Consider the following 72,089-nt stretch of genomic DNA (forward strand, 5'->3'; position numbering starts at 1 on the left):
CTCCTCTGCGAAAACCCTGTACTACCAAGCTAAAATCAATAACTCTCCTGACCCTCGTACTCGCTTTAAAACCTTTTCTGCTCTTCTTTGCCCGCCTACCCCCTCACCTGCATCGGACTTAACAGCTGAGGATTTTGCGTCGTTCTTTGTAAATAAAACGACCGCAATCAGCAATCAATTCTCTGCACCACCGCCTCTTGACCACGCCCAATCCCCAGACACATGCTTGCTCCCGTCGTTCTCTCTCGTATCTGAAAATGACGTTTCCAAGGTACCTGCCCCCTAGATCCCATCCCCACTCATCTCCTCCAGGCCATTTGCCCATCGGTTGTTCCCTCTCTGACCTGCATTATCAACTCATCTATCACCACTGGTACATTTCCTACACTCTTCAAAGAGGCCTGTATTACCCCACTACTAAAAAAACCTACTCTTAATGCTGCACTTTTAGAAAACTACAGACCGGTATCCCTCCTCCCCTTCGTTGCGAAAACTCTAGAACGTGTTGTATGTAACCAGCTCTCCTCCTTTCTCGCCCAGAACAACCTCCTAGACAGCAACCAGTCGGGTTTCAAGAGCGGTCATTCCACTGAAACTGCGCTGCTGTCTGTCATTGAAGCCCTGAGACTGGAAAGAGCTTCCTCAAACTCATCTGTTCTCATCCTACTGGATCTATCTGCCGCCCTTTGACACCGTTAACCATCATATCCTCCTGTCCACCCTCAAGACCATGGGGGTCTCCGGAATGGTGCTACAATGGTTCAGGTCTTACCTCTCGGGTAGGTCCTTTAGAGTATCTTGGAGAGGTGAGGTGTCTGAGTCCCAACATCTCGACACAGGTGTGCCTCAGGGCTCAGTGCTTGGTCCTTTGCTATTCTCGGTATACATGTCATCCCTAGGCTCTGTCATCCGGAAACATGGCTTTTCCTACTACTGCTATGCGTATGATACACAACTCTACCTGTCTTTTTGCCCAAATGATCCGACTGTTTTTATACGCATCTCAGCTTGCCTAGCTGACATCTCGCTCTGGATGAATGACCATCACCTGCAGCTGAACCTTAAAAAAACAGAACTGCTTGCAATCCCGGCCGATACTAAGACTCATCACAGCCTCTCCATTCAACTGGGCTCATCAACCATCACATTTTCCAGAAAGGCAAGAAACCTGGGAGTGGTGATCGATGATCAGCTCAACTTCACAGATCAAATTGCTAGCACCGCCCGGTCCTGTAGATTCATCCTCTACAATATTAGCAAAATTAGACCCTTCCTATCAGAGCATGCTACGCAAGTCCTAGTACAGGCTCTGGTCCTGTCCAGACTGGACTACTGCAATGCGCAACTGGGTGGACTTCCAGCTTGCACAACCAAACCTCTACAGATGATCCAGAATGCTGCGGCAAGAGTTATCTTTAATGAACCAAAGAGAGCACACGTCACTCCTCTATTCATTAAGCTACATTGGCTCCCTATAGTCGCTCGCATCAAATTCAAGACTCTGCTCCTGGCTTACAAGACCACCACTGGTTCTGCACCACCTTATCTTCACTCGCTACTGCAGACATATGTACCATCCCAAAAAGGTAAAAAATCTCTCTCGCGCACCTTCTCCGGATCTGTTCCACCTATGTGGAATGATCTGCCTGCTGCTACAAGATCTGCAGATTCTGTAGCCATCTTTAAGAAACGTATGAAAACACATCTCTTCCGTCAACATCTGACTGATCTGTTCTAACTCTATTTTCTTCTATACTCTTTAAAAAAAAAAAAAATGAATGAATGAATGAATGGATGGTTCTGTATACTGTGTTGGGTTACAGTTGTGTTCAAAATTATTCAACCCCAATGCTGTAAATGGTTTTAGGGAATTTAGTTAACATTTGTAATTGTATTCAGAATGAAATCCTACAAGGACTTCTTAAAGAACCATATGCAACTAAAATGACATCAATTAGTTTTGTAATACAGTAGTAAATGTTTATTTTGTGAATTCTTCATTGACATAATTATTCAACCCCTTAAAGACTACCACTCTGAAGAACAGAGGTTCAATGAAGTGTTTTCAATCAGATATTGAAAACACCTGTGGATATCAGGGAGCAGCAATAAAGCCTAATAAGCACCAATTAGGCAGCTTTAAAATGACTGTGATACTCATCTCCTTCTAGACATTTACTGGTGTGGTTACAAACATGGTGAGGTCAAGAGAATGGTCCAGGAAGACAAGAGAACAGGTGATTACTCTTCACAGGAAGGGCAATGGCTATAAGAAGATTGCAAAGATGTTAAACATACCAAGAGACACCATAGGAAGCATCATTCGCAAATTCAAGGCAAAGGCCACTGTTGAAACGCTACCTGGTCGTGGCAGAAAGAAGATGCTGACTTCGACTGCTGTGCGCTACCTGAAGCGTAGAGTGGAGAAAAGTCCCCGTGTGACTGCTGAGGAACTGAGAAAAGATTTGTCAGATGTGGGTACTGAAGTTTCTGCTCAGACAATACGACGCACCCTGCGTTATGAATGCCTCCATGCCAGAACTCCCAGGCGCACCCCCTTGCTGTCCCCAAAGAATAAGAAGAGTCGACTGCAGTATGCCAAAAGTCATGTGGACAAACCACAGAAGTTTTGGGATAGTGTTCTGTGGACTGATGAAACAAAATTAGAACTGTTTGGACCCATGGATCAACGCTATGTTTGGAGGAGGAAGAACAAGGCTTATGAAGAAAAGAACACCTTGCCTACTGTGAAGCATGGCGGGGGGTCAATCATGCTTTGGGGCTGTTTTGCTTCTGCGGGTACTGGGAAGCTTCAGCGTGTGCAAGGTACCATGAATTCTCTTCAGTACCAGGAGATATTGGATGACAATGTGATGCAGTCCGTCACAAACCTGAGGCTTGGAAGACGTTGGACCTTTCAACAGGACAATGATCCTAAGCATACCTCCAAGTCCACTAGAGCATGGTTGCAGATTAAAGGCTGGAACATTTTGAAGTGGCCATCGCAGTCACCAGACTTAAATCCGATTGAGAACCTTTGGTGGGACTTAAAGAAAGCAGTTGCAGTGCGCAAGCCTAAGAATGTGACTGAACTGGAGGCTTTTGCCCATGATGAATGGGCGAAGATACCCGTAGATCGCTGCAAGACACTTGTGTCAAGCTATGCTTCACGTTTAAAAGCTGTTATAACTGTAAAAGGATGTTGTACTAAGTACTAAGATTGAATGTCACTTGGGGGTTGAATAAAACATAATGATGTGAGCTCAGAAAAGACATTTGTGGTTATTTCATTATAAATGTTGTTATATTTGTCTGACCTACACGTGCCTCTTTGATTTAATTGTAAGCAGGATGACTGAATGATCATAATCAATGTCAAACCGACCAAAACAATCAATTTCAGTGGGGGTTGAATAATTTTGAACACAACTGTATATGAGACCAGCCCCCTTTTTTTTTGCACTTATGCTTTTGTTGTACTTATGCTGTCCCAATTGCTTCTATTGCCTACCCCACCTGTAAGTCGCTTTGGATAAAAGCGTCTGCTAGATGACTAAATGTGAATGTAAATGTAAATATGAGGGGTTAATGGTCACTGGTGATACAAGGGCAGCCGTATTGCAGCTGCTTGATACCCAAGTCTCTGCTCTTGCATCCAGTGTGAAACAAAAGCGTACCAGACATGCATCTTTGTGCATCTTATCAGTTTGAACTTTATTAACAAAATGTGATCTTAAACATTAATTAATGAATATGCTCTGTATTGCATATGGATGTTCTTTCTCATAGTAGTAATGCTGTTTGTTGAACGTTGAATTTCTTGAATGACATGACTTACATCCAATCAGTGGAAACTATCCCATTACAACAAAATATCTACCATTTCCGATGTGTTTTCTGACTTGTTGTTTTGTTTTCCGACTTGTCCTTGTGGTTTCTGACTTGTTATTTTGTTTCTGTTATTGTTGTGCCTTATGGTTTGTTATTTTGTTGATGGATTTAATATTGCGTTTTCAGATTTGTTATTACAGTAGTTTTGGAATTTGTTGCTTTGTTTTGCACCTTACGCCCACCGTACAGGGTAGCTCTGGTGATATAATTTATATATTTGTTTCCTATATCATAAGATGCACATGCTGTAAACTCCATGAGTGTCATGCTTGCAGTACAAGAAACCAGACTTTCATTCAGAGACACGCAAAACACTGTTGGGTAGTCCTTAATCAGCGAGACCCTCCCAGTTACCATCGTCTAACCCACACCGATGAACAGCAGTGAGGAAGCAAAGTGAAATATTGAGACAAAAGAAAAAACTGAGTTTGGAAGACAAGTTAGTGAGGAAACCACAACTTCCAACTCTGCTAAACAATGCAAAAAAAGAGAAAGAAAGAATTTAGAGAATGGGCATGCTTCAAAGCCTGCAGGAGGAACTATTAGAGAAATTATGCACGTTGTCGTTTGAGGAAACTAACAGAAAATTTACTCTGCTCTTACCTGCACATTCCAGTGGCAGATACAGCAAACGTGGCTTACCTCCCCCCTGAGATCAAACCCATGACCTTTGCGTTGCGTTGCTAGGGCCACTGAACCACAGGAAAGCTAATTAGGCCTCCATTCAATTAAACTTCATTTGATCTAATATATAATGATTAAAAAAGTGTACGATCCTATAGTACCGATACTCACAAAATACTGGATGTGTCTTCTGACTTTGCATTAGGTATGTTTGACTTCTTGAAATGATGCAGACTGATCGGCTAATGTCTGACATCAGTGTACGTTTTGAAAGCACACTGAGATATGCCGACCGGTCTGCGCAACCTTCATACTGCTGCATTGAAACTGGTCTTTCAACCTTAACAGCTGTTTGTGTGGACTTCATATGGTTCCCATTCAAGAAAGACTGCTTACACTGATATGAGGAGCTATACACAGTGCATCCATACTGACTGATTTTTTACAAAGCTCATCGTTCAGAAATGCAAGGTGTGCTATGATTGGCAGTTAACTAGTGTATAGTGATTGGTAGAATACTTCAGGTGCAGAATGCATCTTTTTTCCGACACTTTAATTTTTACAATTTTTGCATCTATACGTTTCTAATACATGCATAACTTAATAAAGTATTATACATAGTGTATAATAAGACGCTTTTATTCAAAGTGATGTACATTGCATTGCACTGTAGATTTGTTTATTTTTGTGAACCAAAGTGACTAATAAGGTAATTTTCTAGTCTGGCTCAACAAAGTGGGCTGAGCAATGAGTATTCTGAACCGGATATCATAGACCATGATTCAAGACTCACTCATCAATTATGCCTGGGATCCAACTCCATAGCCATCTTAAAAAGACAGTTGGTACAATATTTCCTACATTGAGACACATCAGTATCTTTTTTAGATCAGAACATGTTTCAGCATTCAGTCCTAACTGGGTTGCAAAATAACATCATTCAGAGCGACTTACTGCCATATCTTTCTGACCCTAAGATTATGATGAAATATTACTGGAAAAACTAGATGTGGCTTGCTTTCATCAGGCAGAGGGGCAGAACAAACAGAAAACTGAACGCCAAGTCATTGTTAATGGCACACAGCTAGGTGAACCTGTCCCCAATAAAATGCCAACCTAATCAGTCAAACATGACTTGTTATCTCAGCTAAAAATACGTATCAATGACTTTATGTTGATCAAGTGGACAATTCAGCAGCCACCAGCTGCAAGAAATAATTTGCCTTTTTCTCCCAAATGGAAACCGAATCTGTGAGCAGGGACAAATGAGGAAGTCAGCCTGTGGAACCCACCTGTCAACAATAATCACTTATTTGGCTCAACAACAACAATAAGTGAAACAGATGTTGAGGGAAGAGTGCCAAGCTTTCTTGAAATCTGAAAACAATATTGTCTGTGCAAAGACTACAAATACGAATATATCCTTGAACTACAGTACCCCTGTGTCTAGGACGTACCCTACGTCTCGGATGTACAACCTACATCAAGTTCCAAAGCCCTTCTACAAAGTGTGTTAACCCCATTCTTTATCATTTGTATGTGTATGGAAAAGGGATGGCACTCTTATTTCCTAATTTCCTAAGTGCAAAGTAGGATACAAAAATGCCCTTGTGGTCATCAATAACTTCATTCGACTTGTCTATTTGATTTGTTAACAACCCCTTACCATTCAAAAGTCAGGTGGAGAGGTACAACATTCCAGAAGCTCAATTCACTGATGGAGAAAGAGAAATCAAATTTGAACGAAGCACTTAACAAATTAGTCTTTGCCTACAACTGTACCAAATGCAAGATCCGTCACAGTCACTGTATTTGACCAGAAGGGATGAGGGGCATGTGCACTTCAATAACATATATTTTTTTCACGCTGAAAACAGTTACTTACTATTTTTCTTATTGTAAGGTTAGGTTTAGGGTTGGGGTAAGTGTAGGCATTAGGTATTGTAATTTATTGTAATTTTATGGAAAGATTTTGAATCCCTTCTGGCCGTAGCTGTATCCCTTTTAGCCACAATCGCCTCATTGTCCCTGCGAAAGGTGACAAACATAAGTAAAAGTGAGGATTAATCAGGGTTTCCGTTATGTATATTAGCCTAAGACAGGCCTGTTGCTCGTTAATTATTTTGCTGTCAATGCTTCAGAATCGGGTCGGCGCAGACACAGGCTGATCCACAATAATAATGTGCCGGTCCCCATTACTTTTTACCCAAGTTCTCACAACACGATGTTCTGTCGTCAGTGAACACAAACGATGCTGATGCGACCGACGTTCACGTTCTCTGTGCTCTCTGTGTATGCCCCTGGGGTCCTATGAGGAGCTGTAAACTGCCTCAATTGTGCTTGTAGTAATGGTAACCATAGTGATCATATGCCATCGTCTATGACTGAGCTGGTGATTTTCTGTACTGAAAAACATGGACTGGATAACTAACACTTAAAGGCAACCAAGAGACACAAACCAATCCCCTCGTTTTTTAAAGAAGCAAGCAATTTAAGTATTCTACAGGGTGTTGAATTTTCCCAGATGTAGCACTTTAGTTGTTTATTCCTGGATACATATTTTGCACTTAACAAACGTGGACAGTATGACTATGCAATTAGGCGAGTGGACAGAGGCAAGTAGCTAATTAATAAGAAAAAATGGTTGGATAAATCAAACAATTTATCGTCAAGAAATATTTTTTATCTGGACTTGCAAGACTAAATTAGGGTCCTAGCATAACATTATCATGTAACCCAATGTACTGTATTAGTTGACTGGGGTAAATTTACTGTCGTTTATGCCACTATAATGTTGAGTAGAAATCATTTGCTGATGCCCACAGAGTCGAGTCCTTGTGAACAACCTTACTTCATGAGGAGGTCCTGGTAAGGACTGGGAAAATTAGGCTTATGCGGCTGTCCGCCAAGCCATACAATATGCCCTTATTTCTGAAGTAAAACCAGAGCAAGGAAAAAGGAGATCACAGTCTTACACAGAAATCTACTAATCCTAGAGCTAGAAAACACAGAGACAAATAGATGATACGAGGGAGTTTGGGAGACTACCATCTACAGTTAAGCCGGAAGAACTGAAATTAATTGAAAGAGCACCTCAAACACAACAGAGAAACATTAATTTATGGGAACAAAATAGTGTCAGCTAAACAACAAAAAAATTATATATATATATATATATATATATATATATATGTATATTTTTATTATTGTATAGACCGCTCCTCCTGGTCTGTTACCAGAATGCTAATGCTTAGTGATGGATGTAATGGCGATATTTCACCCTTAGGGGGAAGTAGGGAGGCTATATAGCGCACTGGACTCACCTGATGAGGGGAGATGGCGTTTTTACAGGTGTACGCCCAGGCCAGATGCCTGTCCTATACGGTGGGTGTAAGACATTGGTTGACACTGGTTCCACTCGGAGGTTGTAAAACCTTGCGAAGGTGCTGGGCGTAGCCGAACCCGCAGCATATGTCTGCCAGAGAGGCGCCTTGTGCCAGTGCCCATGAGTGGCCATACTTGGGGTGGGCTCTCACTGCCAGAAAAAGAAATGCTCAGAGCTTATAAGACTCTTTGTGCGGTTCATGTAGAGGCGCAGTGCGCTGGACATAGCATGTTGGAGGTCCGGTCTTTCTCCCCAGAGGGGAACGCCGGCAGGTTCACCACTTGGTCCCTGAAGGGAGTGGTGGGAACCTTGGACACGTATGTGAGAGTTACTGCCCAAATTCTAGGCACCCATGGGACACAAAGAGTGCTGGAGGTCCCTTACCCTCTTGTAAAGGCGAGCGCCATCAGGAGCGCGGTCTTCATCATTAGATGAGTAAGAGAGGCATTTCTGAGGTGCTCGAAAAGGGCCATTTTTGGTCCTAAGAGGGCACAGAGTGCGGCCGAGGTCGACCAAGAGTCTTACCCTCCAGGAGATTGTGATGAGCGTCAATAGCGGCTACATACACTCTCAACGTGGATGGGGAGAGATTACTCTCTAGTCTCTGTAAGAAGGTCAACACTGACCAGATCAAGCAACTCTGTGGGTTCTCCCCGTGGGAAGAACACCAGGACTAGAAGAGGCGCCACTTATAGGCATACACACGGCTAGTGGTGGGGGCTTTAGCCTGCAGGACGGTCTCTGACCGCCGGCGGCAAGCCACTTAGGGTCTGCTCGTCCCGTCCGGGGGCCAGGCATGGAGATTCCAGAGGCCCGGCTTTGGGTGCCAAACCATGTCCTTCCCCTGCGAGAAGGTCTTCGTCAGGGGAATCGTTCCGGGGGAGCTGTGACAGAGCAGTGAGGTCTGAGGGACGCTTTACTTCACCGTTTCTTCACCACGGAGAATATCCACGGTGTCACAATATAACCCTTCTTGCGAGATGACCTAGAAGGCGGACAGTCTGAGCGTCATCATACGAGATTGAGCCACAGGTGTTTCCTTGAACCACAATCATGGACATCCTCCGACCCAGGGCACTCGCCATGACCTCTGTCGCACGGGGCGCGAGGCCTGTGGCGGTGCGCAGCCGGGTCAGCCTTGCCATCAACCAGATCAAAACGATTTGGCATATGACCCAATGGGTCGGTATAGCATTTTGGGTCTGATTGACCGCCATAGCATGGAGGGCGGAAGCAATTTAACCCACAGCATCATAAATCCTCGACACGAGTGTCAAAGAGCTTACATGAAGGGAGACTTAGTCAACCCCTCCAAGTGACAGCGTCCGCGGTGCACCACGAGTGCTAGTCCACACGGGGGTCAACATATCCCTCATCTGCTTCACCGTCCAGGTAAATAACAGCTCCCTGAGCCCTTCAGACAGGAACATGCCTCGAATGGCGAATGGCATATTCCACGTCTTTGAGCTCTTCATGCACATACAGGTCAGCCACGAGCGTTCGGGGAGGGCGGGGCCACTTCAACTCGACGCTCGCAGCCGCCCGGGGAAGCACGGCCGTCATCTCTGCATCGCCTCCTCTTGGACCTGAGGACAGGAGGTAGCTGCCCGATGTTATGACAGAAGTTCATCCCATCACGTTGTCAAGTCTGCCCGCTATGGGACGGTACCCCACTGCCCATCGGGGACGAGCCAGGTGAGCGAGGTCCAGGTCCAAGCCGGGACATGGATGATCCTTGAGCTGAAGCTGGTGGAGTGACATCCACGGGAATCCCCAGTCACCCCCGCCGCTCGCTGAAGTGGTCGACCTCGCCGAAGCGGCAGTCAAGCTCAGGAAGCAGACGGGGTTGCTGCAACATTCCAGAGAACGTAGCAGACTGTGACTGCAACACATAATCTACAAGCCGTGCCACTGCATGCTGAAACCCCAATGTGTAGTACAGGTGTCGTGCCCGTCAGACTCAAGGATGAGTCTTTCATACCCAAGAACACAGCTGCAAGCCGTTCGCCAAGCCCATTGGCGTTGTAAATTTATCTCGGAGATGATAGGTTCTCAAGATCAAACCCCAGTCTGTCTCTCAACACAGCGTTGAGAGACCGACTGAAGGGGAACCATGGTTACCACAAGATAACTATGGTTATGAAAACCACGTTTTGTAAGAACCATAGTAAAACGATGGTTACTGTAGTAAAGCCATGGTTTTGCCATAAGTAATCAATACAAAAATGGTTACTACAATTGTCCCACAAAAAACTTGGTTATTTTCATAAGCGAAGATATAACCAATACCAAATATTGACACTATTAACTACATATTCAAATATTAATATTGATGGCAACTTTCCATTGAGTTTAATAAAAATAAACAGAAGTTTGCTGACAAATTATTTATTACACTAATTTCTCTTAAGAAAATGATATTCATATAATCATATTTAAAAAATGTTGGTCATGTTCAGTTTGGCTTTATACCCTCCTCCCCACCAGTAGATTTGTATTTATCTTTCTGACACAGTACACTTCTAACACAATACTCTTGTATTTCCCTAATGGAACTTGTCAGCTCTAACATTAGAGAATGACAGTAAAGAATAACTTGCAAAGCGAGCACCTTATGACATGTAGTAAGTTCATCAATCATGTGACAAACAGCTTGTTGTCAAATGTAATCTGGTTGAGAGCCTCAAAAATGTATGGCCACTTTGGTTATAGAATGCAACTGTCCGTCTTTTTCATAACCCAAATGTGTTTTAACATAATCATATTAAGCACTCCTAAGAGCTGTGCTACTATATGAATGCAGCTATATTTTCCTTTTCTCCTACTGCCTCTATCCGCTCTCCATCTCTCTCCTCGTCTTTCTTCTAATGTGTGCTAAGGTTCATTGTGTAGAGTGGGACAATATCTGAATGTTAAGATCTTGTTTGCCACATTGAAAAACAGATAGCTTTTCCTTGAAATGACTTAGCATTATAAGACTGAGTGTGTGTGCCAAAGAAAAGAACTCTCTCTCTCTAACACATGGTGCCTGTTTTCAAAACATTGAGAAGATACAAATAGATTACTTTTGTGAGTCACTCTTACTGAACTTTATAAAATAGACTAGGCCAGGTCTTTGTCTTTTGCCATTTTTGGCCTCATATATATGCCTATAATCATGTTTTGGGGACAGGTAATGCTTTCTCCACAAGGTCCATTTAGGTTGACTAAATAGGAATGAGTGTTCGTCTGTTGGAAGGAAGGCATAGATGCTATACCTTGACTATTTAAGTTAGGCCAGCAACCTCAATCTCTGCCTTAATGGTGATGCCAATCATATTCAGTATTTGTAAGTGACACCTCTTTAGGACTTATACATCAGTATACTCTAAAAACAAATAGAATAACAAACAGATTAGGACAATAATAATTTAAAATAATATTCAACATTTTCTCTTGCTCTCTGGGAGTTTATGCATTCTACTTCCAATCCTAACATTCATCCTAAATAGCAACTGCTCAGCTTACATATAGCCTGCTGTCTAGTCTTTTGTTCATCATCACTCACTTTTGGAAGATTTCTAAGCCAATGAAATTACATGTAAATAGTTGCTATGAATCCACGAAGCAGTAAACATGGCATCCTTTCAAGGCTTACCACCAAATGAGCCCTGTAATAAAATTCAAGTAGGGAAGGAAGGAGTCGGGGACCAGAAGACATTTTAAACATTTAATAAAGTGCAAGCTCCCTCAAGGGGGATGGGGTGGGGGGCTTGCAGCGACGAGACGAGACAACGGAGACGGAGTACTCTTTCGCGGTGCCTTGCGGTGGCCCTGGGGCTTCGGTGGACGGGTCGACGGTGGCTCCTCCTTTATCTGGGAGTCGGGGCGGGTTCCCCGTCCCCTGCTCCTCCCCCTCGGGCGGACGGACGCAGGCTCCGGCCTCTGGCAGGCACTGGCCGCACTCGGCACTTCCGCCCCCTGCTCCTCCCCGTCGGGGGACAGACGCAGGCTCCGGCCTCTGGCAGACGGCGGCAACTCCCCCGCTCCCGCTTGGACAAAAGGCACCCCACCTCGACCCAGGGGCACGGCAGAAAAGGTTGCCGTTTCACCGAAGCTTTGACGGTGGCCGCGCTGTGCACTTCCGTTTCCCTAGAGCCACAGCTTCGGACGCCCTTCGTCCGCGCTGCCCGAACTCTCCGGCACCGCGAGGCCACTTGGCGGCGAGGACTCTCCAACAGCATGTCTCTCCTTCCTCCCGGGTTTCGGCACCAATGTAATAAAATTCAAGTAGGGAAGGAAGGAGTCGGGAACCGGAAGACATTTTAAACATTTAATAAAGTAATATAACAGCCGGCGGCCCCTCACGGATGACCGCCGGCGAACAAAACATAAACATAAATACAAACACAACCATAACCATAACACAAGCTCGGGCCCGGTCTTCTCTCTTCGACGGTCCTGTCGCTCGTTCCTTTTATATGCTCCCTATCTCCTACGTGATTGGAGCCCGGTGTGCGCACAGCTGGCGCTCATTCACAATTACTCACCGGACTCGAACCACGGTCTCGCCCCGCCTACTCTACTACAAGCCCGTTCTGACTAGAATGAACCTAGACTAGTTAGAACCTGCCAGTACTAATGCTGCTGGAGAAATATTGGACCAGCTCTTATGTAAGCCAGAAAGGCATGTTGCAAGAGGACGAATGGCATCAAGGAATGGCACGGTCACCAGGCCTTCCTTGTTTTGGAAAACACAAGAACTAGACATGCTAGCATTATGCAAATGTGTTAGCTTCTCATGTTGAGGCATGTTAATGTCATAGTAAAACGTGTTAATGTAGTGATGCTTGTTATGCGAAATGCATCACAAGCATTAAATATGGATGAAATGAATTGCTGCCTCGCTTTACTATATACCTGGTTGGTTGAGCGTCCTGGGGTGCGTCATGGTCAAGGACCCGCCCCTTTCCTTTGCCATTGTGGACTATGGAGTGTAATGCTGGGCCACGGGGTGTGCCTGTGGGGCTGCCATTTTTCACTCCCCGTCCTTGCCCTTATTTTCCCTGCTTTTGTCTCTTGTCTCGTCTCATCTCATCTATTGAGAGACTCTCTCTGCACTGCTCTCCAAACTTGGAAAATTATGGATCTGATCAACTGGTCTCTCAACGCAATTGACACCATTTTCTCAGCGAGAAGCTTGGGTTTGGGGGAACCTGACGGAACGTTCGCAGCTAGCTACACGATGGACGCGTGGGAGAGATGGCGGGTCGTGTGTCTGGCGACTCTTTCCTTCGAGGACATCGAAGATATTTATCTATTCTGAACCATTTTAACAGGTCTTGTGCTGATTGGATTAGGCTTTGCCCTGGGTTATCAAAGAATTCATAAAACGGAAACAGCTGTCCAAAGCCTCACAAGGCTGCCTGTATTGATTGAAGCTGTGGGAAGAGCGGTCAGCATTGAGGCTGAGACTATTAAGAAAATATGGTTGTTATCAGGGAGATCTTAACAGCTACGGAAAGAAAACTGATGGTATAGGAGATCAGAATTGACAATCGACAATGAGGGTTGCTGTGACATTTGGTATACGGTTTCCCGACTAAACAATCGCAATCTTATCTTTTTCGGCTCCCCGGATCCAGCAATGGCCATGGACAAGGCCGCAGTTGGAAATCAACCCTGTGAGAGCACTGCAGTGAGACGCGTTCCTTGCATTCCTCCCCCACTCTAAAGACTCAGAACTATCACACACACATACAGACATTGCCCTCACCCGATCCCACGCCTCCGTAGCTTTGAACCGCCAGCCTGACAAGCGGGTCTGTGAATGGTGCCGTAATGGCACTGGACCGGATGGCTGCTTGCCGGAGCTGGATTATTTTACCCTGTTGCAAGTCTTGTCTATGGTGTATTATGTTTATCTGTTTTTCTTACCACTTTCCTCATGTTATACTGTATTTTTCTTCTTAAATCCATTTCGTTACACTGTACTTGTATATGTGTAATGACAATAAATTGTATCCAATCCAATCCAATCCAAAAATGCCGGCAGCCACCTCACGGTCGACTGCCGGCCAAAAGAACACACATACAAATTTAAAACACATGTCCGGGCCCGGGTTTGCGAACTCCTCCGTGGGAGATGCGGGACCGGTGCGCGCACAGCTAATTTCCACTATCACTCACGCCACAGGCGCCGCCCCACGGCTCCCGTCACGCATTCCTCGCTACAGGTTGTATCTAGTTGTTCTGAGAATGTGGTGACCTACCTTTTAATGAAAATAATTGGTTTATATGTTTTTACAACAGAATGAGTGGTTTGTTGTATTCCTGTCCATACAATATATTGTGATATGTTGCATTCAATAAATTAAACTCTATATGGTGCAAGTTGTGTATTAAAGTGTTTCTATTGATGACAGTACATATTTCTGATAACACTGATAAATAGTCCAACTATCGTTATGGTGAAAACCTGAACACCTGATCAGATGCCCTTTATTTTGTAATGCTCTGTAAATTAATATAAGAGTTATCTGTGTGTTTATGAGTGAGATGCATGTGAGAGAAGTAGAGAACAGCACTCTCCTTAAGTAAAATACACTACAACACTTATGCTCAGATTGTGCACAGATTTTCATCCTGGACTTGTTGCAAAAACATTTACATTTACATTTAGTCATTTGGCAGACACTTTTATCCAAAGCGACTTACAGTGCACTTATTACAGGGACAATCCCCCTAGAGCAACATGGAGTAAAGTGTCTTGCTCAAGGACACACTGGTGGTGGCTGCTGGGATCGAACCAGCAACCTTTGATTTAACAGTTCAGTGGTTTAACCCACTAGACCACCATCACCAATGATGTCTGTACCAGTCTGCAGATTTGATCAGTTAGTCTGAAACTTAAAATTTATGTAAAGTTTTAAAAAATCTGTTCAGATATGAAAAGTCTTGTAATGTATTCCAGCCATTTATTACTGTAGTAAATTAGTGCATGAACCATTTTCAGACGTAAAGTATATTTTGATAAATATTTATATTTGTATTTTGTAAATAGGTTTTGTCTGCATGTAATTGGGGGCCAATGTTGTTTGGCTACTAATGTAGCAAATGTCTAATGTGCAATATTAAATAATGTTTATCTTTGCCTGTCCCTTTGAGGATGTTTTCTGCAGTTTCTGTATTGCACATAAAAGGTTGTTTTTGGTTCAATGCACAAGGATTACATAGTTTTCTGTCTGGTTGACTGAAAGGGTACTGTCCAGAGAGATTATAGCATGTTCTGCCTTGTGCCAGACACACATGCATACATTTGTAAACTTGAAGACTTTCTTCTTCCAAAATTCATGTCAATATTCCATATAGACCGGATACAGTATTACATTGGATTGCGTCGTCCTCACTGGAAATTTGATTGAACAGTGAAATTATATACATTTGACAGGATGACTTAACATGTTCTTCAAATTAAACTAGATAAACAATTTCACAGCAGTATTTAAATGATGAGTATCTGTTACTCAAGACAATCTTTACAAAACAAAAATATATGCCAATATATTAAATAATATGTTTACATACATTGAAATGAAGTACTAATATTTTCAATATTTGAAAAGCGGTAATTCATTATGTATTATTCATTATATTGTCTTATTTTAATATAGTAATAATGTATCATTCTATATATTTTCAGTTATTTATTGAAATATTTAATACATTGACAGTTTATATACACAAAAAATATATTTGCTTTGTGGAAGGGTCTTAATGACATTAAGGGGCTTATTCAAAGAGTAAACAACAAATGACAAACATGAATAAAATTGAACATTATTCAATTTATTTGTCTTTTATTTTTTTTTCAATTTTCTACAGGGCCATGACATTAAGAAAGCAAACATTTACAAAGACAATCAGGTGTACAGAACAGCATAAATCATATTCTACCTCTGCACTTTGTGTTTCTGATTGTGTCTGCCATATACTCCTAAATATATATTTTTTTTATCGAGCATAAATTTGTTTAAATTATTAATTGTTTGTTTTTGCCCATGGCACATTTCCAAAATGAAAACAGATCACTATCACAATAGTATGTATTTGAAGTGGTCATCTGACATAGCACAAATTTCAAATGCTTCACAAATACATAACATAGATGATTAATCAATTAGATGCATCAAAATATTATTTGATCATTTAAGAATTAGTGAATTAATTTTTGTGGAAAAAATTGTAAATTAACTAAATTTTTATTTCAAATCAGTCTTTATTTTATTGCCATGCCATCTGTATTACCCATCTCAAAGAAAAATGTCAGGTTTTGTTTAAGCAAAAACCCCAAAGCTTAGTAAGATTTTACAATATGTTCAAATGTTCAAGACACTGAAAAAAGTGAGAGGCTAAGTAATGTGATTCACAGCTATCCTTGCATAGCACAAAGCTGAATACAGAAATGTAAAATATGTCTATTTGGTGCAAAATGCATAACAAGAGGTTGGTGCAAATATAATATGTTGTCTCTAGAACAAAAATCGTTTTGGAAATTTTCAACTGCAGCTTATTGTAGCTATGTATCTATTTATACATTTTCAACATGATATTACACATTAATAAAAGGTAAGGAGTTATAATCTCAATAAACTCGCAATTGTACTGCCTCCAGCTGAATCCATACTCTATTGTTCACACATTTCTCAAAGCAACTTGTCATTTGACCAAATCAAATAAACAGGGTTATTTAACTTTTTTTCTGTACCGTATAGATAAGATAGTGCCCCAGAAACGTCCTTCTCTAATAGAATGTCTTAAAGACATCAGTTTCAATATTTTGTGTTTATTATTTTCAAAAAGAATAAAAGGCTACTTAGCACTGAAACTGTAACAAAATCTTAGAAATACTGTCAACTACAGGACAAAAGCTTCAAATATTTTAGGCATACATAAAGGTAACTTGAAATTTCATTTCGATCGCAAAAAAGCCCTGGCTAATCTATAATGCTACATCCAAGTAACATATGTCAAAGCTCCTCATTTGAGGGGAAACCTTTTGTCAGTCTGAGTCCAAAAATAGAGAGGATATTCTTTACAAGTTTGGTTTCTTTTCGACAGGTGCTTATAGAGCGACTGACATCATGCCACAAACAAAGAAATTTGGCATTGTTATAGCACTACAAGACATTATGTGTAGAACAGTGTATTCGCCTACATGGCTAATATCTAGACACATTTTCCTAGTTTTCATCAGCAAGCAGTCACAAAGATGTCTGTAATGAATATGTTTACTTTCTAATGGCATGTGAGACAAAAGGCAGTGTGGCTGATACTAGTGATGTCTTTGAAAAGTTATCCAGATAAACCCAACAAGCAAGTATTTGAATGAGAGTGCCTTATAAGTACCTATGAAGCTTGCAAGGCACTCTTCTTTGACTCTCTAACTCAAATGTGACGCTATGTGGATAGCAGCACATACTGTAGAACCCTAGTGGCATTTTTATATCCCTTATGTCACAATAACCATTAACCAACATACAGAATAAAGAGTTATTTAATGCTAAATATAAAATCGCATTCCAACATCAAGACAATAGTTTACATTCTTTCTAAGTATCTACTGTAGTCCATCTTCCAAAATGTAAGTCTGCAAATGCACAAATATACTACTTTTCATTTATGTATATTTGCCATCAAAAGTTGAATCCAAAACTACTGTCTAGTGGATCAAAAAAGAGATTATATATATATATATATATATATATATATATATACACACCCCGAATCCTCTCAATGTGTCACACAACTTGAAACACAATAATCTCTCTCTCTCTCTCTCTCTCTCTCTCTCTCTCTCTCTCTGTCTCTCATTTAAGCACTGAGTTTGTACCTTGTAGTTACATTTAGCAAAGCTCAAAATTATATTGACATCTCTAACACTTTTTATATTTACATGAAACTAAATAAATAGTAAGATAAGATATACACAATAATCTTTATGAATTTCTCTACTTTTTTATTTCTATGAGTAAATTATTATTTTTCTTTTTCCCACCAAGACGTTTATTGCTGTTAATGGAACCCTATTATAATATAGAATAAAATAATATCCAGAACATAGACCAAAGAAAGTGCAGTGTACGTCATCACATGACTGTGATTGTAGGTAGCATTGTTTAAATCAAGCTGTTGACTGGGTACAGAAACGGGTAAGAAACTTCCCCCATGCAAACAGAATCATCTAAATACATAAACTCATAATGCAAAATATTAATTGAATGGTGAGTGAAACATATTACGAAGCCACAACAAATTAGTTTGCCACAGATTCTGTCATTGACCTCCATGTCATTAAAAAACAGTATGCTGTTAATTTGTGCCTATTAAAAAAGAACCTTTGGACAGGTTTTTTAATCCATCATTAATTGTGAATAATGATGCTCCTAAAAAAAATTTGAAAATGGAATGCCTGTATGCCGTTTATTTCTTCCAAATTCTTCTTGTGTTTCCCATTGAAAGATAGCAGTATACAGGTTTAGAATGACATAAGGGTCGAAAATCATTTGGTCAACTATTCCTTTGAGAAATACAAGGGAGCTTTTATTAACTATTATTCTACGTGTTTGCAGATAAGCATTTTCTCTAGTATGATATATTGTGTCTGTGTGTACAGTATAGTAAGAGCTCCCTTTCTTTTGTTCATAATGCAGACCTTATCTCTTATTCATTTAGGAAGATAAGTTACATTTTATGACACAAATTTCAAAATGGGAGATTGACTATCATTGAAACAAAACTGAGACAAATAGTTTTTTTTTGTTTTTTTTAAATAAAACAAAAACAAATGAAAGAAAAACAAAAGGGGTAGAATTAGTGGGGTTGTAGGGCACCCTGTATTTTGGGCTTTTTATTTAAGTAAGTTGCCCAGTACACCAGGTTAAAGGTTCCGAAGAGCAGCGGGAACGCTATTCTGGCAATCCTATCAATCTTGCTCACGCTGTTGAAGGTCTTCTTCGCCTCAGGTGGTTTGGGTTTGGGCTCTTCCTTGGGGTCGGTTGGGGGTGGGGGGGCACTTTTAGCAATAGTTGCCAAACCAGGGTCTCTGGCAATGTTGGCAGCAAAAGATGTGGCCGTTGCAGCAGTGTAGGTGTTGTTTTTCTTCATTAAGGACTCCTTCTTCTTCTTTTGCTGCAAAGGAAGTAAAAAAATGTGCCATTGAATGTCACTAATGTAGGATTCTGCAGCTACATAACTCACTTTATTTTTTAAAGAAATTGTTCGAAAAGCATTTGCTTCCAACACACATGAATAGTTCTCCCACAATTAAAATTCAGTCATTACTATGTAATTTATCTCATACGGCCCTCATGTCTTTCTGAGCCTGTATCACCATTTTTATTCTGTGGAACATAAAATTAGATATGTTTAACAATCTCAGAGATGTATTTTTCTCTGAAATGGAAGTGGGTGATGAGTTTTAGGACAAACAAAATATTAAAATCCAAACATTTTGAAGTTATATGATATTTTTGAATAGACAGTCAGTATTCGCTGAAAATCTTCCAATTCACTGTATCTCTCAAACCAATTGCATTAAATACAAAATGAAAGGTGTTACATTTCAATCAATAATAATAAAAAATATTTTACAGACACTGTCACAAGGCTAGTGCCATGTTTTAAAGGTGTCATGTTTGGACACATGTAAATGTAGATACAACAAAGATTTTCAGCAAATAACGACGGCATATTCATCACACAAAGCTATCATATTGCTTTGTGAGTCCTTGGAAGTATCAAATAATCACATACATTAAGTCACATACAGTAAACAAGTTTAATAGAATATTAAAATTTATTTTTGATTATATGAAATCTATTCTTGAGTAAAGGAAACAATGTTGAAACACACTTCAAAATAGGAAAGGACATGAGGGTGAGTCAATAATATCTGATTATTTTTACCAGCCAACCCTTTAAAGGTACAGGGTGTTGGATTTTGAAGGATTTATTCACCAAAATGTTATATATAATACAAAACTATGTTGTGAGGGGTGAAGAAATACCTTACAAAATGAACCGAAATGTTTATATTACCTTACAATGAGCCATTTTATGTATATACACCGCGGGCACACCCTTTCATGTAATTTATCAATGTGCACAGCCATGTTTCTATAGTAGCACTACACGGACAAACTAAGCGCATTTCGTAAAACGGAGGATGCACGGGACTAGTTCTTCTTCTTCGGCTGTGTTTTGAGGCAGCTTGCAAAACGACTACATTGAAGGATTAGCGGAAGAACAATAACAGCATTTACTTGTCGTTTTTTTTTATTAGAAATATAAACGGTTCTTTGTTGCAGTAAGAAGCAAAATTTGCGATAATGGCGGACCACACATATCTGCACAAGAGCCGATAGAGCGTCAATCTGTTCGTTCAAAAAAGAGAAAATTAGATGCAGCAAGGCGAAGTCGAGACAAAAACGGCAGAAAACCTGAATAAACATCGGCGTGGCTTTTCCCAAATTGAGGGCACTGAAGCAGGACAAGGGTTTGCTAAGCGATGCCGAAGTTGCCAGCTTTCTGCTGGACCGGCAAGTTTGTCTAATTTCCGCTATATAAGTGAGGTGTTTGTTTGATAGCTTTAGCTAATATATGAGCATTAGCATCAAGTGAGTTTTTCCTTGTTTTTTAGCACTTTTTGTACTACAATTCCTTTTTGCATGGCCGTGTGCAAATCAAGTTAGAAATCATTTTTACAATCATAATTTGCATAAATCGGGTTTAAATTATATTATAATACTGCTTAGCTTCTGTGCATACAAATGTGTAATTTAATAATTGATAGGATAAAATCCAAACTTCCAAGTTGCATAGTTTATCAGCAATACAGTGTCAACGAAGATTTGAGAAGATACAATTGATCAATTGGGGTGATGCCAAACGTCTGCTAAGACTTTCGCGGTTAGATTACACGCCTTTAGCATTAGCAAGCGGTTTCAAAAGGCAGTAAGTTACGATCAAAGTAACCGTGCCAAAAAATGCTATGCAAAATATGCGAATACATCACTGACACAATGCTAAACAAGTAACAATAATATTCACTATAACGATTAGAGTAACTAATGAAATAAGTCAACTTAATTTATTTATTTTTCTTTGTAAATTAACCTCGTCACTTGACTTGCAAAGGTTACTCTCTGCTGTCTCAGACGACGACATCTCTGTCCTGTGTCCGTAGCTTCGGTCTATTGTTCGCCTGTGAGACGTAGATTGCAATTATCAACACCACCGATAAAGGCTGCTATCATTTACGGAACCCTTTTGCCCTGTGACGCTAACCGTAGCTTCTCTAATGGGAGGGAGAGGGGGGTAGAGGAGCTGTAGGTTGCAATTTCCTACACCGCCAATAGTAGCCTCTGAAACTTACACACAGAACCTTTAACATTTGAAACCAATGTTAGCATTTTTTTTCTCTATTATTTGAGATGCGAAATGACTTTACCTTTTCTGGCACCACACTTTTCCCATCCCAGGCGTATCCCCTCTTTGTGAAGTAGTTTACCGTGGCAAACTCAATGAGAGCTGAGAAGACAAAGGCATAGCAAACGGCAATAAACCAGTCCATGGCTGTAGCGTAGGCCACCTTGGGGAGAGAATTTCTGGCGCTGATACTCAGGGTTGTCATGGTCAGAACAGTGGTCACTCCTGCAATGTAGAAAGAGTATTCGGTTGTGAAGTGGTGACGTAAGAAATACCGTTTCCGGGTCCAAGCATCTATTAATGTCAAGCGGGGTTACAGCTTAAACAGCTATTACTGATGCTGTTTACTCACATCGCATATTTAAGCGGAGCATGTATTTACTCATAGTATACAGTCTTCATGCTTATGGAATCTCCGACGTAAATATTTGAATGAATGATGAAAAATTAATCACTGACTGGTCATGTGGGATTTCGGTTCGAAGATAAATGTTAGGATCGTGGTTTTCCGATAGTTTTACAGCTCGGCTTAGGCATATGTTATAATTTTTTGTTGTTTGCCTATAGCATCTTATTGAGTGTTTGGACCCGCAACAGTATATGACCTTCAATATATGGTGGTGCGTGAAGTCAGATTTAACAACCAAATAGCATGTGTTGGTGGTCTAACTAGCATTGCAAATCTGACTCCCACCCCCAACCCCCAGAGGAACACCCACACACAGACTGATCCACATTGCACAAACCTGGAATAAGTTATAAATAAATAATTGAATACATTGTGTGAAATTCAAATATTCCACACACATTTAAATGGTTTTCCTATAGCTCAACTGGTAAAATACTACATGCAAAGTCAAGATAAGGCATTCAAATTCTCAACGAATGCACATAAAATCATCAATTGTATGACATGAATCCCCTGTAACGTTGCTTTGGTTACTCCTTAAATCTAATATTATTTAAAGTTAGAGGAGTCTGCTACCACATATCTATCTGATTTTAAAGGAGCCATTCTTCATGTTTCTAATTTCCAAAAACGCTTTATATTTCAAATATTTCAACATCACTTGATTAGTTAAAAACATGCATATCTATCGAAGTGTAAATGAGGTTTGCTAGTGAATGTGCAAATGTGAATGTTTGTTAGAGATCTCAGATTTTTTGAAATGACACCAGACCGTTTGGTGTCAGACCGGTTATATTAATTAATACAAATAACAGAAGCGTTAGTTTTGCCTTTTTACATTGGACCCGAGTTAGATATAAACAAGCAAATTGACCAGGAGACAATTGCAAGCATGACTTCAAAGGACGTTTCATAGAAGTGTTTTAAAGGTAGGCTATGCGCACACACACAAACACACACACACACACAATATCAGTCTATTACACAGTATATTCCCATATATGTTGTGACAACGCAGGATTGGATATAGTTGGAATGTTGTGATTATGTCCTAAAATGCACCTGGACCTAAAACACACAATATTCTGTGCAATGACATACTGAATTTGACCAAACTTCCCAATGTCCAAACGGCACATTGTTAAGATTGTTAACATATATTTTTATTTAAACACATCTTCCTTCAAAATATGGACTATTAAAATGAATTTGTTCATTATTAAAGATGCTTTTTTTCCCATAATGGAATAATTTTTGAATCAAATATGTATTAGTATTACATTTATGCATTTGGCAGACGCTTATATCCAAAGTGACTTACAGTACATTACATTGTACTATGCATTTTGTTTCTGACTATGTCCAATCCCCAGGGATTGAACCCATGACCTTGGCATTGCTAGCGCCATGCTCTTACCCCTGAGCCACAGGAAAGCTAATTACAATTGATAAAATCGCACTGTACATAAAAATACTTTTTATTTAGTACTGAAGTAAATTATATAAATAACCAATGACTTTAACACAATTTTGGGGATTTAAAGCAGATTTATTGAGAGATGAATGGCAGAGTATACGATGAGAGAGGACTGGGCACGGACATTTGTTAAGTTTGTATGTTCTTGTGGCCAGCAGTCGACCGCGAGGGGGCTGCCGGTCTTTTACTTCCGTGTTATTGTTTGTTTATTTTGATTAAAGTTTGTTAAGTGTTCATCGGTTCCCGCCTCCTTCCCAACAGTTAACTGTATTACAATTATCTTAGTCTTACTGCATAAGTTTGTGCAGGATTTAATTTTTTTACAACAATTAAAAGCTCCTTCGGTAACACTCACAAACATCAGGGTTGATTCAACAAAACATGCCAAGTCGTTCGGAAATTATTAAAATATATGTTTACTCTCACATCTGTAAGATGTTAGAAAATACCATTACCCCACTGACCAGTGGCGGCTGCTGATTTTTTAAAGAGGGGAAGCTCATTTTCGGCCTAAATCATAAAAATTGTCCATTTATTTATATGTAAATTATGCCATACGTTCCTTTTCAAGAAAATGCTCTGTAACCCTGTCTTACCAACTAGGCGTCTTTTCCAGTGACTTTAATTAATGAACAAACGATCTAATATATATATATATATATATATTTAACTCAACGCGAGGAAATGTGGGAATTATGTTAAACTGAAACAATGAATGTGGTGTGAAATTGTGTGAAATATACGATGAAGGTTGCGGCAGTTTGTCTTTCGACTACACATGCAAAATCCGCGATGGGACTGAGTTGGAAATGGAGACACAGAGTGATACGCGTCATAATCTGAAGACCACGCCCACGCCTACACCAACCGTCTCTTTGCATTGCGAGAAGCTGCCGCCTCCTTGTCATTTATGATTTATAAAAATAAAAATAAAAACAATGTCTAAAAGCTGATATTTGACAATGTGTATAGCAAACAAGCTAAAAAAAAAACAAGAAATACGTTTTTATAAGCTGTCGACCCCAAAAAATGACCGTTTTAGGACATAAAAGTGGATTAAAAAGAGATGACAGACCCTCCAATCAAAACGCAGACGCTCGGAGTCCGGGCCAGCCCACTCCTCCATTCATCCCAGAGACGCTGAGCGTCCGTGGGCGGCACATAATCGCAGCATTATCCAATGACCGTCTTGTTTCTAAGCACTGAAAAAAACTGTTTAAAGCAGCCCCATTGAAGTCAATGGACGCTGGGCTTCAACAGAGTAATGCACTGTACGCTACGGGAGTGAATGAGAAGGAATTCGAGTCAGCCAGCCTAAGTAGCTGATTCTGAACGAAAAAAAATTCGTTCGAGATGAACGTGTTTAACGCATTTTTAGTCAATAAAATGTTAACATAATAGTACATATATTTGACCATTCATTTTTTGACAATTATATGGGAAGCTGAGCTTCCCTTGCAGTCTTAAAGAAATCGTGTCTGCCACTGACCAAATGTAGACTTAATTACAATATCTTCAGAATGTAATGTGTTTGCTGTGTACCTCTAATTTTACTGTAAATAGATTGTAAATGTTTATTTAAGTTTATGTTATTGGCCTTCTAATGGAATAATCTATAATAAGATATAAACTCTTATGCTTTACTAGTTTTTCTGTAAAACCAACGGTTTCCTCTGCCACACTATTTTCTCACTCCAAAGGGGTTTTCACAATCTTTTTCACGGATTTGTACAGTACACACGTCTGCCTTTAGACCATGATCATACCCCTGTCACCAATTCATTTCTGGGATAATTAATACTGCAATTTAGCAGTAAAATAATGCTAAAGAGTACTTATTTATTGTCCGACATTCTACACTCCCACTGGCATACTGGACACCCAATTATGAGCCTATTACATTATAGTTTGCATAAATTTGCATCAAGAGCAACTGTATTCCTAATTAAAGCTGCATCATTGCAGCAAATAAACTGCGGATTTAAAAAGACCTACACAAAAATGTGAGCAGAGCCCCAGACATTAGCACAACTACTATATGTAGTAGGTGTGTAATGATACACCAATTCTACGGTTCGGGTCATCGGTTTCGATTCTGTTCGATGTGGGGGCAAGGTTCATGGCATGGCACCACCAATGCTAAATGTGGTGAAGTGAGTGACTCGTTGCCACGGCATCCTCATTATGTATATAGCCAATGGGGTACCGCCCTTAGCGTATATAGACTCTGTGTTTATGCCTCCTGGGATGCGTCATTGTTGAAAGCCCGCCCCTTGTCTTCATCCCAAGAGACCGCGGAGGTATGTGTTTCAGCTATGCAGCTGGTTGTTTTGATTTTAGTATTAGGTGATGTTGCATTGTTTCTATATTTGTATTTGTTTAGTGTGACACTCGGCCATCGAGGCTGCTCGTTGTTTTCGTGGTGACATCCACATTGTAAGTTTTAATGTAGCATTATAACTTTACGGGAAGTTTATTTGTTTGAATGATCTGCAATGCATTCTAGTGTGGCGTGCCTTCGGGGCTTCCATCAGTCTGGCGTCTCCCAGTAGCCGTGTCGGAGTGCCAGCTGTTTGTTGACTTACTAACAGATCCATCGTATGACTTTGTGCTTACGCATTACGCAGAATACGCCATTGCAAACAATCCGAGAAAACAGCAAGACAACAAGCACTACAACTAAACAGTATGGAGAAGGATATGCTTCGTAGCTTACTGTTCGTGGTTTTAGCGTGTTGATTTTGTATCATTCTTCTTCGACAACGGAACACTGCAAACTTTCTGTGTGTGTATTGACACCTAGTGGACTAGTGCACTTTTTCGCGCATGCGCTGTCGTTCGCGACACGTCCGTGTGGTCTCAAAAAATTGGCTCCACGCGGACGGGCTGTGTGGACGACTACGGACCCTTCTGATGACGAAAATTGTGTCATGCGGACGGCACGCATACTTGGACATACGGACCACACTTCTGCCTTTACAATGTCTAACTTCAGTTAAGGGTCTAGTGGTCTCTTGAGCCATTTGGCTCTTTCTCCTTCTATCTTCATTGATGACATTACAGTAAGCCTACAGTTATGTGACTCTACAATGTTATCCTGCTCTTGAGACCTTTATGGTGGCAATATGAGCCTTATTACTGATTTAATGTACTTCCAAAAGCCCAGGTGTATAAAGTATTACTTTCAACACAATGTATGGCTCTGCACTTATTTGATATAGTTCCTCCTGAGGGCCCATAATAATGGTCATATTTTTTCTTTAACATCACACTTTTGTGACATCATTGACTTCCTTAAACCAGCAAAAATCACAATATCCACATTACATCTTGTTATACGATCAAGCATTGCAGGGCTTTTTGTTAAAATTAAGATAAATCTTTTGTCTCTAGCATGCTATCTCAGAGATTTGCAACATCATGTCTCACTAATAAGCGGCCAGATTCACAAAAAAAAACTAAAGAAGCAAATCCTTCTTAACTGTCATATTTTTTCTTAACATTCCTAAAAAAATATTTTTTCTCAAAATGTATTTACAAAGCATAGGTAATTTTATTTTAATTAAAAAAAATACGGTTACCTTAAGAAAATATCTGGGACGTCTTAAGAAGGAACATTCTTACGAACTTCCTGTAATTTATCTTAAAAAATATTCTATATATAAGAGTAGTCTTGTGAATCCGGCCCCAGATTCTACACACAGATCCTGCTGCCATAGAATAACAAGAAAAACAAATAAAACCTTCATTATTTAGTTATTTGTAATGCATTTTATTGTTTTTTTATTTTGGGTTTGATTTAAAGACCCTTAACAAGACAAGTGCAAAGTATTTAAACAACATATTTTCTTCATCTCTAATACATCTAAAAAATATATATTTTCAAAGTGATTTAAACACTACTAAGCTAAGCTTAGACTAAAGACTAAGCTTTATACAAGGACATGGGGTTCTACATAGCTACTGTTTGTGACAAAAATTCCTGTTTTATGTATCTCTGTGATTATCTCAATAAGCTCTCTTTTTCAGAATCAGGACTTTTTCATTTGCAAAATCCTTCAACTGCACTGAAACGTCCGTTCCCTAAAAATCGAAGCTCCCCATTTTCCCTGGCGTGACAATACTTGTAGCCTTTTAACCGAAATCGTATTAACCAACTCAATAAACGTCATGAAATGCTATAGAACTGTACATATACTGTATAAAGATGCATTTGTTGATAAATAATCAACAAATGTTGATAGTCTATTTTTGATAGTCTGATAGTCTGTTTTATTTTTAAAAAATGTTAAGAATGGGCACAAAAAATAAAGGAATCATATGGTCATTTACAAAGTCTTGATTTTGTATTTGGGTGATCTTTTAATAGGTTTAATCCTTGATTGTTCTAAAACATGCTGTTTTCACATACTGTACATTATTGCAGTATATGTCTTCACATTTCTGCCGAATGCTTGTTTTAGTTCCGCTGAAAAATGAAAGTGAGCTCAGCCATGACAACAGCATACTACTATTATGGGGGCTCCTCTTCATCTTCTCTAAAGCAGCTCTACAAGGCCTTGACCACTTTTTCAGATGTCCCTTGAGGAAGGCATTAATTGTGGGGGTTTGTGATCTCATAAACTCGTTGTAGACCCTATGAGCCGTTCGTTGTAGTTTAAAAAGATTTTTGTTAAAACTAACATAATATATCCCTTTAAAGTGAACTTTGAGATATTTTTATGTTCAAACAACAACGTTACACACTAAAAGACGTTTCAAAACAGAATATGGCAATAAGTAATTTGTCATAAATGTGTATTTGCAGATACAAGTTCGAAGGAGCAAATACATTTCTACAAGGCTGCAGTCAAGAAGGAAATTGGACACTGACAGATGCCCCTTTAAATGTTTCTCTTAGATGCCAGCATTTCTAGAGTGGCGACTCAGGAGACCTAACATGAGATATCCCCGACAAGCTGACAGAAGAAACTTGTTCTTTTCTGACAAATCTTACATAATGCATGGCACACAGATACAAAAACACTCAGACGCATAACCCTATAGGCACATTTTAAGTAAGAGCACTATTGGGCTCTTTGTAATATTAAGCATTTGTGTTTCAGCAATGGTACGCATCTCTTAAAATAACAACTAATGCAGGAAACGTCTAAAGTATTTTTGAGATAACAAGCACCAGAATTTAATTTTAAACATTTATTTCACTGTGATAGCAATATTTGAAATGGCCTTATGGCCTCAGCCATATATATGTTTACTGAATGTTTTAAATTTTATGTGATTTTAAAGAAAATAGCAAATCATAAAAAACTGGGTTTTCTCAGGCAGGTTAACAATTTAGGTTGATTTCTGAAGATAAATTAAATCCTTGGTATAAACCTGATTGGCTCCCAAGCTGTGAAATCTGACCCAAAACCTTTTTGCCTCCCTACCTAGACAGCATGTGACATTGCACTATACTGATAAAAAAGCACTTCAGCTGTGTGCAAAAACAGTAGTTCACAACAAGTAGTTCACCATGTGTGTTCTCATTACAAGTGAAAATTAGTTTTGTTGTATTTTCTTTTACAATCTCAAAATGCTCCACATTGAGTTCAATAACAAATGTATAATAAGTAATTATAAAGCAATAATTTCACAGTTTTACGAAATATCTCTATATTAGCCTAAGCTACCATGCTGATGTCAAACTCTTAAAATCAGTTGTCAATTATTTGTCTGTACACTTTAAAAAAAACTGTAAGAATAGGGCACAATATACTTTATCAATATGAAGTATTTTAGCATTAACAGAGATGTCCGTAAAATAAAGGTAAATGCCCTGGTAATTTACTGCCAGTACATTATCCATTTTTTACAGTGTAAAACATTTTATATTGGCCAATGGCCAAAAAGGATGTTCCATTTAAGTTAAGATGCTGACAAATAACAGACAGCTCACCAGGTTTTGTTAGTAAACTATGGTGTGATGGTAGAAGTACATTGATAGGAAAACTAAAAAGGCACTCACCAAATACAGTTCTGGCAGGGACAGATTCTCTGTTTAGCCAGAAAGACACCTGGGAGAGGATCACCGTCATGATACATGGCAAATACGTCTGGATGACAAAGTATCCAATTTTCCTTTTAAGGTGGAATTGTGTTTTCATGACAACGTACTCTCCTAGAAATGTGGAGAAAGAAACTTGAGTGGAACAGTTTTAAACCAAGTACCACATTTGTTAATGTTTGGTTTATTCATTTTGCACTGGTATTTTGTTATTTATTTTGTTTTGTTTAGATCTTCTACATATGTTTATGCATTTTTATTGGAAGCACAAACTGTCAATCAAAATACTTTTATTGAATGCGTTTTGTGACTGATTCATAATCCTGCCATGTTCCTATGAACAAGGTCAATCATTTTGGATCCGTGTTTGTTTTAAATGGCTAATAAAACAAGGAGCAGTATAGTAATTTGCATATCCACCAGTGAATTTATCAAATCTGGGGCAAGCTAAACTTGCTAAAATACAACCATAGAAAGTGTCATGTTAGTTTCAGAAAACGCACCAGTGCTGGACTGCACAACGCCCGAGTCAACGGTCTGTCCCATCAAATCGTACTGATTGAGACGGGAGCCATCATCAGCCACCACCACGGACTGTGCTGCCCCTCGTGTCCACACGTACACCACTTCAGCCCTTGTGTAGGCATCTAGTGCCAATAAACAAAAAACACAAAAACGATCGTCATCAGTGCAAAAGTTCAGCTGTCAGGATGGGCTTCCTAGGATCATGTACTGCGGTACATCCTCAAGCACACAAAAGATGCAGCAGACAATGAAATATTTAGAGCCTCGTGGCTTTGAGTCACAAATTTTATTCATTTGTTTTTCGTCCTTGTTCTTCCTCCGGCGCAGACGCATCTGTTCTTTGTGAGAATTGCACGATCTGGCTAAGGGCGTCCGGTTGGTCGTGTGGGCTCAGATGTGTGACGTAATGTGTCAAAGGTGATCTCTGTGCTCTGTCAACCTAAAAGCTACTTAGTGAGGAAATTTTGGGTAGGATCTGAGTTGTCATGGAAAATAGAAAAGGTTGCTTTACTTACAGCTGCCAAATTTGAGAGGGCAAGCATGGGCGTCCATCGGGAAGTCCTCTAAGTGCATGGGACATTCAGCTCTGACAGTGAGCCTAAAGGAAACAGTAGGAAATACCATATTTAGACAAATAACCATATTTACTAATTTATAATGGACCCAATTTAGATATACCCAATTTAGAGAATTGTGTGAACCAAGGGAAATATTACTTTAAATTAGACCCATTTAGAGATTTTTCAAGTCTGGAGTAAGAGAATGCATTTGATAGCTCTTGTGTTTAAATAGAAACTAGTGGAAAGTTAAGTTTGGGCTTGTTTGGGCCCAATTTAAACGGATGTGCTTTCACATATGTGTGTTCAATTTTTTACAATGGCATTTAATGCGGCTCAGCCTTGAACTGTGAGTCAGCTGATGAGTCCAAATTATGTGTTTAATGATACTAGTTATCTTGTTTGAATTAACAATGTTAAACAGGTTTTTCAATAATGGTGGATAGAGAAATTTGATTAATAATCTTTTGGTTTGAACGCATCGAAGTCCAAATAATTTATACTAAATAAATACATGGATATATTATATGCCGTTCCTTTCAAAGAATTGAATTGTATTTTTCAAAATATAATCACACAGTTTCTTTAATATTTAAAACCTATATTGTGATATTTACTGTACTGTGACATATATATATATATATATATATCATATGGTCATGCCACCCACCCTACACAGAAATGTTTCAAATGACTACCAACAGTCATTGGTACGCAAAGTCAAACAAACAGACAGACAAACGCACACACACACACACACACACACACAAACACACACACTAAAGCTTGACAGCATGATAAAGCAGTTCCCTATCGATACTTTACTCGTACTGCTTAGCAGGATGCTATGGGAAAAACTCCTTTTTCTCTGATGACTGAAGCTTTACAATAACGCAGTGAATACTGCACGGCCATTGGTGCGTGTAAAGTAAAACTTTACGCCAATGGCAGCGAAGCTGCACGGACCTATGGCGAGGGCCAAAAGGGGCGGGGCTAATGGCTATATAAGCAGACACATCGCCGTAGGGTCCTCAGATCTCTTCTCCTTCAGCGACGACTTCTTCTTCGCTAGCCGGACTGATAGCTTTGCCGTCGCCACAGAGAGAAATTTCACCGGTTCGTTTCTCTCAGGCGGAACTGCGTCCACCAGCATCTGCTGGTGACGTGGTCTGGTTTGGCGGAAGCGAATTCGAGGAAGACGACAGCATGTTGTTAGCGGCTTCAGACGGGGAGGAGCTATCGGGCTCAGTTTTTGACCTCGCCGTCTGTAGCCCCTTCGGCCACTGGTCGATTCAGGAAAAGAGACTGCACATCAACTACCTGGAAATGCAGGCAGTATGGCTGGCCCTTCGCTACTTCCTGCCGGTCTTACGGGACCGCCACGTCTTAGTCCGATCGGACAGCATGACAGTGGTGTCCTACATAAATCACCAGGGAGGCCTCTCCTCAAGACGCCTTTTTTCCCTGGTACTACGCCTCTGGGAATGGGCCCAGTCCAATCTGCGCTCACTGAGGGCAAATCATGTGCCGGGCAGACTGAACCAGGGAGCAGATATGCTATCTCGGAGCAACGTCCCTTCAGAGGAATGGACGCTTCACCCCAGGTCGGTTCAGAAAATCTGGGAAGTTTTCGGCAAGGCAGACGTCAACCTTTTTGCCTCAGAAGACAACACTCATTGCCCAACCTATTTTTTGAAGGACAAGGACGCCTTGGCCCACAGCTGGCCCAACTGGCTCCTCTATGCCTTCCCCCCGATCGCTCTTATACCACAGACGATCAGGAGAATCAAAGAATAGGTGCACACAGTGCTGTTCGTAGCCCCACTCTGGAAGAACCAGCCTTGGGTTGCGGAACTGTCTCAGCTGCTTGTAGCAGCCCCGTGGCCTATTCCCCTGAGATGGGACCTCCTCTCTCAGGCAGGCAACACCATTTGGCACCCCCAGCCAGAGCTGTGGGCTCTACACCTTTGGCCTCTCGACGGGAGCCTACGATCCTCCCCGAGAGTGTCATGAACACGATATCACAGGCTAGAGTTCCATTTACGAGACGACTCTATACCCTTAAGTGGTCTGTCTTCTCCGCCTGGTGCACAACTCGCGGCACAGACCCAGAATCCTGTGGCATATCACTAATTCTGTCCTTCCTGCAAGAGCTGTTGGATAAGGGCCGCATCAAAGGTTTCGCATCAAATTCAAGACTCTGCTCCTGGCCTACAAGACCACTACTGGTTCGGCACCACCTTATCTTAAATCGCTAATGCAGACATATGTACCCGCCAGATCCCTACGCTCTGCAAACGAACGACGTTTTGTGTTGCCATCCCATAAAGGTAAAAAATCTCTCTCGCGCGCCTTCTCCGGATCTGTTCCACCTATGTGGAATGTTCTGCCCACTGCTACAAGATCTGCAGATTCTGTAGCCATCTTTAAGAAACGCCTGAAAACACATCTCTTCCGCCAACATCTGACTGATCTGTTCTGACTCTTTTCTTCTCTACTCTTTTCTTCTCTACTCAAAAAAACAAAAAACAAAAAAAAACACACAAATGTATGAATGAATGGTTCCGTATACTGTGTTAGGCTATATGAGACTAGTCTTCTTTTTGATTGCACTTATGCTTTTGTTGTACTTATGCTGTCCTAATTGCTTCCATTATCTACCCCACTTGTAAGTCGCTTTGGATAAAAGCGTCTGCTAAATGACTAAATGTAATGTAAATGTAATGTAATGTAAATGTAAATGTAAATGTAAATATATAGGATAAAGCAATGTAAGTCGGTTTGGATAAAAGCGTCTGCCAAATGCCTTAATGTAAATGTAATGTAATGTTAATGTATCTAAATGGATAGTTGAGGCTATCGCGCTGGCATATTCTTCATTGGGCCTTCAATGCCCCACGGGAGTAAGGGCCCATTCTACTAGAGGTGTCGCCTCTTCATGGGCATGGTCTAGCGGAGTCTCCATAGCGGATATTTGTGCGGCGGCCTGCTGGGCTTCGCCTTCCACATTTACCAGATTCTACAGTCTGGACCTTCAGGCCTTACAGACCCGGGTCCTTTCTGCTTAAGACTAGACTGCCGGACCGTGGCTGCCCTCAACCACACCTGCACCTAGCACATTTTGGGACGATTAACCGGATTAAGCCACCTATTAGCTTACGATAGTAACCGAGTACGTTAATGTCATCCGCTAAGGGACATTGTTGATAAAAAATATAAACTTTCTGCTTCGTCCTAATCTTCTAATAAGCTCATTAAAGGAATGTTTTATAGCTTTTGCTCTTTTGAACTGTATGTTAGACGCCTCAAAGGTTTGTAATTTATAGCACTGCTGTTTACATACAACATATCACTAGAAGTGTTCAACTGTAAATTTGATCTTTACATCTACTCTTCTCCGCACACTATCTCCACTGAGAGCCAATGTGCAAAGATGATGGAATGTGAATTGTGTAATTTCCAGGGACCGTTCACAGGAAACCAACTGCAATTGAGATTGAAAATGGGAGCGCTAAAGGTTTGCTTTCTCCAGGAATTGGTTTAAACCAAACAGAATTTAGATTTGCCACAAAGTCACAAATGTACACTGGATTATATCAAGATTTATGACACTTACCCTTTTAAAGGAAAATAAATAGAACAGAAATGTCCAATTGCCTTCACCTCATGGTGTAGAGTAGAGTGCCCTCTTCTGTAATCCTCAAGAGTTTGTTGGGCATAGTCATATTATGGGCGACTGACTTCTTGCCGTTGTGGAAAAACGTGTCGGGGGTCCATATTTTGCTGGCCATCAGATTGTTAAGACGAAGCACTGCCATAGGACCTGTGAATTTAAGCCTCTCATCCTTCCAGCTCTGCCTGAAGAATACGTCTATGGTGTACTCCTGCAAGACGAACAACACTATTGGCAACATTGAGCTTCAGAGTCTAAGTCAATAAAATTAGGTTAGTTGTGGACCTCTATGCCTGTTTTTTTCATATAATTTAGTTATTTTTTCCAATTCACATTAATAATTCATTTAGGAATCTGGTTTTCAATGTTCAAAAGTTAATCAACACCTTTCTTAGTTTCATTTTTACAAATCATGGTTTATGAATTAGCTTCTAGTTTTCATTTTATCAGAGTTTTTGTTTACGCTCCTCAAGTTTACGTTCTAGTGGATGGGATTTAACGGCACACAATATGGATTAAGATATTAAGAAATTGATCACATTCAACACTTACTTCAATTGTGTGGTAAGAATGACTGAGACATCATGGGGTCTTGTGTCATACAGGTTTGAAATTAAATGGGGTTGAGCGAATCACAGGGTGTTAGGACTTTAATTGTATCCGTAATTACTTAGTAAATGTTAAATATAGATAAAGATATTCTCAAAGGACAAAACAATCAAAATGAAGCCAAAATATAGAGCTCTGAAAGGTTCGAAAATAGAACCATTTCACAATCTACAAAGAACCCATTCAATTAAGCACCTTTTTGTGGAACCAATAAAGTGCTACATGGTACCTTTTATAGGTCAAGCACCATTTGATTAAGGTGCTGTATAGTACCTTTAAAGATTTGTGCTATATAGCACTTAAAGTGGTTCCCCTATGATTACGAGCCAAATAACCACTTTTAGTGCTTTGCAGCTCCCTTTTTTGTGTACACAAGTGTAAGGTCTTTTGCAATAGACAGACTATCCATCCATCCATCCATTTTCTACCGCTTATCCGGGGCGGGGTCGCGGGGGCAGCAGTCTAAGCAGGGATGCCCAGACTTCCCTCTCCCTAGACACTTCCTCCAGCTCTTCCGGGGGGCACCGAGGCGTTCCCAGGCCAGCCGGGAGACATAGTCCCTCCAGCGTGTCCTAGGTGTTCCCGGGGTCTCCTCCCGGTGGGACATGCCCGGAACACCTTCCCGGGAAGACGTCCAGGGGGCATCCGAAAAAGATGCCCGAGCCACCTCAGCTGCCCCTCTCGATGGGAAGGAGCAGCGGATCTACTCTGAGCTCCTCCCGAGTGACCGAGCTTCTCACCCTATCTCTAAGCAATCGCCCAGCCACCCTGCGGAGAAGGCTCATTTCGCCCACCTGTATCCGGGATCTTGTACTTTAGGTCATGACCCATAGCTCATGACCATAGGTGAGAGTAAGAACGTAGATTGAAAGGTAAATTGAGAGCTTCGCCTTGCGGTTCAGCTCCTTCTTCACCACGACAGACGGTTACAGCGACCGCATTACTGCAGAAGCTGCACCGATCCGTCTGTCAATCTCCTGTTCCCTCACTCGTGAACTTCAATCCTTCCCTCACTCGTGAACCTCAATCCTTCCCTCACTCGTGAACAAGACCCCCTGATACTTGAACTCCTCCACTTGAGGCAGGGACTCTCCACCCACTTGAAATGGGCAAGCCACCCTTTTCCGACTGAGACAGACTAAATAAATAAAACATCCCTTCTTAACACCTAATTATGCCTTCTTATGAATTTGTTTTGATGTAGACATGTTTAAAAAAAATTGAATGTATTCATTTCATGGGGTGTCATTAAGATTCTTAAATGTAGGTGAACGTTAACTTGAGAAGCATAAACGAAAAAGAAAACACTAGCTGGGAATTCATTAACCATAATTTAAAAAAAAATGTTAAGAAAGAAAAAGGTTTTTCTTCTTTCTCTTTATTTGTTTCATTACCATTACAGAGGCTGAGAAAGGCTACTTCTTACATTACGCATGTGCAATTTTTTCTTTATATAACCTGTTTTTTGGTCAATAAATCTGAGGGTCCTAATTAAGACTTATAGCTGTAGGGTAGCTCTTGTATCCTTGCAGTAATTTGAGTTAAACCGCAGTCGTGAGAGCTTGTTGAAGCATCGGCAGCCATAATTAGCAGCATGAATCATTCTAACAACTACTGATTGTCAAAGCTGCAAGCGTTTTTTCATTTTTACATGATCATCCATCATGACACAGAAGGGGGAGATGCAGCCACATGGGACTCACATAACTAGCTGAATAAAACGTAAAGAGGGCAAAATAGAGCCAAACAGCAGCATTTCAATGGCTGTTTATTTAATAAAACAAGAGGAATGTTATAATTGGGTTATAACTGGAAATATAATTATTCAATTGAATTCAACACAGACAGTCTATTACAATTAATTCCATATATTAAGAAAAATATGTTATTGTGTGTTCCTGTAGCTCAACTGGTAAAGCATTGCGTTAGTAATTCATAGGTCCAGTTTAATCACATATTGATTAATAAAATAAATATGTGTAGATTGAATAAACTAAAATCTGTCTGCTAAAATACATAAAAGTTTAGTGTATAATTTCTGTGCTGCCACACTATAGCTTTCCCACCAGATAATCCACACTGGATGTGGCATGGCGTGACGCGACAGCACACGACAAACTCATTAAAAATTATCGTGCCCCTTGCGTCTGGTGTAAGATTGGCATACTCTCTGCACATTAACAGCAAAAAATTCATTTTGAAATGACACACTTCACATTTAACACCTTTAATACTATAATTTTATAGCATGGGGCTGTTAAATGCTTCAATCTGATTAATTGACAAACGTTCTGGGTATGCATTAACTTTCAGTAAATTCACAGCTATGAAGGTGTTCCAGGTCTGCCGACATTACAGTTCCATATCACTTCGCCAAGTTTAAATAACAGAAACGGAAACGCATGCACAGTTTTGTTTCAATAAACAATATAGAGATACATGTATTGAAATCGAAAAAATAATAATGGAAAAACAAAATGCATGAATAAACACTGGTTTGTTTTCCTCTTCATGCTGCTTATAGCTGATAACAAATATATTTTGATAGACCTACTCTTTCAAAAGTTTGTGCGATGTTCTGTACTAGTGGTGATACAAACAATACAAGGCATAAATATTAATATTATCACTGGCTTTTGACTAGGTGTCTCGCTCTCTCTCTATTTCGCTCACTCATTCATTGACTCACTCACACGACATAGGAGTGGCTCAAGCCTGCTAGTCTGTTCGCTCTAATGGACGCTTGAAATGAGAAAGTAGTCATACCCTCAACTTCATTTTAAAGACGATAACATGACAAACGTTGAAATTAAACATTTGAACAATGTCTTGTGGATGTGTGGTATAAGCGAAATAAGTGAATCGGGTCAGTTCAATTATTTGAAAGTTAATGCACACCCCGAGGTAGTAATGTGGCCACAACGAAAAAAAATTATGTTTGGATCAAACAGAAAAAAATTGTTAACCATGAAAGTTACTTGTCTGAGCAACTGACAAAAAGGAGACAGAAAGCAAGTGACATTTGCAAATGTTGAATAGAAGTTTTACCATGTCATGGTCTGACACCGGTCCAATGCTTGTCACGAAAATGTCAGTCTTCACTTCGGTAACACGCTCTGTCAAAGCAGGAAATTCAAAGTTTGAGTGTCAATTAGTGATAGTCATTTACTTTAAATTCTTTGTCCCAAGAAGTATCAATAAGGCTCAGTTGTACATCCCCTTCCCACTAAAATGGCACAGACTCTCATTCTGCCATCACAACATTTCATGATTACACGAAGTTACTCAAGTAGAATTAAAAATTCCAGATTTTAGTCAGTGAACCTCTTTTTTTTTGTCTTTGACACATAAAAGGGTGTCTGGTGTGTTAATATGCTGTATTTGTTAATGCATGATGTTAATTTATTTGACTTTCTGTGAGGTAGAATGGAAATTTTGGTGTCTCTATTCATTCCTTATACTTTTTGTTCACCCCAGTGTTATCACATATAATCTGTCAAGAACGGATCAATAATCTGGGCTAACCAACCCAAAAACTCATAATTTACTCACACCCAAGTATATTACTTCCTTTTTTTGGGAAAAAATAAACACACACTTTCTTTTCTTTTGTGTAAAATATCCCTCAATAGACAGTATATCAATATGTACATTATATGGACAAAAGTTTTGAACATGATTCATTTCCGTGAGCTCATATCTAAATGTTACAGCGTGCAGAGAATTCTAGAAAGTTGTGAACTTCTAACTTAATAGCAATAGTTTGGGCAGGGCCTTTTTAGATTCCAACACTACAATGCCCCTGTGCACAAAGCAAGATTTAAAAGAAATGATTGATTCAGACTAGTTTGCAAGAACTTCACTGGTCTGCGTAAAGCCCAGACCTGAACCCAGCTGAACACCTTCGGTATGACTTGGGGGCATTTAGACAAACAATCATCACTGACTTTAGACGATCATTTCAAGGCAGGAAAAAGGCCCTTCCAAAACTGTTACAAAAGACATGGAAAAATATTTTTTTGATATGGTATTGTGAGGTAAAGTATTAATATTTGTTTTGATTGGAATTACTGGAATAGGTCACATATCTACGAAGAAGCTATCCCAATACGTTTGTCCATAGAGTATATGTAGGCTAAATGAAGTGACAGATATTAATAAAGTTTTCAACTGAAAAGGATATCAAAAATGTGTCTGGGATAGCATGAGAGTGCCTAAATTATAAAAAAATAATCTTTTTAGGTAAGCTATTGTTTTAACTTCTATAATATAATTACAGTGTTTTGAACAAATTATGTTATACAGGAAAAACTGCCTGTGCAGCACAGAATGTTAACTGATGTTGACTGAAGTTGTTAGTCAACATCGTTTGCTTCTTTGACATGTTGTCACATTGGAGGCACCAAGGTAATGTGTGTAAGGTCAAACACACACAAGGAACATTACAAATAGTACATCGTATGTGAATAGAGTTTTTTGCCAGCTCAATGAATCATGAAGTTCTCTTCAAAACTAATTCATGTCAGAAGTTAAATTATCTGCATTGATGTGAAAAACAATGTTCTCATGATGTGCTTTTAATTATAACAAACCTGCTGCATACAACTGCCATCATGCTATTTTACCTGCACTGCATTATTTATTCATTAAACAAGTTATTTTTGCCAGACAATATAAAAATCTTTTGGAAACCCATTACCACCAAAAGTAAATCTGAATAATGTGCTTTATTACTGTAAACTCAGGACATTATGGGTGCCTTAAATTAAAAACATGCGTAACAAAATGAATTCCAACGTGTTTATGACATTTTACTGAAAAACTGAAGGGGAAAGAAGGGGAAACTGGCTAAACACGTCCATCCTCATTTGCTTCAAAGTTTTAAAATGTCAACCTCTTACAAAGAAAGATTGTCAATTTTGATTATTGATCTATTATACTTATATTACATTACAAAACATTAACTTAAAGATGAAAAATTTGATGTAAATCCAGGCTGAGCAAATGCTTGAAGCAAATCATTAGAGAAACTTTTGTTCCTACCTCCAAGGCCGGGCCTCAGACGGTTGTCATAGCCATCGAGGAGGCTGTCCAGAATCTTGGTGAAAACTGTGGTGTTGTCTTTCTGCTCATCTGTATTCTGATTGGAGCTGACAATTCAAAACATCAGAGGCTTTACTCGCAGCGCGACAAATGCAGTGATCAACAGTGATGAGCAGAACAACACCCTGATGTGTAAGTCGGTGTGGCTCAGATATGTTCTGCATATGCAATGTTGGCCTGAAGATAACCTCATGGAATGTCTTGTTTTTAACAACAAAAGGATTATACACCAGGTCAATGTTTTAATAATTAGCTAAAACACTCCTTTAGACAGAAATAGCCATTAAGATATTTACACCTTTGACAAAATAAAAAAGCTCTATGTTAAAATTTTGGCTAAATAAATATTTCACACTGAAGAATAACACCAAAACATGATCATAAATTGCAAAACAATGTTATAAAAGCAACAGTTCGGAGAGATGGAGGCTAATTTCTTGTCCTTTAAAAACAATAAGCGCCATTCATACATAATAGTTTGTTTTGTGGTAATCTCTGCATTCTTTTCGCCCCAGCAGGTACTGAACCACAAGAGTAAATAAATGTTGTTTACTGAACCACTGAATAAATGTTGTTTGGTGTTTTGTGCTTGGAATGAAAACAGATTTCAATGGGAAGATGATGTTATTGTGATTAATAAGTGGATGGGGGTGTTTTCAAATAATGAAAGATGGAGAGCATGCTAAAGACAAATGAGAGAGACATCAATTAGAACACAATATGAGTTATTGTGCATTTGGTGTCTCATATCTACCATGTTATTGTATCTAACTCCACAAACTATGACTCTCCCCCTAAACCAACATTGGCGAATGAAAACTTTATTGAAAGCAGCTGAATATTGCCAATTGATATATGTATATTCCCCAGTACCAGGAGTGTCAATGGCCGTGTCTCAATCAGCTCCCCTGTTCAGTAGTCAGGGCACTGACCAGGGAGTCAGCCATTTTAAGGACTGTCTCATTCGCAAAATTCTTCCAATGCTCTGAAACAGTCGTTCCCTAAAAATTCCCCATATGCACCACAAAAATCCTTGAATCACATCATTCACGTGACAAGTTTTGAAGATGTTTAAATGAAATTGCAGGAGCCAACTCAATGAACTTTATGAAACACAATAGAACTTTTAAAAAGACAAAAGCTTATTTAATGCTATGTATAAACAATCATTGCTAGACAGGTAGGCATCATAATTTACTTATCAATTTAATTTAATAATCGACCAAATTTGTGCACATATATGTAACAAATAAGGAAAGTGTTTCTCATATTTACTTTCACCAGTTTGTAAAAAATTAAGTCAGAGAGATGTCGGTTTTGCCAGTTGTTGATTAATGCCATCTGTGAAGAATCACAATGCGCTAAAGCAGTCACGTCACAGGAAAATAACTGAACGGTGTCCCAATGTGAAGTGAGCCAGTGTACACGATATACTGTGTCATAACCTCGGGAACAAAGGAGCTGATTGAGACACAGGAAATGTACGTGTTCATTTTAATCAGTCTTTACGTTTCCAGGAAGCAATTTTTTAGCAAACAAAATCATTAGGGTCTAGAAGTCTGGGACATTGCAAATCTAGGATTTAAAGGAAGGATTCAGAACGGTTAACAATACAGCAAGCTAGCACTTAGCAAAATATCCCACCTTTGTTTCACGACACACTAGAAATGATTTTACGAAAATGTTGGGGTATTGTGCTTAAAATGGTTTGATCCAAGGGAACAAACATCCTGATAAAATATATGTACGGACTGAATACACTGTAAGTTTTTATTCATGCTTTTTTCTGTGGCTCAGTGGTCAGAGGATATGGTCATTAAAAAAGTATTCTACAAAGCATTGTAAGTCGCTTTGGATAAAACCGTCTGCCAAATGCACAAATGTAAATCTAAGTTCTCTGTTAAATGCATAAATGCAAATGTAGGATGTGAAAAGACTTTTAACCAGCATTACAATTTTTTTTCTAAAAACAAGTGCCTACCCTGTTTAATCTTATTTAAATGTTATTGTGTAAAAATATGTTTTACTATTTGTAGGTTAACAAACGAATAAGACAATTAAAAACTGCCTTAAAACCTCAAATCATCAACTACCAAGATGGATGAGCAGGTTAACCACACTTGTGAAGTCCATGCCAATATGACTTGGTAAACTGCAAAAGCAAAAGTGGGTCATAGCAAATTCTAAGATAATATAATGAATTTGTCTAAAATTTGCATTTAATTACAAAACTGCAAAATCAAGTGTGGTAGTGGTCTAAAACTTCCTGACCCAGATAACAACAGACTGTCAACAAATACCACTATGTGAAAAATAAAATGAGGAGAATTCTTCCACCCTTCCCCCATCTGCACCAATAGACATACACGCATGCACACGCGAGCGACACAGAAAAGGGGTCATGAGGAAAAATGTAGTCTCATACATTACGCATGCATGCCAGTGCAACACTCACAGCACGGCGGTAATGTCAGGCTGACCTAAAATTCCATCTTGACTAATAAACAGGAGAACGCCGACCCAGCTCAGAGGCATTTATTTAGGAAAAATTTAAATCGCAGCAGCCACAGAATATACTTTGGTAGGTTTGAGGGTGAAAAAGAATGAAAGCACAGTGATAGATGCATAATATACCGCAAAATACTTCTGCTTATAAATAGCACAAAGATCCCCATTAAACATTGTACACTAACCCCATCTACAGGTCATCTGAACAGCAACATTGTACAATGTTGTCCAGCATCATGGTGCCGTGGGGTTTCGGCTGTCACGCAGCACAGCGCACAAACTAGACCATATATGCCTGTGCCATTTTCTAGCCTTGATATAAACCATATATGAGAATGTCAATATTATTCTGATTCTCAGCTATCCAAATGGCTGTTGTAATCACAATTCATCAAAATAAATTAACAATTGTCTTACTGAAACACCCCTCTTCACAATTCAGTATAAATAGTGTTGATATGTTAATAGTTAACATGCAGTCAATGTTACATATCACATTCCGAATGATAAATTGTAAATGACCGAGCAAGATATATTGTTTTTGAAGACACATACTTTACGGCAGTTACAAATTGACATGTAAACTGCTTATATTTTCTTACAAGCCTAGCTTTTTATCTACGATATTAAGAGAACCATTATTTGTGTGTTTGTTCAGGTCATAAAATGAATCTAGTTATGCTAATCGCTTACATGTGATATACATACATTGACACTTAAGGTCTTCATTTTATATATACAAACGAATATCATCTTGAGCCAATTAGTGCTGTTCATAAAGAGTACAGTATATGACAATCATTCTGATATCTAATGAAAATATTTACCATTTACAGATGATTAAACATACCTTTTTCCGGCCAGTGCATTAGTCACCAGTAAACAGGCCCAAATCCACAGGCAAGCCACTCCTCTTCCACCCCACATCATTCCCCCAATTGATGAATCCTCACTAAATAGGAGAAAACTCAGAGATTATCAAATATCTACATGATGTGTAGAGTTCATGTGTGCATTTAATATTTTAAAAGAATAGACAGGTTTACCTCACAGTTCAGGCTTTATTTAAAGCTAAGAGTTTTCCCACAGGAACTAACTAGAGTAAAGCTGGAGTCTAGGTCGAAAGAAATGACCAACAATTACTATACATGTGGAAAAACTGATATGGTTGTGATTAGAGGGGACATATAAACAACAATATTTAATAAGACAGTTTAGAATCAATATCTGTCTAGAAGATATATGTAACTTCAGACATGCATTAGGATGGCATTGATAGTTGTTAGCTGATTCTGAGCCCAATCTGAGATACAGCCCACAGCCCATTTAATCATCTGTATATGAAGCAAAACCCTAGCTCACTTTAACATGTATATATTACTTCACACACAAATGAACACATTTCACCTATCCTCTTTTGCTTTTAGAAACTATTCAATGTGCGTATAGACTAAAAGAGCGAGAGAATACTGTGCTCTCTAAAGCTCATAATACAGCTGTATTAACACTATAGCTATACGAATGACCATCAATAACACCATAAGATAAAAATAACTGTTACATGATAATAACATCATGACAGTCACCAGTATAAGAAAAAAAACACAAGACTCCGCAATCACAATGTACACTTACCTCTGTTAGGACACTAGCGCTAATATAAGGCTGTGCAACAGCGTGTTATAAAACAACAACAATTTACGCAAAGTGTGCGTTATCTCGGTCGAGTATCTGGCACTAACACATTAACGCAAATCATTAAGCACGCAATCTGCGATCTAATCCTTCGTTAAACGTCGTCAAAATGATTCACAGCTCTGAGTGAAAATGTGATCGCCCACCGAGACACTCTTGTTAATGCCAAAATTCCGAATGGGCAAATTCACATACTTTACATATACTATGCTGCCGTTATATTTTTAAATTAGTGCATGACTATCGCAGGCATCGGGTTTGTTCCTAAACATTTGCAGTAATTCAATTGGCGTAATTAGGTACGCAAATCGTGCATTGTCATCTCCAAGTTCAGCCTCCATCAAAACATCACAGCAATCATGCATGCGAGGATCATTATGCATTTAACGCATCCTCATCAGTGTAACAAAAAAAAGGGACAGAAGTTCGTAATAATCCATTTTAGATTTCCCGTTGTACCTGTGGTTCGCCTCCCCAGCCCCCATTTTTACAAATTCCAAAACACAAGCATCAAATCATCTATAGATCTATCTATCTATGTGCACTTACAGCGAAAAATCCTTATCGTTAAACTTTTGCAAACGGCTTTTCTGTTCGGGTGCGAGAAGATGCTCTGAGATGTGAACTGTGCTGAATTTGATTTGGAGGCTGCTGCTGCTGGTGATGATGATGCTGAGCGCCCGCAACTCTCGCGCACTCTTCATCGAAACTCTCTTTCCAGTTTACAGCAAATTGGTTATCTACCAACCTCTAATCCACAAGAAACGCCGATACTGCGGCTGAATCGGGTTTTAGTTTAGGCGAACAATCGTGCTGTTACCCTTGAATGTGAAATTAGATCACTTCAGTCCACGGCGATTTGTATTATAGAATGGAAGGTGGCACCAATCTCTCATCGAAAGACCAATCCGCCCAATTTTTCATATACTTGCACTGCTGTCGACTTAATCTGTATTCTCTGACTGGGAAATCAAATCCTCTTACATTTAGCCCCGGATCTCGTCTCTTTCGAGCGCTCTTCTATTGCGTCGGTCTTGCATTTGATGCTTTGCAATTCAATCCGCATCGTACTCATCACAGTAAACGTGCTATGAATTGTGGCAGCGACATTGCCACCGCGTATAAAGCATATCATCGATGCATGCAACAATGTGCGTAATGCATGCGCATGCATGTAATGAAGTGGCATGCATTCATCTCTTACCAAAAAAACCGACGACACGAGTCCTTCCCAAAAATCACCTTGAAGCAGTCTTTACAAAGCCCTCTCCTCAATGAGTCATCGCCTGGAATATTGCACAGCTATTTTTTGCAATCAAAGGCTTAAGAAAGAGCCGCAGTCCTTACAGCGCATCTGCAGAGAAGCTTTAAAGATTCCGTGTTTTTTTTCTGATCATTTGCGTAGCGAAGCACACAAACTCAAAGATGAAGGGGGTTTTAACGTGACATTAACGAGGAAAATTGCGCAGCTTTATAAAATCACTGGCGTTATTAAAGGCCATGACCATCGATTTCTGCCTGTCGGGAGTTAGGAGCTGCTGGACAGATCTGACACATTAGGTTGGGTTTGATTCACAATCCGCAGCGTATTCGTGTGCATGCACCCATGTGGGCTTTCGCGCACGCCTGAGATTGAACAATACATGACGAGAACAGTAATGAGATGCTGTGTCTCTCGCGATCACGTCAGTGTAGTTTAACTCTGACCTGATGCAACAGCTGCAACACCAAGTTTCCCTCTGTGCGTGTGATTCTACATTGCCGTGTATTTTGTGTTCACCCTGTACCCTGCAAGTGGATGTTGACAAGAACCTGGGAAAATAAGTCAGATCTCGCGCATCATTGCACGTTTTGCACGTGACCGTGCAGACATTTCCGTGTCACGAAAGTTTATATTTGCCTAGACATAGTCTGTCTCAAGTGTCTTAATACAGAACACTTTTTACCCTTTATTTTATCGGTAACTCATAAAGGATTCACATTTATAGAATGATATTTATTTTCATGCATGATTTTTATGACATTCTTCGTGTCATTTCAGCACCATGGACAGGCACGAGACTGCAGACATCTTTAAAAACGCACGAGCTGTCCTAGCAAACACGTTCGCTCAGCTGTTATGTGGAATATGATACGATTAGCCACAAGTATTTTTTACCCTTTTTTAATGCAATGGAGGCATTTCGACAGTGAGTATTATCTAACAATATGCAAGACACCAATGCAATATGCGCACAAAATGCTTTACAATAGAGCGTAAGAGATGTGAAGAACGTTTTGTTTCACAAAAGGTTCTTTGTGGCAAAAAAGGTTGAGATTATGAAAAGAAAGAAATGGTTTTTTAAAGAACCCTTGGCTGAATGGGTCTTCTATGGCATCGCCGTGAAGAACCTTTTAAGCACATAAAACTAGACGTTGTGTTAGGGTGACAGCACTCTTATGTTTCTGACCCTTATTTATGTGTTTTTATCATTAACAAGGGTCAACTTGTTAAAATTAATTAAATACATTATTAAAATGAACTAAAACAATACGTATACAACATTCATTAATATAAAGTACAAGGTTTAGGCATTGTAATTTGTATTAAATTCAACTGAAGCAATTTGTGAATATCAAATATAGTTTATATGCAACAAGGTTACAAGAATGAACAATTGTTTTTGTATGAACTAAGATAAATAAAGATAACTAAATGTTATTAAATTATACAGATCAACTCAATGTTAGCTAATGCACTGTTCTGAATGCTATTAAATGAGACCCTTATTGTAAACTGCATGCACTTGTATCTTATTTCATTTTTAGTTGTAAACGTATATAGATTAGTTGTTAAAGTGCAATTCTATGTAGGCTCACAAGGTTTTCTGTACTGTACATTCATGTCTCACTCTATGGAACATACCTATGAACAGTAGGCCTATACAGTATGACAGGCTTTTCAGAAAAGAGACAATATAAAAATGCGTAAAAAAGCGAATAAAATGTCAAAATTAATCAAAATTGATCACATTTTGGGCTTTTGTTTTACTTGAGTATAATAAATGGGTGCATTGCAGTAGTTAGGTATTACATGAACTGTATCAATGTTTGTTCTAACACTTTTAGAGAACATAATGTAAGTCAAGAGTCTATAAGCTGCCACAATATACGTTTATATAAGCTTTAAATTTCCCTTTGAATATGGTCACACAAACATAGCTAAACTACGTGTATTTTTATTAATTATACCTCTCAAATTCTTATTTCTGTATAAAAAAATGAATGGCTGCATAATAACCCACTTCATTTACTTCTGTCTGGGCAAACCTTTGACTTTTATGGTATGAATAACTACTAATTAATGTCTCACAAATGTAAAGTAAAGTGCCATTTAACATTTTATTTTGCTCAAATGCAGCCTCATGTACATTGTTTTTTGATCAAAATCAACATATTTTACAAGTCACAACCAGCAGCGGTAAGGTTTAAAAAAACAATTTGCCAATAAAAAATCTGAACAATTCTCAAGGAAGTCCTGATGTTTCAGTGGTATACAATGTAAAGCAAACTGGCAGGCTTTGCTTCTAGAGGAAAGGAGAAAGTTTGAGCCGTTTATATAACAGTGATTAAAAGCTTGGGATTTAGTAAACCCCTGCCCACATTAATACTTTACTGGCCATCTGTTGTTTGCATTTTTACATTTAATATACAGTAGTTTACATGTTTTATTTCTGAAACAGTTCACAGAATAAATAAACAACTAAATTGCTTCATAAACAATATTTTTGATTAATAACAAATTTCAGCTTGTTTATGAGAAAACAAAAATGTTCAAAAAACATGTCACCGCATTTGTCCTGCCAGTTGACAGAAGCTGTCACCCCATGCATAAAATAAGCAGACAGAGATAGATTTCAGATTCTTCACACCTGTAAATGAAATGCTGGAAGAGGTGACATAATCAACGCTTGTTCGCATTCAAGACTGCCACACTTTCCACTATTCTGGGAGAACCGACAACAAGGCTTCAAGGTTTCTGAAGTGCAGACAAATCACAGATAATCACATGGCATCATGGAAAGTGTCAACAGGTACTCCTAAGTTTCAACCATGCATGAACCTGTGAATGGCATCACTAAGATGGCAACACAAAATTCATTCTGAAAGAAGGCAGAGACAGATGATGAAACACTGTATCCATTTTTGCTGCATAGATGGAGATATTTTGAGCAATTTTCAGGACAGATTCATAAACAGACAGTGAAATTAAAATAAATGTCTACAGCCCTCATATATATGTTTTATAAACAAGGGGTCACATGTAAACATATCCTGTAATTATTTACCTTTCATGCATCAGTGAGACATTTTTATCCAAAGGGACTTACAGAGACACACATGTGTTTCCTGGGATTATTGCAAAAACAATGAAATTATGTAGCTTTAAATGAAGATTACTCGTTTATATGTTTTGCATAAAAAACTTCAGAATTTATTGTTAAAAGATTTTTTTATATTTTGCTAGAACGGTATGCATCTTTAAAAGCAATAAATGGCACCTAGTTCCATATCTTGTTTTATAATTAATAATTATGTATGTGTATATGTCCATATACATTTAACTTCCACTTTGTTTGTCACTGGACATTTGACTGTGATAGAGCTATGAGTGTTTCTTAGTCTCTACCGCAGAGATAAAACTTGTATGGATCTATTTGTGGTGCTGAACACTGAGTACTGAAAACACTGTCTGCAACCGTATGACTGTCGCTTTCTGTTGGTTCAGCCGATGACAGGGACTACAGCAGGCTGTCACACTGGAGTGGCTCATCTCAGCATGGGCCTGTCTCATCAACCACCAGCCAGCTCTGAGAGTTTCTCTGGACACGCCAATACACAGGAAAGCCAAGCTTGTGCCAGAGACCAACAATTGGAGGGCTATTTCAGTCTGGTCTCAGAGCTATTATAAGTTATTCTGAATGTCTTGGGCACAATGGGTTTTTAAAATGTTTTTAAAATCTAGTGACATTAGTTTAGGCTTTTCAAAAGATACAGTATAATTATGCTGCATATTAAGATACCTTCTTATGTTCACATTTTTAGGATCCAAGATAATGGGAGGAGGTAAAAGAAGTCTTGATTTTAAAATACTAACGTGAACAATAAAAAAAACACTTAAAGCTTTTGAAAATGGAAATCTAATTCAAAATGGAAGTTGCATAAAAAAATTGTTATGCCTCTTGAAGGATTGTGTTCGTGGCTTTATCTTGGTGATACTTTTGAATATTGACACAAAACTTTGTATACAACATCAGTAAAACATCTTGTTTACCTCATATTAATTTTATAAAAGCGTTACCTAGTGGTCAAAATTTATAAGCAATTTTGTTGTGTTTCCTTGCTTTTTAGTCTGATTTTATAAAAACTATGATCAGACATGACCACATATATTTCCCTTTAATCGCTGCTTGCAGCTATATTAATTTATATTCCTATTTTAATGAAAATTAATTATATTAAATTAAAACTACTTAACAGTTGACTCTTTGAGGTAAGTAAGTTCAGGCCACATAACATTTGTTTATGTTGTTGCCGCTCAAAACGGTCCATAGCCCTATTGGCAGAGATCACAGGTTTGATCTTAAGGAAACATACATAGTAAACATTAAATGCCCTGTAATTTGCCTTCGTGTCTGCCAAATGCATAACTGTAAGTGTAAATGTAAACAAGGAAGGAATTAAGTAGGAATATCATGATGATTTGGTGAAGCTCTTTCTTCATTTCATTATATCCAGCAGTCTTATTTAGTTTCACATTTTTGTCTAATTGTTTTTATTTGGTCAGGTTGAATGCATGCTATAAGAAACTTCTCATGATAGACACAGAGTGGCCTCCCACCTTGCTTTTTGTCTGCTCGTCGTCATGCTTGTCTCAATCATCATCAGGCCTGACTGACCTTCTCTTGACCACTATGACCAGCTGGCTGAATATCATCATGCTTTTCAAAAGGCCTGCCATATTCTACCTCTTTCTTGCTCTACATGAGTCTTATTTTCTTTGAGCTCTTATTTCCCTCTTTTTTTTCTCTCTGCAGTAATGTACAGTAGGTCGATGATTTCCCAAAAACATATTCATGTTGTTGTATGACACTAAAGTATATAAACATTGCTTAGTTTGTTTCTGTATCCTGACCAGCCAGACAAAACAAGTATGTGGTGTTTGCAAAAATTGGTAAATGGGAGAGTCCTGAGGACGAAATAAGCACAAATCACTTTATTTTAATGACCATGACATATAGATTCCCAACAAATTGCTAAACATTTAATATGTTGTAAATTGGAGAAATTTGGTTTGGCAATTTTGGTTAGAAGAAAATTGTGAAAGTTTGGTTTATATGGTTAGGTTTCTGATGTTTATCCTTGCCTCAAATTTATGTTCATGTCCATGTTGGCATCTTGTTGTCAAGCTTGTCACTTCAAATAAGTGACAAATAAGATAAATTTGAGCAAAAATGTGTTTATTGATGTCCACAACAAATGACATCCTCAACAAATGATGGTAAAACTTTCCTTAAAAAGTTAAGGATTAAGAGATTAAGGGCCAGATTTACTGAACAAGGCAAAATAGCGCCAGAGAGCAATTTAAAAGAAGCGAAGATGGCAGTGGAAATTTCTTGAGTTAAACAAACTGGAGTGAAATGGACTATTTCAACGATGTCTTTACTCACTTTCAGCGTGTTGAAGTTTGGTTGTAGTGCAGTCTATGGATGTGTCAGAAAGCTCCAGGACCTCTTCAAAACCTCTTAATTTGTGTTCTGAAGATAAACAGAGGTCCTAGGGTTGACAGACGACTTTAGAGTGAGTAATTCATGACAGAATTTTCATTTTTCAGTGGAGTGTCCCTTTTAAAAACACAGGCGCAACATCTTATTCCCATAATGATCAGTACTTTAAAAGTACATTTTTTCTAAACTTAAATGGAAACTGGGTAAAAGTCCCCTAGTGTTGCATTAAGTACCCATCTTCTGACATGTCAGAGATAAGCGTTTGGCTCAATAAGGACAAAGCTTTGGTCAGAACCGTTTACATAGCTTCTCAGATTTGGTATAAAACATTTTCACTGTATAAACGATCTATAGCAATATATTTTTAAATCCATCTAAACAGCAAGACTGTTTAATAAACAGGACACATTCAATGCTGGATTCACAGGGTTTCTGGCCCTTCTTTAAAAAGGATCTCAAATAAGAGAAGAAGATACTTTAAGGACATTTTAATTGCCATCCTCTTACATAAGGACTGTAATCACGCTGAAGCCACTACCGGTGTGGTAAGAGTTCAGAACGAGAAAATGAATGAGAGAAGGTCAAGAGTTTAGCAGGTTCAACAAAGGCTTATTCAGACTGAAGAGGTGATATTTGTGAGGAGCTTGACAACCAGTGGCAAGTCTGTTAAAGCAGTAGCATCACCACCTGATCAAACTTGATTATCAGATTTAGTATCATTGGTGCTTACCAAGAATTTACTATATGCATGGTTACGTCTTGGTTTTTCATAAGCTAGATTTCCGTTGGACTGACAGCTATAGGCTTTCATTCTACACCCGTTGCCTTAAAATGTGTGAAAAGTGATAACTAAAATTACATTTTCTGAGGTGAAACATTTAGAGATGCAGCCTCTAAATGAGGCCTTTTATCCTCATTTTATCCATCCTTTTCCCCTTATGCAGATAAAATGCAAACGTCTTTTCATCCTGTTTTACGTTTAGACAAGTAAATTAATGTTCAGGCATGACTATTGATCTGATGTAATATTTTGTTAAGATCTTCTGCAAACCTTTGACTGAAATTGGGTATATTAAAAGCAGAGAGAAACATAAGAAATTAACCTTGCTTTTATTATAGCAAAAATATGGTCACGTGTTATTTATTGATTGATTAAATAATTCATTATCTTTTACATCACCCTAAAATCAAGTCTTAAACTATGGTTACTTAAAAAAAAGCAACTATTGGCATTTGTTTGGGTTATTAGTATACATAGCATGAGTTAAACTGGAGACTGGGTCGGGATATGGACTTCGCATAATGAACTTTACAAGTTAAATACAATAAGAAATACTGATATTGTGTGTGACTTTGAGTATACTTAACACATTACTGGCAGAGGTTTATTAAGTTAACAGCTGGTGAGAGGCACTATAACTTTTACAGAAAGTTTCTTAAACAGATGGAAGTAGCTCATCGATACCAGTGTGTTTCCATGGTAATGTGAAGTTAACCTTATGTTTGTGTTGCATTTAATTTCCTCCGCAACAAAGACAAATCACACATACTCTCATATGCGGAAAAAAGGGTGCACAGTGATATGCAAATTACTGTATGTTGGCTGAAAATGAACACATGACCCGTCACAGCGTTTGGCCAGAATGTTTTGACTAGGCAAACGTTTTTTGGTCCTATCTCTTTCAAAGACGATATATAATTCCATTCCATTCCATTTTCTACCGCTTATCCGAACTACCTCGGGTCACGGGGAGCCTGCGCCTATCTCAGGAGTCATCGGGCATCAAGGCAGGATACACCCTGGATGGAGTGCCAACCCATCGCAGGGCTCACACACTCACTCATTCATTCACTCACGCACTCACGCACTCACACCCTACGGACAATTTTTTCCAGAGATGCCAATCAACCTACCATGCATGTCTTTGGACCAGGGGAGGAAACCGGAGTACCCGGAGGAAACCCCCGAGGCACAGGGAGAACATGCAAACTCCACACACACAAGTCGGAAGCGGGAATCGAACCCCCAACCCTGGAGGTGTGAGGCGAACGTGCTAACCACTAAGCCACCGTGCCCCCCCCCCGATATATAATTATATAATTAAATATTATTTGACCCTATACTTCTTGATTGCTACTAGGATGTAAAGAGATTTCCAACAAACATGACAAAAATGTTTCTGGACAGGATCACCCATCCTGCCTTTACTGCCCGGTTTCATAGACGAGGTTTAAGACTAGTCCCAGACTAAAATGAATGTTAAAGCTGTATCTTGAAATATGTCAGTGCCATTGTTTTGTCAAAGATGCACACCAGTAGGGTAGTTTTCTAAGACATTTAAAAAAATAGTTACCTTTATATCTTAATTCAACTAAACCATAGTCCTAGTTTAATTTAAGCTAATCTTCCAAAATATAAAAAAACAGAATTATAACTAAAGCATACTTTTTATGTATTCATTTTAATATACAACATGGTGTAACGAGGCATATTTTGTGAAACTTTCCATATTTCGGTTTTAAATCAACATTATGCTGCATGCTTTCAAACAACAAGCTTTGTTTTGGAGATTGAAGTGTTACTTTCAGACTTTTACACACATACTTAATACAATACAATAGTATTAAGTGGTCTCCTGCCAATACAACCTAGTCTAAGAGTCGAGACCCACCTCCATTGCCCACAGAGGATTGAGGGATCTGATGGCTTTCATCCCAGTCCTGATTGCCACCTTCTAACAAGTCCATGGCCTGTAGCCGTTACCTACTGTACCCCTGGGCCATGATCAGACCATTAACAGTATACTCGGCTGCTGTCTAATAGCCTCGTTGAGCTGTATTTGTTAGGATGCCTACTGTATGCTTCTCTACACTGAACTAAACTCAGATTCTCTGGCACATGCCCCAAATTAACTCCACTGAGGTAAAGTTCAATTCTGTTTTCCAATCAGGACAAGTGGGATAAGCAGGTTATCAATAATGTGCAGGCTTAGAAACTTCTGCTGTGTATCCACACACGAGCAGGGTGGGCTAACTGCTGTTAGTCCCCTGATCACATGGAAGCCAACTCCAGGTCAAGCCACCATAGGCTGTGCTCCCAGACACTTTCATTCACGCTGAGAGATCATTAAGAATGAAGCTATCATTTGACACTATCATTGCCCAGCTATGTAGCCTAAATAAAAATAGATTATTACCCAGGAATTCAGGGTTTCCCTATGTTGAGAATACCTCTCTTTGCAGTTAATGTCATATAATTGAAGCTAAAACAAGGTCAACTTTCAGTAATCTTAGTAGTATTTTTAGCCAAAACTTGAGAGTGTTTTAATTAGAACGTCACTCTACTTCTTAAATGAAACAAATGAGAATTGCCTTATTAAATGGAAAGCAACGTGAGTGGAGGGGAGTAGACATTTTACATTAGAATGCTTACATTCTTGTATATAAAACTAAAGGTAACCGATAAGAAAAGAAAAATGACAGATGAGATATTTGTAATATCTCTTTTATTTCTCCAAGACATCAGTGAGATTAAATTAAGATGCTTAAATCCCCTGCGTTACAGATATTTTCCTGAGGAAATACATCTTACAGTTTCAGAAAAATTATAAACAAAGTCACAAACTAAGCCAAGGTTTGCCAAGTCAAAAATCAAAATCAATATTATTGCAATATGAAAACACAGCTGTGTACAGCATCTAAATTGAAACATTTTCTCTGTTTCCCATTCCACTCTTATTTAAGTCTCCCCAACCGGACACTGCCGAGGGTTCTTCCCGTGAAACGCGGTACTAACACGTGTAGATAGCAAATTTGCAGATGAATAACCACAATAACTAAATGATTCTAACATTGCAGGTCAGCAGGGCATGCATGAATATATGTGGCTAAGAATAAGATATGCTAAGAAAAATAAAAAATGCATTAAATCATTTTCTAAATAATATACTACTAAGAGAACTACTTTTTAGATTACAGAAAAATGGATGAGAGACAAAATCATTTGCAGACAAGCCTAATGCAGCCTCGGAGGAATGAACCCTGTCTGAGCATTCACAGAACATGCTCATGACAAATGCACTTCAGTTTGCTTTAATCAACCGTAATGAGAATCACATTAATTCTGCATATAATCAGCAAAATCAATATGTGGGTCTTATAATGGAAATGCAAATGAAAAGTGCTCCCCAGTGAAATATTCTCACAAGAATACCCTATATTGTCAAATGAACATTTCACTGCACTTGTCTACATCTCCCTGTGGATGGACATATGTCCACACAAACACACACATACGCACACACACACATACACTTGATTACAACATGTAATTGGACAGTAGCAGATTTTTGAAGGCCCGAACATGAGAACATGTTCAGAGGTGGTCCAGCAATGGCTCTGGTTTTGTGTATTGAAGGACAGCTTGGCATTTCATGCACTAGAGCCAGCTGTGATTCTGCATGCGTGAGTTTCATTTATTCATCTCTATAGCCCTCCTTCTCTAGTCTCCCTTTCAGCTTTTGCAACATCTGTGCCCATGGCATGTGTTTTTCTGCATTGAGATTGGTGAGCTAATTTTGCCACTATTTAAATGAATATCTACTTGTTAAATACAGCAGTTCACTTATTGAAAATGAATGCACACCCTTTAATCAAGATTACGACTAACCTTGACCCCATGAGGGTAGTAAAATAGAAAATAATAAACAAAAGCCTCAGAATCTTAAAAGTAGACATTCTTAATACACATTTGTATATCATTTGTTAATGTGTTTATATTCTGGGTTCTGTAAACCACAATAGTTAGATTGCACATATTTTCCTTCGATGTACTGTAAATAGACTCGGCGAACAGAAATCGTTTCGGAATGAGGTGGTAACCATAGCAACAGTAGCCTACTGCTAGACTAGAGGACGTATTCTTACAAGTGCAGAACATTATATAAAAAAACTTGGACATTATAAGCAAAATACTAGAGTACAGTACAGATTTAAATATTGTATAGTGATTGGTTGTCCATAGATTTCAAAATACAATCAAGAAATTAGTAGTTTAAAACTTTATTTATTTATTCAATTTTACCATGGTGCGGGGCTATTAAAGTTCATTTCAATAAATTGAGGTGATATGAACTTGTTTAAAGCATGAATCAATGAATGGAACATCTGTTGACCAGATTGAAGCATTTCACCATAACAGTATAATCTGAATCAACCCATTATGCATTCTCACAGAGCTTCAGATACTAAGATGTCATGCATGGCTTGCCACCTGAACACTAAAATACACATTAAACAAAAATGAAAATATGACATGACTTTATATCTAAGTGTGTACATTAACTCAGCACTGGGCAGGTTGGTGTAGAAGAGAGGGAGGAATTACATAGGGCAGGTTACTAGCTGCGTATACCAAAAGGTGGCACTCTACTCTTTTTGACAGGAGAGGGCAATCTGAGCATATGGGCATGCGGAGAGTGGAGGGGAATTGGATGGATGGCACTTTTATATTTATCCTTATAGACAAGCTTTAAAATAAATCCGATACTCCATTTAGGGGTGTTTGATTGGATGGATGCTTCAGCAATGATTTAGCATAATTGTTCTGTTCTTAATAACAAATTATAGCAAAAATGTAAATAAGCATTAAGTTTTCGTTTTAGAAGATAAAAGTGTTTTTCCTTTAGTCAGCATTTCAGTATTCTGTGTTTCAGTAATATGCATTATTTCTTATGCGTTTCTATTTGGGTCATGACACTTTAAGATCGCGCTGCTCTAAATGTCCCTTTGCAGGATCCTTAGTTGGGAAGTTAACACTCACGCGTTTCGGCAGTTCGTTCGAGTGTGCAAAATTCACGGAGCTTCTATCATTCTGTCTTCTTCTCATTTCTGACGTGGCATCGTCGGTATGTGTATTTTGTTTTAATAGCCTGAGATGAGAGACCACTTTCTCGCCTTCATGAGCAACATGTTTCGGAACGGTCATGCAGAGTTAGCCCCCCTTCTCAGTCCGGATGAAGAAAGGTGGTACTTACCAACGTTCGGGGTGTATCATCTGAAAAAACCTAAGAAAATCCGTGTGGTATTCGATTCCAGTGCCCAATACAACGGCGTGTCACTCAACAACGTGCTGTTAACGGGACCTGACCTGAATAACACACTACTGGGAGTGCTGATTCGGTTCAGAAGAGAGGCCATCGCCGTCACAGCCGACATAGAACAGATGTTCTATTGCTTCCGGGTAAGAGAGAAAGACCGTGACTTCTTACGCTTTCTCTGGTTCCAGGACAATGACCTCTCCAAAGCCATCGTGGATTACCGGATGAACGTCCACGTCTTCGGCAACAGCCCTTCACCTGCAGTGGCTATTCACAGTCTACACAAGTCTGTTGAAGGCAACGAGTTCCACGTCGACCCAGATGTGCAGCACTTTGTGTTGCGTGACTTCTATGTCGATGATGGGTTGAAGTCCCTGCCCACAGTTCAAGCTGCTATCAGCCTGTTAAAAAGAACACAGGATGTGCTCTCCAAGTCGAATCTGAGACTTCATAAGATTGCAGCGAACAACAAAGAAGTCATGGACGCCTTTCCATCCAGCGACCACGCGAGTGACCTCAAAGATCTTGACCTCGATGCAGGCCGTTGCAGCGCAGCCTTGGGCTTGACTGGAATCTCAAAACAGACTGTTTCCTTTTTAATGTCTCCAGTGAGCCCAAGCCCTACACACAGCAGGGTGTCTTGTCAACAATCAATAGCCTATACGACCCACTTGGATTCGTTGCGCCCGTCACAATCCAAGGCAAGGCTATCCTGCGAGAGCTCACGGTGGAGAACGGTGACTGGGATGCGCCCTTACCTCCAGCCATGGAAGATGCCTGGATGTCATGGAGAGCCTCTCTGTCTGAGCTTGCTGAGCTGTCCATCCCAAGGCGCTACACGGAAACCACATCATCAACAGCGGTAAGAAGAGAACTGTGTGTGTTCTGTGATGCATCAGTCAAAGCTATCGGTGCTGTGTGCTACCTGAAAGTGACAGACAGTAATGGCAACAATCAGGTTGGATTTGTAATGGGAAAAGCCAAGCTGGCTCCCCGCCCTGAACACACAGTGCCAAGACTCGAACTCTGCGCAGCAGTGCTTGCTGTTGAGTTAGCAGACCTGGTCTCAGCAGAACTAGACCTACAGCTTGATGCAGTAACCTACTATTCAGACAGTAAAGTAGTCCTGGGCTATATTTGCAATGAGACCAGGCACTTTTATGTCTATGTCAGCAACCGAGTGTTACGCGTCCGAAGATCCTGCCGTCCAGACCAGTGGCGTTACGTGCCTACAGATATGAACCCTGCTGATCACGCAACACGTTCCGTCCCTGCTAGTCAGTTGAAACACACCAACTGGTTAAGTGGGCCCAAATTTCTCTCCAAGCCAGAGCCCAGTATTTCTGAGAGTACTTATGACCTTGTTGACCCGAGCTCAGACCCAGATATCCGCCCTCTGGTCTCTGCCTTAAGCACTACAGCCTCAAACCAGCAACTGGATTCACAACGCTTTGCAAAATTCTCTACCTGGAAGTCATTAACTCGTGCATTCACTCGCCTCAATCACATAGCTTGTCATTTCAAGACAGTTCACAGAGAGAACAGAGCATGCCAGGGCTGGCATTACTGCAAAGCTGGATTCACAGTTGAGGAATCAGAGAAAGCGTCAGCTGTAATCATCCAGGCAGTGCAAAAGGAAGTCTACAACCGAGAGATAAAGTGCATTCAAAAACATGAAAGGATGCCTAAAACAAGCCCTCTCAGAAATCTGGACCCGTTCATCGACACAAACGGCCTTCTGAGAGTTGGAGGCCGTCTTCATCATTCAAGTGTCAATCAGAGTGAAAAGACTCCCCTGATTATTCCTGGCCAGCATCACATCGCCACTTTGCTTATCAAACACCACCACGAGCAAGTCCAGCATCAAGGCCGTCACTTTACCGAAGGGGCGGTCCGTTCAGCTGGCCTTTGGATAGTTGGAGGGAAGAAAAGAGTAAGCAGCATCATTCACCAATGCATAACATGCAGAAGGCTCAGAGCTCCACTCAGTATGCAGAAAATGGCTAACCTGCCAGCCGATCGTCTTTCAGCAGATCCTCCGTTCTCTAATGTGGGTCTTGACGTGTTCGGCCCATGGAACGTCTCCTCACGCAAAACCAGAGGTGGCTTCGCCCAAAGTAAAAGGTGGGCAGTGATCTTTACGTGCATGAGCATAAGAGCTGTGCACATTGAAGTCATAGAATCCCTCGACACCTCTAGCTTCATCAATGCGCTACGGCGCTTCCTTTCAATACGTGGGCCGGTCAAATACATTCGTTCCGACCGGGGCACAAACTTCATTGGTGCCTGTAAGGAACTGAAGATAGCCTCAAACATTGACAGCACTGCTGTAAAGACTTACCTCTCAGACAAGGGTTGCATCTGGTCCTTTAATCCCCCACATGCATCCCATTGGGGTGGATCATAGGAGAGAATGATAGGGCTGGCTAGGAGGATTCTGGACGCAATGTTCCTCCAGCTGAAAGACAAGCTCACCCATGAAGTGCTGGTGACTTTCATGGCAGAAGTTGCAGCGATTATCAACGCCAGGCCACTTGTTCCAGTGACTATGGACCCTGATGACTCGTTCATACTTACACCAGCTGCTCTTCTCACACAAAAGACGAACGTTGTGCCTGCTCCTGCTGTTGAGTTTGGAGTTGCAGACCTTTACAAGTCCCAGTGGCGGCAGGTTCAGCACCTGTCTAACACCTTCTGGGACCGCTGGAGGAAACAATTCCTCCCAACACTGCAGGCCCGCAAAAAATGGCAATCCACTCAGTTAAACATTCAGTCTGGAAGCGTTGTTCTCCTTACGAACATCCAAGCACCTAGGAATGAATGGCCTCTTGGATTGATTACTCAGGCCTTCCCTAGCAAGGATGGGAAAGTACGCCAGGTTGAGGTAAAGATCGTCAAACCATGCGGGTCTAGCCTCTTTCTCAGGCCAGTCAATGAAATTGTTCTCCTCCTACCTCCAGAGGCACAGTAAATAGACTGTTTAGTAAATGGACTGTTTTAAAAAAAAAAAGGGACTGTGCATGGACTGTGGGGGTGACGTGTGTCCACGTCAGACGGGGAGTGTTCTGTTCTTAATAACAAATTATAGCAAAAATGTAAATAAGCATTAAGTTTTCGTTTTAGAAGATAAAAGTGTTTTTCCTTTAGTCAGCATTTCAGTATTCTGTGTTTCAGTAATATGCATTATTTCTTATGCGTTTCTATTTGGGTCATGTCACTTTAAGATCGCGCTGCTCTAAATGTCCCTTTGCAGGATCCTTAGTTGGGAAGTTAACACTCACGCGTTTCGGCAGTTCGTTCGAGTGTGCAAAATTCACGGAGCTTCTATCATTCTGTCTTCTTCTCATTTCTGACGTGGCATCGTCGGTATGTGTATTTTTTTTTGTGGGATTATTCGGGAAGTATTATTAGTTATTTTTTGACTATCTTAATTTGTTAGTGTAATTTGAGGATGGTTTGTATGCACGTCGGCTATGTAGGCATATATGCAAGCGCTCACGTGTTCGCTCACGTGTACTAACGAGCTGCACAGTTTAGGTGCTACCATGTCCTTTATGTAGTTCATATGTATTTCTTATTAGTTTTAAAATGAGTACAAACGAAATACAACAGTAATTGTACAAATTTCCTTTATTCACGTGTATTTTGTCGTTGTTTTCTTTGTGTGTGTTGCAGTTTCACTATTTTCCTTGCAACTCCATTAAACCTGTGGAATCAAAAATCAGTCTTCAGAGTTTTGGTGTTGGGAAAAAGTTTAGCTGGCTGTCAGGATATTGAGCAGACATATCAAGGACAGCACAATAATCTTAGCATATATCGCTTATTGCTCCTAAACTCTTTGTAAGTCGCTTTGGATAAAAGCGTCTGCTAAATGTCTAAGTGTAAATGTAAATGTAAATATATTATGCTTTTGGACTTTAAGACAAGATATATATAAAGATATGTATAAGATAAATGCTTAGACAATAATCCATGTTAGTACAAATTAATTAATTAAACAATGTTTGAATGATTACTGAAGATTAACATCTTTACCATTCCAAATAACACAGACCGGGAACCAGAGAAGATTTTTCTCTGCAAGAAATTCTGCAAAAAAACATTTCACAATCTTCATTCAACTCCATCCAGGGTGTATCCTGCCTTGATGCCCGATGACTCCTGAGATAGGCACAGGCTCCTCTTGACCCGAGGTAGTTCGGATAAGCGGTAGAAAATGGAATGGAATGGAATTTTCATTCAGATTGAATGGCCTCAAATATAATGACAAAATTACTGTGAGAATCTGGATTTCGTCCTGTCCTCTACAAATATTGCATCTGTGTTTAATACAAAGTTCATATATCATATGTATTCATTCGTATTCATTCCTATTAATATTAGCTTCTATTCACATAAGATGTGCCTTACTTTCTTGTTGTTTAACCTCGTTGAAAGTTGTATCAGATCTTATGCTGTCTTATGTTGATATAAGCATCTGTTGTTCTCCATCTCAAGGTTCCTAATGATGCCTATGGACAATTGTTTTGTTATTGTAATTAGGGTTCGAGCCCGAAGGGCTAGAAACCTATTGTATTTGTTAGTTTTATTAGGGTTTCGAGCACGAAGTGCTGAAAACCTATTGTTTTTGTAAGGATTTTTATTCTTATTATTATTATTTTTCCGCCTTAAAACCGGTCGCCCAGCCCAAACCGTAAATCGTAGAAACTTGAGGCTTGGTCAGTTGGTTGTATCTGTGCAGGTTACTCAGATACAGTGACCCAGCCAAATCGGCCCATAGGTGGCGCTACAGCGATGCGTAACGCGTTTGTGCTCGTTACTCCTAAACCGTTTGTCGCACACCCAAGTGTTTTATATCATTGTAATCATTGGCTCAAAACCTAAAAAACGTATATCCCCGATTTCATTTCCGGTATGCAAATTTTCCCGCTAATTTGCATTTTAGAAAAAAAAAAAAAATGAACTATTCCCTGGATTTTTGCCCGATCGGAACCAAACCAACGCTGATAAATTCTGTGGAGTGTGAATGTAAATATTCATTGAAAAAAAGTCGAAATTTCGATTCAGGGTCACTAGGGGGCATCAAAACGTCAAACCCGGAAGTAGCCTATTTCATTAAAATGGCTATACCTAGAGAACGGTTTGAGATATCTTCACGGGGCTTAGACCATATGTGTAGACCCTCAGTCCGGGGTCACAATAAAAAAATTGCGGCGTTTGGCCACTAGGTGGCGCTATAATAGCAAAGAACTCGAAAAGGGCTATAACTACGCAACCGTTTGCCCGATCGACATATTATTTGGTATGGTGTGTCTTTGTGTCATGAACCTTGACTATGTAAAAGGACTTTGGCGTTTCTCAAAAAACATGTCTGCCATCGGCCAATGAAGTTTGAGCACTCATTAGACCGGGTAAACGGAGGCCGATCAAAATGACACTCGCTGGGCTTATTTGCCTCATGGTCCTGAAGGTCTGTAAGAAACATGAACTCATTCGGCCACCGGGGGGCGAAATAATGCTTTTGGAGTGCATGAACAACTGTGTATCACGTGACATTTGACATATACAGAAACTATTGGTATCATATGATAGCTCTTCTCATTCTGAACAACTTTGCCTCTGGACACTCTTCTGTCGATCAAACGGTTCGTGAGTTATCGCTGATGATGTCAAAAACCTACTTTCGCGAACTAGTTCCTGGTTTTTCAACCGATCGGAACCAAACCAATGCAGATGACTTCTGTGGAGTGTGAATGTAAATAATCATTGAAAAAAAGTTGAAATTTTCTTTCACCGTTGCTTAGGGACGCAAAACTTAAAATGGGCTGAGCCTATCACATTAAAATGGCCATAAATCCAGAACGGCTTAACATATCATCATGGGGCTCAGATGATATGTGTAGACCATCACTCCAAGGTCATCTACAAAAGAAGGTGGCGTTTGGACACTAGGTGGCGCTAAAACAGTATGTTGACATGCATCTCATTTTTAAACAATTGTGTATCATATGACATTTGACATTTACACAAACTAATGATATCATTCGATAGTCCTCCTCTTCATTCTGAACAACTTTGCCTCTTGATGCATTGATGTCAAACAAAAGGTTCACGAGTTATCGGTGATGGGGTTTAAAACTGACTTTTGCTAACTAGTTCTATGATTTTCAAGCAATTTAAAAATTCTCTATTGCAGGCACATTATAATTTATCAATAGAGATTAAAAAATGGCCATGCCAGTTAATATGATGCGATTGTCTCCCGGCTTCCCTAATGTGATTGGTGCCATAGACTGCACACACATTGCCATCAAGGCACCCCCAGGCCACAATGAAGGGGATTTTTTATGGCCCAAAATGGGGTTCACAGTATAAATGTGAAGGTGAGATTCATAACATTTAGTTTGATAATTATTCGTGGGAATGTATTCAATTATAAAACAAATCTCTTAGATGGTGTGTGACTATATATCATATGATATATGTGGTAGCAAAATGGCCAGGCTCTGTGCACGACCCAAGTATCCTAGAGAGTTATGCACATTATTTAAACGTGGCAAGTCAAATAGACTTTACAAACTAAATAGATTACTAATCTTGGGCCTAACAGAACTGCATGTTTCTATTATACAGGTGACTATGATGGAATCCTGCTAGGGGATAAAGGCTATGCCTGCAGGCAGTATTTTATGACACCATTACCTGACACCAACCAACTTTGAATTAGATTATTTTGTTGTTTTATCGAGAGAAAACAGCTAGTCATGAGTGTGTAAGCATGCAACGCTTCTGTGAGTTAATACTGATATTTTCTATCACTTTTCTGTGTGTGTGGGACTTTGATCCGTCGTGGGTTCGTTGGGGTTTGACCCCTTAGCCTGTTCGTGGATGCACTGCTCCATTGAATGGCGCAAATACTCGAAACCCGCTTAAAGGCTGCTTGCAGCTTTAATTAGGGTTCGAGCCCGAAGGGCTAGAAACCTATTGTATTTGTTAGTTTTATTATTATTATACTTCTTCCCTAGAACTGATCGTGCAGCCCAAACCGTAAGACCGACAGAGCTGAGACTTGGTCAGATGGTAGTAGTCCTTGTCGCTACTCAGATACACGGAACCAGCCAAATCGGCCCATAGGTGGCGCTACAGCGATGCCGAACACGTTAACGCTTGTTACTCCTAAACCGTTTGTCGCACACCCAAGTGTCTTATATCAGTGTAACCACTGGCTCAAAACTTAAAAAACGTATATCTCTGATTTCATTTCCGGTATGCAAATTTTTTCGCTAATTAGCATTTTATGAAAAAAATTAAAAATGAACTAGTCCCTGGATTTTTGCCCTATTGGAACCAAACCAACGCTGATGCGTTCTGTGGAGTGTGAATATGAATAATTATTAAAAAAAAGTTCAATTTTCAATTCACGGTCGCTAGGTGGCGCTAAAACATCCAAACCGGAAGTAACATATTTAGCTAAAATGGCCATAACTCCTGAACTGTTTGAGATATCTTCATGGGGCTTGGAACACATGTGTAGACCCTCAGTCCGGGGTCACAATAAAAAAACAGTGGCGTTTGGCCACTAGATGGCGCTATAATTTGAATGAGCTAGAAAATGGCTATAACTACGCAACAGTTTGCCCGATTGACTTATTATTTGGTATGGTGTGTCTTTGTCTCATTCTACATAAATATCTAAATGGACATTGGCGTATATCAAAAAAACATGGCCGCCATTGGTCGATGAAGTTTGAGCACTCATTACGCCGGGTTAACGGAGGCCGATCAAAACGCCACTCACTGGGCTTATTTGTCTCATGGTCCTGACGGTGTGTAAGAAACATGAACTTATTCGGCCACCGGGGGGCGTAATAGCGCTTTTGGAGTGCATGCACAACTGTGTATCACGTGATATTTGACATTTACCCAAACTATGGTTATAATATGATAGTACTCTTCATTCTGAGCAACTTTGCCTCTGGAACAACTTCTATCGATCAAACGGTTCGTGAGTTATCGCTGATGATGTCAAAAACCTACTTTCGCGAACTAGTTCCTGGTTTTTCAACCGATCGGAACCAAACCAATGCAGATGACTTCTGTGGAGTGTGAATGTAAATAATCATTGAAAAAAAGTTGAAATTTTTCTTTCACCGCTGCTTAGGGACGCCAAAACTTAAAATGGTCTGAGCCTATCACATTAAAATGGCGATAAATCCAGAACGGCTTAACATATCATCATGGGGCTCAGATGATATGTGTAGACCATCACTCCAAGGTCACATACAAAGGAAGGTGGCGTTTGGATACTAGGTGGCGCTAAAACATTAAAAAAGGCAAAATGTACATGTATTTTGGTGGCCTGGACAACTTTGTGTCATGTGACATTTGACTAATACACAAACTATTGATATCAAACGATAGATCTCCTCATTCATAACAACTTTGCCTCTTGAACCATTGATGTCTATCAAATGGTTTGTGAGTTATTGGTGATGATGTATAAAACCTACTTTTGCAAACTTGTTCAAGGATTTTCAAGCAATTACAAAATTTCCACCACAGTACATTTCTCTGGACTCTCTAGGTCAATAATCATCAAAAACATGTTGAGTTTTTTTTTTTTGTGACCATAACAGGGTCCTTTATTATATTAGCGTGAAACGAGTGTGGTGAAGGTCACCACTCCTTAATAATTAATCCAACTGACTTGCCATTAAGTACTATTATACATATTATGACACAAAACAAGCATGCAACATGTGATTCTTATCGGAAGAGGCATGCCTTCACAACAGTCAAAAAGGTGAAACATCATACATTTAAAATTACTATTTTAAACTTGTCTTTAATAAATACATCATTTGCTAGTCAAATTGCTAATCAGCCAGTCACATAGCATGAACTCAATCCATTTTGGCTTCTAGACGTGGTAAACACACTTGCTGAAGTTCAAACCGAGCATCAAAATGGAGAAACAATTGGATATATGGTATGGGATATATTAGATAACACATACCACCTGAGGATTGTTGCCAACCATGTCCATGTTTTGATGGCTACTTCCAGCAGTAAAAAAAATCGACCATGTCAGAAAGCTCAAATGATCTCAAACTGGTTTCTTGAACATGACAATGAGCTCACTGTACTCCAATGGCCTTCAGAGTCACCAGACTCAACCAAATAAGCATCACTTAAATGGCAAGGTCTTCTGGAATATTGTTGCAGACCATGAATGTGAATCAATTATCTATTTAAATTGGTCTTATTTTTTTTTATCAATTCTTCAGAACACAAAATAAGCTATTTTGAAGAATGTGCATTGTATTAAAAAAAAGACCTATATATGTGCAATAGAATGTTTTAGAGACACAGGAGTTGCTTTGTTTTGCTAATGGCTTCATTCTTTATCAATTGACAGCTGCCAAGCCACGCCCTTAGCAACCAAACAGATTATTTTTTGCAATCGTCTAGCCAGACCTACATCTCTGCAGTAGAATATTATAAAGACACGGGGCTTGGTTAGTTTGACTTGTGGTTTGATGTGTTATTAATTGACAGGTATTAATTGACACCCATGGCAACCGAACAGGTTAGCTTAGCAACCGTTTAGCAAGATCTCTATCTCTGCAACAAATCATCATAGAGACATGAGAAATGGTTTATTGCACTCGTCCCTTAGGTATTATCGGTTTACGCCCGTTTTTGCATACGAGTGTACGCATGCATGGTCTGTATTAAAAGTTACCAACCGTTTCTGTCATATTTCTTGGTGTGGAAGAGTGTCATTCGTTGTGGATTTGTTACGGTGCCATTCCTGAGCGTAGTTGACAATGGCAAGGCCAATAGAGGCCTTAGACTGCTCGAACCCGCTAAATGCTGCTTGCAGCTTTAATTATTATTATACTTCTTCCCTAGAACTGATCGTGCAGCCCAAACCGTAAGACCGACAGAGCTGAGACTTGGTCAGATGGTAGTAGTCCTTGTCGCTACTCAGATACACGGAACCAGCCAAATCGGCCCATAGGTGGCGCTACAGCGATGCCGAACACGTTAACGCTTGTTACTCCTAAACCGTTTGTCGCACACCCAAGTGTCTTATATCAGTGTAATCACTGGCTCAAAACTTAAAAAACGTATATCTCTGATTTCATTACCGGTATGCAAATTTTTTCGCTAATTAGCATTTTATGAAAAAAATCAAAAATGAACTAGTCCCTGGATTTTTGCCCTATTGGAACCAAACCAACGCTGATGAGTTCTGTGGAGTGTGAATATGAATAATTATTAAAAAAAAGTTGAAATTTTCATCCCCCATCGCTAGAGGGTGCAAAAATGTCCAAAACGGAAGTAACATATTGAACTAAAATGGCCATAACTCCTTAACTGTTTGAGATATCTTCATGGGGCTTGGAACATATGTGTAGACCCTCAATCCGGGGTCAAGGTAAAAAAAATGCTGCGTTTGGCCACTAGGTGGCGCTATAATTTGAATGAGCTAGAAAATGGCCATAACTACGCAACAGTTTGCCCGATTGACTTATTATTTGGTATGGTGTGTCTTTCTCTCATTCTACATGAATATCTAAAAGGACATTGGCGTATCTTAAAAAACATGGCCGCCATTGGTCGATGAAGTTTGAGCACTCATTACACCGGGTTAACGGAGGCCGATCAAAACGCCACTCACTGGGCTTATTTGTCTCATGGTCCTGAAGGTCTGTAAGAAACATGAACTTATTCGGCCACCGGGGGGCGTAATAGCGCTTTAGGAGTACATGAACAACTGTGTATCACGTGATATTTGACATATACCCAAACTGTTTATATCATATGATAGGACTACTTTTTCTGAGCCACTTTGCCTCTTGAACCACTTCTGTCGATCGAACGGTTCGTGAGTTATCCCTGATGATGTCAAAAACCTAATTTCGCGAACTAGTCGTTGGTTTTTCAACCGATCGGAACCAAACCAATGCAGATAGCTTCTTCGGAGTGTGACTGTAAATAATCATTGAAAAAAAGTAGAAATTTCCTTTCACCATTGCTTAGGGACGCCAAAACTTAAAATGGGTGGAGCCTATCACCTTTAAATGGGCATATATCCAGAACGGTTTAACATATCAGCAAGGGGCTCAGAAAATATGTGAAGACCACCACTACGATGTCACATACAAAATAACGTGGCGTTTGGACACTAGTTGGCGCTTTAACAGTAAAAAGGGTTAAATGTACATGTCTTTTGGTGGCCTAGACAACTGTGTGTCACGTGACATTTGACTAATACACAAACTATTGATATCAAACGATAGAACTCCTCATTCATAACAACTTTGCCTCTTGAACCATTGACGTCTATCAAAAGGTTTGTGAGTTATTGGTGATGATGTATAAAACCTACTTTTGCAAACTAGTTTTAGGACTTTCAAGCAATTAAACAAATTCCACCACAGTACATTTCTTTGGACTCTCTAGGTCAATAATCATCAAAAACATGTTGAGTTTTTTTAGTTTTGTGACCATAACAGGGTCCTTTATTATATTAGCGTAAACCGAGTACGGTGAAGGTCGCTACTCCTTAATAAATAATCCAACTGAATTGCCATTAAGTACTATTACACATATTATTACACTGAACAAGCATGCAACATGTGATTCTTATCGGAAGAGGCATGCCTTCACAACAGTCAAAAAGGTGAAATATCATACATTTAAATTACTATTTTAAACTTGTCTTTAATAAATACATCATTTGCTAATCAAATTGCTAATCAGCCAGTCACATAGCATGAACTCAATCCATTTTGGCATCTAGACGTGGTAAACACACTTGCTGAAGTTCAAACCGAGCATCAAAATGGAGAAACACTTGGATATATGGTATGGGATATATTAGATAACACATACCACCTGAGGATTGTTGCCAACCAAGTCCATGTTTTGATGGCTACTTCCAGCAGTAAAAAATGGACCATGTCAGAAAGCTCAAATGATCTCAAACTGGTTTCTTGAACATGACAATGAGCTCACTGTACTCCAATGGCCTTCAGAATCACCAGACTCAACCAAGTAAGCATCAGTTAAATGGCAAGGTCTTCTGGAATATTGTTGCAGACCATGAATGTGAATCAATTATCTATTTAAATTGGTCTTATTTTTTTTTATCAATTTTTCAGAACACAAAATGAGCTATTTTGAAGAATGTGCATTGTATTAACAAAAATGTGCAATAGAATGTTTTAGAGACACAGGAGTTGCTCTGTTTTGCTAATGGCTTCGTTCTTTATCAATTGACAGCTGCCAAGCCACACCCTTAGCAACCAAACAGATTATTTTTTGCAACCGTCTAGCCAGACCTACGTCTCTGCAGTAGAATATTATAGAGACACGGGGCTTGGTTCGTTTGACTTTTGGTTTGATGTGTTATTAATTGACAGGTGCTATTCCACACCCATGGCAACCGAACAGGTTAGCTTAGCAACCGTTTAGCAAGATCTCTATCTCTGCAACAAATCATCATAGAGACATGAGAAATGGTTTATTGCACTCGTCCCTTAGGTATTATCGGTTTACGCCCGTTTTTGCATACGAGTGTACGCATGCATGGTCTGTATTAAAAGTTACCAACCGTTTCTGTCATATTTCTTGGTGTGGAAGAGTGTCATTCGTTGTGGATTTGTTACGGTGCCATTCCTGAGCCTAGTTGACAATGGCAAGGCCAATAGAGGCCTTAGACTGCTCGAACCCGCTAAATGCTGCTTGCAGCTTTAATTAGGGTTTCGAGCACGAAGTGCTGAAAACCTATTGTTTTTGTAAGGATTTTTATTATTAGGGTTTCGAGCACGAAGTGCTGAAAACCTATTGTTTTTGTAAGGATTTTTTTAGGGTTTCGAGCACGAAGTGCTGAAAACCTATTGTTTTTGTAAGGATTTTTATTATTATTATTATTTTTCCGCCATAAAACCGGTCGCCCAGCCCAAACCGTAAGTCGTAGAAACTCGACACTTGGTCATTTGGTTGTATCTGTGCAGGCTACTCAAATACAGTGACCCAGCCAAATCGGCCCATAGGTGGCGCTACAGCGATGAAAAGCGTGTTTGCGCACGTTAACGCTCGTTACTCCTAAACCGTTTGTCGCACACCCAAGTGTTTTATATCATTGTAATCATTGGCTCAAAACCTAAAAAACGTATATCCCCGATTTCATTTCCGGTATGCAAATTTTCCCGCTAATTTGCATTTTAGGAAAAAAAAAAAAAATGAACTAGTCCCTGGATTTTTGCCCGATCGGAACCAAACCAACGCTGATAAATTCTGTGGAGTGTGAATGTAAATATTCATTGAAAAAAAGTTGAAATTTCGATTCAGGGTCGCTAGGGGGCATCAAAACGTCAAACCCGGAAGTAGCCTATTTCATTAAAATGGCTATACCTAGAGAACGGTTTGAGATATCTTCACGGGGCTTAGACCATATGTGTAGACCCTCAGTCTGGGGTCACAATAAAAAAAACTCGGTGTTTGGCCACTAGGTGGCGCTATAATAGCAAAGAACTCGAAAAGGGCTATAACTAAGCAACCGTTTGCCCGATCGACGAATTATTTGGTATGGTGTGTCTTTGTGTCATGAACCTTGACTGTATAAAAGGACTTTGGCGTATCTCAAAAAACAAGTCTGCCATCGGTCAATTAAATGTGAGCACTCATTATACCGGGTAAACGGAGGCCGATCAAAACGACACTCGCTGGGCTTATTCGTCTCACGGTCTTTAAGGTCTGTAAGAAATGTGAACTCATTTGGCCACCGGGGGGCGAAATAGCGCTTTTGGAGTGCATAAACAATTCTGTATCACGTGACATTTGACATATACAGAAACTATTGGTATCATAAGATTGCTCTTCTCATTCTGAACAACTTTGCCTCTGGACATGCTTCTGTCGATCAAACGGTTCGTGAGTTATCGCTGATGATGTCAAAAACCTACTTTCGCGAACTAGTTCCTGGTTTTTCAACCGATCGGAACCAAACCAATGCAGATGACTTCTGTGGAGTGTGAATGTAAATAATCATTGAAAAAAAGTTGAAATTTCTTTTCACCGTTGCTTAGGGACGCCAAAACTTAAAATGGGCAGATCCTATCACATTAAAATGGCCATAAATCCAGAAGGGCTTAACATATCATCATGGGGCTCAGTTGATATGTGTAGACCATCACTCCGAGGTCACGTAAAAAAAGGAGGTAGCGTTTGGACACTAGGTGGCGCTAAAACAGTAAAAATGGCAAAATTGACGTGTATCTCATATCTTAAACAATTGTGTATCACATGACATTTGACACTTACACAAACTAATGATATCATTTAATAGTCCTCCTCTTCATTCTGAACAACTTTGCCTCTTGATCCATTGATGTCACACAAACGGTTCACGAGTTATCGGTGATGGTGTTTAAAACTGACTTTTGCTAACTAATTCTTTGATTTTTTTAAGCAATTTCTAAATTCTCTATTGCAGGTACATTATAATTGATCATAAAGATTATGAAATGACCATGCCAGTAAACATTCATAACATTTTGTTTGATAATTATTCAAGGGAATGTATTCAATTATACAACACATCTCTTAGATGGTGTGTGACTATGTTCCACATTATAAATCTGGTGGCGAAATGGCCAGGCTCTGTTCACGACTCAAGTATCGGAGAGTTATGCACATTATTTGGACGTGGCAAGTCAAATAGTCTTTACAAACTAACTGGATTACTAATTTTGGGCCTAACAGAACTGCATTTTTCTATTATATAGGTGACTATGATGGAATCCTGCTAGGGGATAAAGGCTATGCCTGCAGGCAGTATTTTATGATACCATTACCTGACACCAACCAACTTTGAATTAGTTTATTTTGTTGTTTGATTGAGAGAAAACAACTAGTCATGAGTGTGTAAGCATGCAACGCTTCTTTGAGCTGATACTGATAATTTCTATAATTTTTCTGTGTTGGTGGGAGTTTGATCCGTCGTGGGTTCGTTGGGGTCTGACCCCTTACACTGTTCGTGGATGCACTGCTCCATTGACTGGCATAAATACTCGAAACCCGCTTAAAGGCTGCTTGCAGCTTTAATTAGGGTTCGAGCCCGAAGGGCTAGAAACCTATTGTATTTGTTGGTTTTATTATTATTCTTATTATTATTCTGCCCTAAAACTGATGCTGCAGCCCAAACCGTAAAGCCGACAGAGCTGAGACTCGGTCAGA

The 72,089-nt window shown here is 39.5% G+C and overlaps 1 protein-coding gene across 6 annotated transcripts; it reads right to left on the reverse strand.

Moving 5' to 3' along the window:
* Nucleotides 1-15,706: 15,706 nt before the first annotated feature.
* On the reverse strand, nucleotides 15,707-45,683 carry gabra1 (gamma-aminobutyric acid type A receptor subunit alpha1). Of its 6 annotated transcripts, none has more exons than XM_056731556.1 (11): nucleotides 45,177-45,682; nucleotides 43,324-43,391; nucleotides 43,128-43,229; nucleotides 39,710-39,816; nucleotides 37,715-37,782; nucleotides 34,048-34,268; nucleotides 30,343-30,425; nucleotides 29,806-29,949; nucleotides 29,264-29,416; nucleotides 21,390-21,592; nucleotides 15,707-19,069 (listed from the first exon to the last, which is right to left on the reverse strand). In XM_056731556.1, exons 3-11 carry the CDS (start codon nucleotides 43,205-43,207, stop codon nucleotides 18,752-18,754), a joined length of 1,377 nt encoding a protein of 458 aa, XP_056587534.1. In that variant the 5' UTR covers nucleotides 43,208-43,229; nucleotides 43,324-43,391; nucleotides 45,177-45,682; the 3' UTR covers nucleotides 15,707-18,751. The 6 variants fall into 6 exon arrangements, with proteins under 6 accessions (XP_056587534.1, XP_056587536.1, XP_056587537.1 ...); XM_056731558.1 differs by lacking the exon at nucleotides 45,177-45,682 and adding an exon at nucleotides 44,957-45,141; XM_056731559.1 differs by lacking the exon at nucleotides 45,177-45,682 and adding an exon at nucleotides 44,522-44,679.
* Between the last annotated feature and the right edge of the window lie 26,406 nt (nucleotides 45,684-72,089).

The sequence above is a fragment of the Triplophysa dalaica genome, chromosome 19 (genome assembly GCF_015846415.1).
Source record: "Triplophysa dalaica isolate WHDGS20190420 chromosome 19, ASM1584641v1, whole genome shotgun sequence".
NCBI lineage: Eukaryota > Metazoa > Chordata > Actinopteri > Cypriniformes > Nemacheilidae > Triplophysa > Triplophysa dalaica.

What these genes read in the sequence shown, in the direction of transcription:
- gabra1 (XM_056731561.1), bottom strand. Translation starts at nt 43,207, where the DNA reads ATGATGTGGGGTGGAAGAGGAGTGGCTTGCCTGTGGATTTGGGCCTGT. An exon ending in TCTGAGGCCCGGCCTTGGAG is followed by an intron (nt 37,783 to 39,709) that starts GTAGGAACAAAA and finishes CTGCTTTGACAG; the next exon opens with AGCGTGTTACCGAAGTGAAG. An exon ending in ACTCTACTCTACACCATGAG is followed by an intron (nt 30,426 to 34,047) that starts GTGAAGGCAATT and finishes TGTTTCCTTTAG; the next exon opens with GCTCACTGTCAGAGCTGAAT.